Genomic DNA, 70,809 nt, shown 5'->3' on the forward strand with positions numbered 1-70,809 from the left:
GGGATCTCTCCCTCTGGGTTCAGGGGGGATCTCTCCCTCTGGGTTCAGGGGGGATCTCTCCCTCTGGGTTCAGGGGGGATCTCTCCCTCTCTGGGTTCAGGGGGGAGCTCTCCCTCTCTGGGTTCAGGGGGGAGCTCTCCCTCTCTGGGTTCAGGAGGGAGCTCTCCCTCTCTGGGTTCAGGAGGGAGCTCTCCCTCTCTGGGTTCAGGAGGGATCTCTCCCTCTCTGGGTTCAGGAGGGATCTCTCCCTCTCTGGGTTCAGGAGGGATCTCTCCCTCTCTGGGTTCAGGAGGGATCTCTCTCTCTCTGGGTTCAGGAGGGATCTCTCTCTCTCTCTGGGTTCAGGAGGGATCTCTCTCTCTCTCTCTCTGGGTTCAGGAGGGATCTCTCACTCTGGGTTCAGGAGGGATCTCTCTCTCTGGGTTCAGGAGGGAACTCTCTCTCTGGGTTCAGGAGGGAACTCTCTCTCTGGGTTCAGGAGGGAACTCTCTCTCTGGGTTCAGGGGGGATCTCTCCCTCTGGGTTCAGGGGGGATCTCTCTCTCTGGGTTCAGGGGGGATCTCTCTCTCTCTGGGTTCAGGGGGGATCTCTCCCTCTGGGTTCAGGGGGGAACTCTCTCTCTGGGTTCAGGGGGGAGCTCTCCCTCTCTGGGTTCAGGGGGGAGCTCTCCCTCTCTGGGTTCAGGGGGGATCTCTCCCTCTGGGTTCAGGGGGGATCTCTCCCTCTGGGTTCAGGGGGGATCTCTCCCTCTGGGTTCAGGAGGGATCTCTCTCTCTCTCTGGGTTCAGGAGGGATCTCTCTCTCTCTCTCTCTCTCTCTCTCTCTCTGGGTTCAGGAGGGATCTCTCACTCTGGGTTCAGGAGGGATCTCTCTCTCTGGGTTCAGGAGGGATCTCTCTCTCTGGGTTCAGGAGGGAACTCTCTCTCGGTTCAGGAGGGAACTCTCCCTCTGGGTTCAGGGGGGATCTCTCCCTCTGGGTTCAGGGGGTATCTCTCCCTCTGGGTTCAGGGGGGATCTCTCCCTCTGGGTTCAGGGGGGATCTCTCCCTCTGGGTTCAGGGGGGATCTCTCCCTCTGGGTTCAGGGGGGATCTCCCTCTCTGGGTTCAGGGGGGAGCTCTCACTCTGGGTTCAGGAGGGATCTCTCTCTCTGGGTTCAGGAGGGAACTCTCTCTCTGGGTTCAGGAGGGAACTCTCTCTCTGGGTTCAGGAGGGATCTCTCTCTCTCTCTCTCTGGGTTCAGGAGGGATCTCTCACTCTGGGTTCAGGAGGGATCTCTCTCTCTGGGTTCAGGAGGGAACTCTCTCTCTGGGTTCAGGAGGGAACTCTCTCTCTGGGTTCAGGAGGGAACTCTCTCTCTGGGTTCAGGGGGGATCTCTCCCTCTGGGTTCAGGGGGGATCTCTCTCTCTGGGTTCAGGGGGGATCTCTCTCTCTCTGGGTTCAGGGGGGATCTCTCCCTCTGGGTTCAGGGGGGAACTCTCTCTCTGGGTTCAGGGGGGAGCTCTCCCTCTCTGGGTTCAGGGGGGAGCTCTCCCTCTCTGGGTTCAGGGGGGATCTCTCCCTCTGGGTTCAGGGGGGATCTCTCCCTCTGGGTTCAGGGGGGATCTCTCCCTCTGGGTTCAGGAGGGATCTCTCTCTCTCTCTGGGTTCAGGAGGGATCTCTCTCTCTCTCTCTCTCTCTCTCTGGGTTCAGGAGGGATCTCTCACTCTGGGTTCAGGAGGGATCTCTCTCTCTGGGTTCAGGAGGGATCTCTCTCTCTGGGTTCAGGAGGGAACTCTCTCTCGGTTCAGGAGGGAACTCTCCCTCTGGGTTCAGGGGGGATCTCTCCCTCTGGGTTCAGGGGGTATCTCTCCCTCTGGGTTCAGGGGGGATCTCTCCCTCTGGGTTCAGGGGGGATCTCTCCCTCTGGGTTCAGGGGGGATCTCTCCCTCTGGGTTCAGGGGGGATCTCTCCCTCTGGGTTCAGGGGGGATCTCCCTCTCTGGGTTCAGGGGGGAGCTCTCCCTCTGGGTTCAGGGGGGAGCTCTCCCTCTCTGGGTTCAGGAGGGAGCTCTCCCTCACTGGGTTCAGGAGGGAGCTCTCCCTCACTGGGTTCAGGAGGGAGCTCTCCCTCTCTGGGTTCAGGAGGGATCTCTCCCTCTCTGGGTTCAGGAGGGATCTCTCCCTCTCTGGGTTCAGGAGGGATCTCTCTCTCTCTCTGGGTTCAGGAGGGATCTCTCTCTCTCTCTCTGGGTTCAGGAGGGATCTCTCTCTCTCTCTCTCTGGGTTCAGGAGGGATCTCTCACTCTGGGTTCAGGAGGGATCTCTCTCTCTGGGTTCAGGAGGGATCTCTCTCTCTGGGTTCAGGAGGGATCTCTCTCTCTGGGTTCAGGAGGGATCTCTCACTCTGGGTTCAGGAGGGAACTCTCTCTCTGGGTTCAGGGGGGATCTCTCCCTCTGGGTTCAGGGGGGATCTCTCCCTCTCTGGGTTCAGGGGGGATCTCTCCCTCTGGGTTCAGGAGGGATCTCTCTCTCTCTCTGGGTTCAGGAGGGATCTCTCTCTCTCTCTCTCTCTCTCTCTGGGTTCAGGAGGGATCTCTCACTCTGGGTTCAGGAGGGATCTCTCTCTCTGGGTTCAGGAGGGATCTCTCTCTCTGGGTTCAGGAGGGAACTCTCTCTCGGTTCAGGAGGGAACTCTCCCTCTGGGTTCAGGGGGGATCTCTCCCTCTGGGTTCAGGGGGTATCTCTCCCTCTGGGTTCAGGGGGGATCTCTCCCTCTGGGTTCAGGGGGGATCTCTCCCTCTGGGTTCAGGGGGGATCTCTCCCTCTGGGTTCAGGGGGGATCTCTCCCTCTGGGTTCAGGGGGGATCTCCCTCTCTGGGTTCAGGGGGGAGCTCTCCCTCTGGGTTCAGGGGGGAGCTCTCCCTCTCTGGGTTCAGGAGGGAGCTCTCCCTCACTGGGTTCAGGAGGGAGCTCTCCCTCACTGGGTTCAGGAGGGAGCTCTCCCTCTCTGGGTTCAGGAGGGATCTCTCCCTCTCTGGGTTCAGGAGGGATCTCTCCCTCTCTGGGTTCAGGAGGGATCTCTCTCTCTCTCTGGGTTCAGGAGGGATCTCTCTCTCTCTCTCTGGGTTCAGGAGGGATCTCTCTCTCTCTCTCTCTGGGTTCAGGAGGGATCTCTCACTCTGGGTTCAGGAGGGATCTCTCTCTCTGGGTTCAGGAGGGATCTCTCTCTCTGGGTTCAGGAGGGATCTCTCTCTCTGGGTTCAGGAGGGATCTCTCACTCTGGGTTCAGGAGGGAACTCTCTCTCTGGGTTCAGGGGGGATCTCTCCCTCTGGGTTCAGGGGGGATCTCTCCCTCTCTGGGTTCAGGGGGGAGCTCTCCCTCTCTGGGTTCAGGAGGGATCTCTCCCTCTCTGGGTTCAGGAGGGATCTCTCTCTCTCTGGGTTCAGGAGGGATCTCTCTCTCTCTCTCTCTGGGTTCAGGAGGGATCTCTCACTCTGGGTTCAGGAGGGATCTCTCACTCTGGGTTCAGGAGGGATCTCTCACTCTGGGTTCAGGAGGGATCTCTCACTCTGGGTTCAGGAGGGATCTCTCTCTCTCTCTCTGGGTTCAGGAGGGATCTCTCTCTCTCTCTCTGGGTTCAGGAGGGATCTCTCACTCTGGGTTCAGGAGGGATCTCTCACTCTGGGTTCAGGAGGGATCTCTCACTCTGGGTTCAGGAGGGATCTCTCTCTCTGGGTTCAGGAGGGATCTCTCTCTCTGGGTTCAGGAGGGATCTCTCTCTCTGGGTTCAGGAGGGATCTCTCTCTCTCTCTCTGGGTTCAGGAGGGATCTCTCTCTCTGGGTTCAGGAGGGATCTCTCTCTCTGGGTTCAGGGGGGATCTCTCCCTCTGGGTTCAGGGGGGATCTCTCCCTCTGGGTTCAGGGGGGATCTCTCTCTCTGGGTTCAGGGGGGATCTCTCCCTCTGGGTTCAGGGGGGATCTCTCCCTCTGGGTTCAGGGGGGATCTCTCCCTCTGGGTTCAGGGGGGATCTCTCCCTCTGGGTTCAGGGGGGATCTGTCCCTCTGGGTTCAGGGGGGATCTCTCCCTCTGGGTTCAGGGGGGATCTCTCCCTCTGGGTTCAGGGGGGATCTCTCCCTCTGGGTTCAGGGGGGATCTCTCCCTCTGGGTTCAGGGGGGATCTCTCCCTCTGGGTTCAGGGGGGATCTGTCCCTCTGGGTTCAGGGGGTATCTCTCCCTCTGGGTTCAGGGGGGATCTCTCCCTCTGGGTTCAGGGGGTATCTCTCCCTCAGGGTTCAGGGGGGATCTCTCCCTCTGGGTTCAGGGGGGATCTCTCCCTCTGGGTTCAGGGGGGATCTCTCCCTCTGGGTTCAGGGGGGATCTCTCCCTCTGGGTTCAGGGGGGATCTCTCTCTCTGGGTTCAGGGGGGATCTCTCTCTCTGGGTTCAGGGGGGATCTCTCCCTCTGGGTTCAGGGGGGATCTCTCTCTCCGGGTTCAGGGGGGATCTCTCTCTGGGTTCAGGGGGGATCTCTCTCTCTGGGTTCAGGGGGGATCTCTCTCTGGGTTCGTGGGGATCTCTCTCTCTGGACAAGTTCCAAGGGTCCGTTTACACCCCGACTGACCTGCAGAGTTACAGGTTTTGCAAATGGACTTGACACAGTTAAGTGCTGCCCAGTCCCAGCTATCTGGAGCCTGTGGGACAGCCTTCCTCAGGTGGTAACAGAATCAAAATCAGGTTTATTATCATGTTGTGAAATTTGTTGTTTTGCAGCAAATTTGGTGCAATACACCAGAACCCTACTCCAAGTTACTGGAAAAAACATATAAACATCAATAATGCAAAAAGAGAGCTTGGTCTTGTGGACTAAGATAGTGAGGTGGTGTTAACTGATGGCAGAGGGGAAGAAGCTACTCCTACAAGGTTGAGTGCGGCTGTTCAGGCTCCTGATGGGAGTGTAGAGGAGAGGGGTGCCTGAATGGTGAGGGTCTTTATCAAATTCAGATTTAATATCACCGGGATATGTCGTGAAATTTGTTTTGTGGCATCAGTACAATCCATTCATAATAAATGCTATAAATTACAATAAGCTATATAAAAACAAATTAAATTAAATAAGGAGTTCAAAAAGAGAGGAAAAAAAGTAGTGCAGATTGTGCATTCAAAAGTAGTGAGGTAGCGTTCATGGACCGTTGATGGAATAATGGAAGCTGATGCTCTGGACGGTGGGCCGGCCAGTGGCCAAGTCTATAACCCTCAACCCTCTGCAATCCTGGGCACTGGTTCGCCCATAACAGTGGCGACCCAGCGAGAATACAGCACAGGACTGTCCTCTCCACCGGACATCGGCTAGCGGGCGCCCTCTGCTGCCCGTTAGCTGAGGTGCTGGCAAACGTCACTGAGAATAGGGGCTGGGATGTCATTTTCCAGCTAGACAGAGGAAGGGTATCATGTAGCTGGAGAAGGGGGTAGGAAAGATTCACCAGGAAGTTATATGGACTGGAGAGCTGAGTTATAAGGAGACATTTCCTTGGAGCGATGGAGGCTGAGGGCTGTAGACAAGGTGGATGGTGACAGTCTCTTCCCATGAGAAGTCTGGTCTTTTGAGACAAGAGGGCACAGGTTTAAACTGATGGGTATAACTTAAATGGGACATGAGGAGCAAATTTTATTCGACCCAGAGAATAGTCAGTATATTCCAAATGCCTTTAAAATGCTGTTATTTTACCTGCCAGAGGAAGTTGTTGAGACAAGTACGTTAACAACGTTTAAAGGCATTTGGACAGATACACGGATAGGAAAGGTTCAGAGGGATACGGACAGGTACACGGATAGGAAAGGTTTAGAGGGATACGGACAGGTACACGGATAGGAAAGGTTGAGAGGGATACGGACAGGTACACGGATAGGAAAGGTTTAGAGGGATATGGACAGGTACACGGATAGGAAATGTTTAGAGGGACACGGATAGGAAAGGTTTAGAGGGACATGGACAGGTACACAGATAGGAAAGGTTTAGAGGGATACGGACAGGTACACGGATAGGAAAGGTTTAGAGGGATATGGACAGGTACAGGGATAGGAAATGTTTAGAGGGATACGGACAGGTACACAGATAGGAAAGGTTTATAGGGATACGGACAGGTGCACGGATAGGAAAGGTTTAGAGGGATACGGACGGGTACACGGATAGGAAATGTTTAGAGGGACACGGATAGGAAATGTTTAGAGGGATATGGACAGGTACACAGATATGAAAGGTTTAGAGGGATATGGACAGGTACACGGATAGGAAAGGTTTATATGGATACGAACAGGTACACGGATAGGAAAGGTTTATAGGGATACAGACAGGTACACGGATAGGAAAGGTTTATAGGGATACAGACAGGTACACGGATAGGAAAGGTTTAGAGGGATATGGACAGGTACACGGATAGGAAAGGTTTATAAGAATACGGACAGGTACACGGATAGGAAAGGTTTAGAGGGATACGGACAGGTACACGGATAGGAAAGGTTTTGAGGGATACAAACAGGTACACGGATAGGAAAGGTTCAGAGGGATACGGACAGGTACACGGATAGGAAAGGCTTAGAGGGATACCGACACGTACACGGATAGGAAAGGCTCGGAGGGATACGGACAGGTACACGGATAGGAAATGTTTAGAGGGACACGGATAGGAAAGGTTTAGAGGGACATGGACAGGTACACAGATAGGAAAGGTTTAGAGGGACACGGACAGGTACACGGATAGGAAAGGTTCAGAGGGATATGGACAGGTACACGGATAGGAAAGGTTCAGAGGGATATGGACAGGTACACGGATAGGAAAGGTTCAGAGGGATATGGACAGGTACACGGATAGGAAAGGTTCAGAGGGATATGGACAGGTACACGGATAGGAAAGGTTCAGAGGGATATGGACAGGTACACGGATAGGAAAGGTTCAGAGGGATATGGACAGGTACACGGATAGGAAAAGTTTAGAGGGATACGGACAGGTACACAGATAGGAAAGGTTTAGAGGGATATGGACAGGTACAGGGATAGGAAATGTTTAGAGGGATACGGACAGGTACACAGATAGGAAAGGTTTATAGGGATACGGACAGGTACACGGATAGGAAATGTTTAGAGGGATACGGACAGATACACAGATAGGAAAGGTTTAGAGGGATACAAACAGGTACACGGATAGGAAAGGTTTAGAGGGATACGGACAGGTACACGGATAGGAAAGATTTAGAGGGATACGGACAGGTACACAGATAGGAAAGGTTTAGAGGGATATGGACAGGTACACGGATGGGAAAAGTTTAGAGGGATACGGACAGGTACACAGATAGGAAAGGTTTAGAGGGATATGGACCTGTACAGGGATAGGAAAAGTTTAGAGGGATACGGACAGGAAAGGTTTAGAGGGATATGGACAGGTACACGGATATGAAAGGTTTAGAGGGATATGGACAGGTACACGGATAGGAAAGGTTTAGAGGGATACCGACACGTACACGGATAGGAAAGGCTCGGAGGGATACGGACAGGTACACGGATAGGAAAGGTTTATAGGTATACGGACAGGTACACGGATAGGAAAGGTTTAGAGGGATATGGACAGGTACACGGATGGGAAAGGTTTATAGGGATACGGACAGGTACACGGATAGGAAAAGTTTAGAGGGTAATGGACCAAATCGGACTAGCTTAGATATGCACCTTGAGTAATATGGACCAGTTGGACTGAGGGGCCTGTTTCTCAGCTGAGTGACCCTGTCCCCATAGTGTCCTATGGTCCCAAAAGGTCTCTAGAGAGCCCACAGACACCATGTGGTCTCTCTCAGGGGCACCCGAGCACAGACGTATCATTGGAAGCAGCCCCCAAGTGTGTATGGAGAGGGGTGATGTGGTGTCCACTGGCTCTCGATAGTGAGGGCTGATGGAGTTGAGGGAAGTTAGGGTAAATGAAAGCAGGCTCTTTGCAGTGACGTTGGGTGAGGCTAGAACTCGAGGTCATAGGTTGGGATGAAAGGTGAAATATTTAAGGAGAACGTGAGTGGAACTGCTTCAGTCAGAGCGGTGAGAATGTGGCATGAGCTGCCCGTGGAGGTGGCTGACACACATTCAATTTCAACATTTAAGGGAATTTGGATAGGTACATGGATGGGAGGGGTTAGGAGGGATATGAAGGACTATCGTCCAGGTGCAGGTGGATGCGAGTAGGGAGAATAGTAGTTCAACATGGACTAGATGGGCTGAAGGGCCTATTTTTGTGCTGTTGCTCTGCGTGATGTGAAGATGGAGAGATAACAATCAGAGATCGCTTGGAAAACACCCACTCCCCCCTTCCCTGAGCACCAGTCTACATGAACTTCACTTGGCACAATCCCCCTTGAAATATTCACTTTGTAGAAACTTTGTGTACAGAAAAATTCACTTTATTACAAATGCTGAAATGTCTACATCAGACAACGAATCAGTCCCTCCCTCTAAAATCCCAGCCCCAAACACAACCCACTGCTCTCCTGCTTGTGCTGGAGTCCAGGCTGGCAATTGTCCATCCACCACTGGGCCCTCGACAGGTCACTTGAACTGCGTTCCTAAGCCGCTGCTGTCCGTGGTGTCTGTGTCATCATCAGCCTCTCTCCCCACCCCCAATTTCCCCACATTACCACAAAACGGCCCTCAACCCATCACCCGCACCCACAAACCAGGGGCCGATTAACCTACCGACCCCAGACGTGGTTGGGATGTGGAAGGGAACCAGGGGCACCTGGGCGAAACCCATGTGGTCACAGGGAGACCTAAAATCTCCACACGTAAACACACACAGCCTGAAAAAGGGAGATAATATAGACACAATTCCATGTGCCGTCAGCGAGCACTCCAGACACACAGACAGACCGTTCGGATCAATCACACGTCCCTGGAGGATGCAGCTCTACCCACGATACCACCAAGCATCCGCAGGACGGATGCCGCACCCAGTTTCTTTATAAACAAGGTGGCCAGTTGGCCCATCCAGTCTATGATGGCTCACAGTTCAGGGAGAAAGTGAAGAAACAGTTGGACGACTGGTGAGTCAGTGGTTGATGGCCTGCATGGACTGATAGGCCAACGGGCCTGCTGTCATGTCCTGTACGACACTGAGTTTCCCACTGACTACCCCCCAGATTCTATAACTCACCCACAGAGGAGAGGCAATTCTGGGGCTGGATGAACTTGCAGCAGAGAAAGTGTTGTGGATCCTCCTGGATTATCCTGGGGAAATGTTCCGTGTGGAAGGGAGGGGAAGTTCACAGAGAGGCCAGCAACTGCCATTCCAGGCCACTCAGTAAACAGCCTCGTCCATGTTATCGTCACTGTCACCGCCAAATTCCTCGCCATTGTCAAAGTAGGACATAATGTAGTCCGTCTCCTGCGGGATACAAAGAGCAAGGGCGTCAGGGGGTGGGGAAGGCAGCTCGAGCTGGCAGGGAGCTGGAGGGAGAGTGAGGGTGGAGGGGAAAATCGGGACAGGCACAATGCAGTGTCACAGGGCATAAAAAACCCTTTCTACATTTCCACTTGTGTATTTGAAGGACAGTCACCTGCAGATATTGTGAACCCTGAACAGCACAGCACAGGAACACATCTGTTCCAACCCTCTCCTGCCTGCACCTGATCAACATTCCATGCATAATCATGTGGCCCTCACACACCGTCGTGATATCCGACAGACCCTCACACACCGTCCTGATATCCGACAGACCCTGACACACCGTCGTGATATCCGACAGACCCTGACACACCGTCGTGATATCCAACAGACCCTGACACACCGTCGTGATATCCGACAGACCCTGACACACCGTCGTGATATCCGACAGACCCTGACACACCGTCGTGATATCCGACAGACCCTCACACACCGTCGTGATATCCGACAGACCCTGACACACCGTCGTGATATCCGACAGACCCTGACACACCGTCGTGATATCCAACAGACCCTGACACACCGTCGTGATATCCGACAGACCCTGACACACCGTCGTGATATCCAACAGACCCTGACACATCACCGTGATATCCGACAGACCCTGACACACCGTCGTGATATCCGACAGACCCTGACACACCGTCGTGATATCCAACAGACCCTGACACACCGTCGTGATATCCGACAGACCCTGACACACCGTCCTGATATCCGACAGACCCTGACACACCGTCCTGATATCCGACAGACCCTCACACACCGTCGTGATATCCGACAGACCCTGACACACCGTCGTGATATCCGACAGACCCTGACACACCGTCGTGATATCCAACAGACCCTGACACACCGTCGTGATATCCGACAGACCCTGACACACCATCGTGATATCCGACAGACCCTGACACACCGTCGTGATATCCGACAGACCCTGACACACCGTCGTGATATCCAACAGACCCTGACACACCGTCGTGATATCCGACAGACCCTGACACACCGTCGTGATATCCAACAGACCCTGACACACCACCGTGATATCCAACAGACCCTGACACACCGTCGTGATATCCAACAGACCCTGACACACCGTCGTGATATCTAACAGACCCTCACACACCGTCGTGATATCCAACAGACCCTCACACACCGTCGTGATATCCAACAGACCCTGACACACCATCGAGATATCCGACAGACCCTCACACACCGCCGTGATATCCAACAGACCCTGACACACCGCCGTGATATCCAACAGACCCTGACACACCACCGTGATATCCAACAGACCCTGACACACCACCGTGATATCCAACAGACCCTGACACACCACCGTGATATCCAACAGACCCTGACACACCGTCGTGATATCCAACAGACCCTGACACACCGTCGTGATATCCAACAGACCCTGACACACCGCCGTGATATCCGACAGACCCTGACACACCGTCGTGATATCTGACAGACCCTCACACACCGTCGTGATATCTAACAGACCCTGACACACCGTCGTGATATCTAACAGACCCTGACTCACCATCGTGATATCCAACAGACCCTGACACACCACCGTGATATCCAACAGACCCTGACACACCGTCGTGATATCCGACAGACCCTCACACACCGTCGTGATATCCGACAGACCCTCACACACCGCCGTGATATCCGACAGACCCTGTCACACCGTCGTGATATCCGACAGACCCTCACACACCGTCGTGATATCCGACAGACCCTCACACACCGCCGTGATATCCAACAGACCCTCACACACCGTCGTGATATCCGACAGACCCTGACACACCGTCGTGATATCCAACAGACCCTGACACACCGTCGTGATATCCAACAGACCCTCACACACCGTCGTGATATCCAACAGACCCTGACTCACCGTCGTGATATCCGACAGACCCTCACACACCGTCGTGATATCCGACAGACCCTCACACACCGTCGTGATATCCAACAGACCCTGACTCACCGTCGTGATATCCGACAGACCCTCACACACCGTCGTGATATCCGACAGACCCTCACACACCGTCGTGATATCCGACAGACCCTCACACACCGTCGTGATATCCGACAGACCCTCACACACCGTCGTGATATCCGACAGACCCTGACACACCGTCGTGATATCTGACAGACCCTGACACACCGTCGAGATATCTGACAGACCCTCACACACCGTCGTGATATCTAACAGACCCTCACACACCGTCGTGATATCCAACAGACCCTCACACACCGTCGTGATATCCGACAGACCCTCACACACCGTCGTGATATCTAACAGACCCTCACACACCGTCGTGATATCTAACAGACCCTCACACACCGTCGTGATATCCAACAGACCCTCACACACCGTCGTGATATCCAACAGACCGACACACCGTCGTGATATCCAACAGACCCTGACACACCGTCGTGATATCCAACAGACCCTGACTCACCGTCGTGATATCCAACAGACCCTGACTCACCGTCGTGATATCCGACAGACCCTGACACACCGTCGTGATATCCGACAGACCCTGACACACCGTCGTGATATCCAACAGACCCTGACACACCGTCGTGATATCCGACAGACCCTCACACACCACCGTGATATCCGACAGACCCTGACTCACCATCGTGATATCTAACAGACCCTCACACACCGCCGTGATATCCAACAGACCCTGACACACCGTTGTGATATCCGACAGACCCTGACACACCGTCGTGATATCCGACAGACCCTGACACACCACCGTGATATCCAACAGACCCTCACACACCGTCGTGATATCCAACAGACCCTGACACACCGTCGTGATATCCGACAGACCCTGACACACCGTCGTGATATCCGACAGACCCTCACACACCGTCGTGATATCCGACAGACCCTGACACACCGTCGTGATATCCGACAGACCCTCACACACCGTCGTGATATCCAACAGACCCTGACACACCGTCGTGATATCCAACAGACCCTGACACACCGTCGTGATATCCGACAGACCCTGACACACCACCGTGATATCCAACAGACCCTGACTCACCATCGTGATATCTAACAGACCCTGACTCACCATCGTGATATCTAACAGACCCTGACTCACCATCGTGATATCTAACAATCCCTGACACACCACCGTGATATCCAACAGACCCTCACACACCGTCATAATATCTACACGTACAAACAAGCTGGATGAACTCAGCAGGTCGGGCAGCATCCGTTGATATGAGCAGTCAACATTTCGGGCTGAGACCCTTCGTTATTGGAGTATAAAAGTTGTATTATTTGCTGTGTAACCAAAACTATGTAGTCAGCTTGCTATGCATGCGACCAAAATGAAATCCTAGGAATGTAGAAGACAATGGTGTGTGAATGAAAGGCAGCTAAAGAGATGTAGATTAGAACTGGTCAGTTCTGAGTTTGCTATTATTTTGCTCAGTTCTGAGATTGCTATTTGCTATGCATGTACCCAATTTAGCAGGAGAATGAAGTATTAAGAATGTAAACTTGCTATTTGCCAGAGAATGAAATCTTAGGAATGTAAAAGACAATGGTGTGTTAATGACAGGCAGCTAAGAGATGTAGATTAGAACATGATTAAATCAATGGGACATACATCAATGGTACGTGTGAAACTGGACCAGGAGATTGCTATAAAAAATGCTGTGTCCGGGGATCGGTGGACAATCAGTGACCAGCTCAATGACTGTCTCAGCTTTGATTTGCAAATTAAAGTTTAACCCTTCTTGAAGAATCTTCTGCGTCTCCTGGTCATTTGTGAGGCACGAAAAACCACGACATCGTCAGGACTGAAGAGGGAGGGGCAGGGGCCCTATAAAGAACGTGGGGGGGGGGGGGTGTGGAAGGTGCCAGGTGAAAAACCAATCAGAGGAAAGATCAAGGGGTGGAGAAGGGGAAGCAGGAAAGGTGAAGAAGGAATGTAAGGGGAAAGCACTATGGGTAGAAGATGAAGGCAGAATCATGAGAGGTGATAGGCAGCTGAAAAAGGAGGCAGAGTGAATGTGGGATAGGGAGAGAGATGAGGGAATTACCGGAAGTTGGAGTATTCGATGTTCATACCAAGGAACTGGAGTCTACCCACGGTATATGAGGTGTTGCTCCTCCAACTTGAGTTTGGGTCATCATAATATCTAACCATCCATGACATCCTCTGATGTACCTGGTATGGCAAGACGGGCTCTTAAGCTTACGATCTAACACACTGTGATCTTGCACCTTGTTGTCTGCCTGCACTGCAATAGACAATAAATGCAGAAGTAGACCATTCAGCCCTTCAAGCCTGCACCACCATTCTGAGATCTTGGCTGATCATCTACTATCAATACCCGGTTCCTGCCTTGTCCCCATATTCTTTGACTCCCCTATCCATAAGATGCCTATCTAGCTCCTTCTTGAAACCATCCAGAGAATTGGCCTCCACTGCCTTCCGAGGTAGTGCATTCCAGACCCCCACAACTCTCTGGGAGAAGAAGTTTTTCCTTAACTCTGTCCTAAATGACCTACCCCTTATTCTCAAACCATGCCCTCTGGTACTGGACTCTCCCAGCATCTGGAACATATTTCCTGCCTCTATCTTGTCCAATCCTTTAATATTCTTATATGTTGCAATCAGATCCCCTCTCAATCTCCTTAATTCCAGCATGTACAAGCCCAGTCTCTCTACCCTCTCTGCGTAAGACAGTCCGGACATACCAGGAATTAACCTTGTGAATCTACGCTGCGCCTCCCCTACAGCCAGGATGTCCTTCCTTAACTCTGGGGACCAAAACTGTACACAATACTACAGGTGTGGTCTCACCAGGGCTCTGTACAAATGCAAAAGGATTTCCTTGCTCTTGTACTCAATTCCCTTTGTAATAAAGGCCAACATTCCATTAGCCTTCTTCACTGCCTGCTGCACTTGCTCATTCACCTTCAGTGACTGATGGACAAGGACTCCTAGATCTCTTTGTATTTCTCCCTTACCTAACTCTACACCGCCTAGATAATAATCAGCCTTCCTGTTCTTACTCCCAAAGTGGATAACCTCACACTTATTCACATTAAATGTCATCTGCCAAGTATCTGCCCACTCACCCAGCCTATCCAAGTCACCTTGAATTCTCCTAACATCCTCATCACATGTCACACTGCCACCCAGCTTAGTATCATCAGCAAACTTGCTGATGTTATTCTCAATGCCTTCATCTAAATCGCAAACAGCTGTGGTCCCAATACCGAGCCCTGTGACACCCCACTAGTCGCCACCTGCCATTCCGAGAAACACCCATTCACCGTTACCCTTTGTTTTCTATCTGCCAACCAGTTTTCTATCCATGTCAATATCTTCCCTCCAATGCCATGAACTCTGATTTTACCCACCAATCTCCTATGTGGGACCTTATCAAATGCCTTCTGAAAATCGAGGTACACTACATCCACTGGATCTCCCTTGTCTAACTTCCTGGTTACATCCTCGAAAAACTCCAACAGATTAGTCGAGCATAATTTACCCTTGGTAAACCCATGCTGGCTCGGCCCAATCCTATCACTACTATCTAGATATGCCACTATTTCATCTTTAATAATGGACTCTAGCATCTTCCCCACGACTGATGTTAGGCTGACAGGACGATAGTTCTCTGTTTTCTCCCTCCCTCCTTTCTTAAAAAGTGGGATAACATTAGCCATTCTCCAATCCTCAGGAACTAATCCTGAATCTAAGGAACATTGGAAAATGATTACCAAATGTTATTATCATTTATGTTATAAAAATGTTATTATTTTACCTCAATACACTGTGCAGTACTTTGATCTAAATGAACAAGCTTTTCACTCTATCGCGGTGCATATCACAATAGTAAACAATTCCAATACAATACTCCAAGTCTTAAACAGTCGCAAGACAATTCCCTGACCTTTGAACTCCACGCCTGACCTTTGAGGACTGTATTTACAATTCCATCTACTTGCTTGGCCAGTTTCTGTGAGCTATGAACATCCCTCTGACCACATTAGCGATGAGAGCCAGGTCCCCTCCCTCTGTGCTGTGCGGGGAAAGGCGCGCAGCACACAACATGAGCCACTCACCTCCTCGAATTCCTCCTCGTCATACTCCTCCTCATTTTCTTTCTCCTCTTCCTCCTTCTCCTGCTCCCCCTCCTCCTCGGAGCTGTGAGCTTCCTCTTTCTTCTCCAAAGTCTGGGAAAAGTTTGTCAGGTTAGAACACGGGGCAATTTGACGGAGGCACCCTGCTCTCCCCGTTTCCCTTGTTACGAATGTGCCACAACTCTGAGGGGCCCAAGGGTACAAAGTCGCCCCCTCCTTTTTGAGAATCGCAAGATCGCTATTAATTCAGGTCTGGGGCCCAGGAAATGAGAGAGAATCCACGAGGTTTGGAATGTGTCCTGGCCTCAGCTAAACAAAAATCCCTGATAACGGCTATTGTCTCTTGGAGACAGAATTGTGTATTGAGTGCTGTACTATTCATTGAAGCCCTCAGGGGACGACCAGAGTGGGCTGGTTGAGGGATTGCATCATCCCAACCTGATTGACATCTGAGACCCCGTGAGCAAGGATAAAAGAGGGTCTGGGGAACAACCCCTTCAGACGCACCAGGAGAAACGCTAGAAATCCAGTGACAGCGACAGCCGGTGGGGGGGGGGGGGCTCGTGTGCGTCCTTCCCTTGCCTGGGATTGGCAGGCTCGCCACGGAAGAACGGCTTAGCTAAAGGAGAGGCCACAAGTGAACGGCCACACCAACGAGACTCTGACGGATCAAAATCATAAAAGGAATCGGCAAGTTTCTCAAAATCTCTCTCTCTCTCTCTCTCCAACCATTGCCACACAGCGGTCCCCAAAGGCTGCAGCCTGCATGAACTGAGTGACTTTTATATTTCCATCGGACAATACATTATCCCCTAGACAATGATAGAGCTTATTTCTTCTTATTGTTATTATACCCGCACTTCTAGATTTAGTATTGACGACGTATATTATCTGTATGTTTGCATTGATATTATTTTTGTGTATTTTTCCTAATAAATACTGTTAAAAACCGTATCATCAGACTTCAACGGACCTCTCTATCTTTGCTGGTAAGTCACCCAGTTACGGGGTTCATAATACCCTGCAGTGTTGATGTGTACAGTCTCCAGTTCACATTTACCTATCTGTATCTGTACGATTGAGGTTAGTGTAATGCTTCACCAAGCCAGTGATCTGCCATTGCAGGGAGTTTGTATCCTTTCCCTGTGATTCGTCCCACAGACATTCCAAAGATGTACAGGTACTGAGCTGTGCGCATGCTCTGTTGGCACCAGAAGTGTGTTGACATTTGTGGACGGTCCCATTGCATCCTTGGACTGTTGTTGTTGACGCAAACACATCTCACTATGTTTCGATGTACATTAGACAGATAAAGGTATGTTAGAAAGAACCGTATGCCAGGCGAGCTTTTCACTGTACTCAAGTACATGTGACAATAATAAACTAATTCTAATTCCAAGCTCAGCCCCGAACAACGATAAGCCAATTCCAGTTCATTGGTGGGTCAGCTGCTTGAATTCCTGGGCATTAACATCTCAGATGAACTGTCCTGGGCCCAGCACATAGATGCAATCATGAAGAAGACAGCCAGTGTCTTTCCTTTCTCAGAAGCTTAATGAGGTTTGGCTTGTTACCGAACACACTAACAAACCTCGACAGGTGCACCGTTGAAAGTATCCAGACAAGTCACACCGCCGTGGTTCCAATGCACAGGAACACAAGAGGCTGCAGAGGGTAGTGGACACAGTCCTCCCCACCACTACAGGAAACACTGCCTCAAAAAAGCAACGTCCATCATCAAAGAACCCCACCATCCCAGCCATGCCACCTTCTCTCAGCTCCCAGAGGGCAGGAGCTACGTAAACCTGAAGTCAAACTCTACCAGACTCAGGAACGGCTACCTTCCGACAACCATCAGGAACCTGCAGGACACCAATTACTACCTCAGCAATGGAATACAACGGACAACTGCGCACTTGTCTCAGGTTGTGTCTTTTTTCCTCTATTGTATCTGCGTCTGTAGAACTGATGTTTATTTTACAGCCTGTAGCTCTGTGCCCGTGACGCTGCTTTTCACCGTATCTGAGCCTCAGCACACTGGTGCACAGGATGGTGAGCTCCACTTGTGATTCAGCAGTGACCACAGGGTCGTCCAATCACAAACAACTACCTTCATTACATTTATATTCTGTTTGGAGAATGGATTCCTCATTAAAACATCCAGGAATCTGGGGGGCGTGAAGTTTCCACCAATGAGAGAATCTCGATTAGAAACATAGAAAACCTACAGCACAAAACAGGCCCTTCGGCCCACAAAGCTGTGCCGAACATGTCCCTACCTCAGAAATTACTCGGCTTACCCATAGCCCTCTATTTTTCTAAGCTAGCCAGGAGTCTCCTAAAAGACCCTATCGTATCCGCCTCCACCACCATCGCCGGCAGCCATACTCACCACTCTCTGAGTGAAAAACTTACCCCTGACTTCAGAGGAGACGTAGTTCTGGTGGTGGTGGGGGGGGGGGGGGGAGAATCAAGGACCTTCTCACCGAGAGCAAGTGATCTCTGGAATTCTCAGCTCCAGACAATGGTGGAGGCTGGATCACTGGGGTGTGAGGGGGAAGAGGGGGATTCCAGAGGAGGTAGATAGAATCAGGTTCACACCATGCAACATTTATCATTTTGTGACAACTGTACAAGACAAAGACATAAAATTACAAATAAATGGTGGCGTACAAGTTAGTGTGACACTATTACAGCTCGGGGCGTTGGTGGACAGTGATCCACTTGGTATCCCCAAATAAATCAACGAATAAAATCCCAGAAAAGGAGTAATGAGATTGTGTTTGTGGATCTGACAGAGGAGGGGAAGAAGCTGGTCCTCATTGAGTGCGGGTCTTCAGGCTACGAAGACTTTAAAGCAGACTTCTACGGTCAGACAGAGGAGAGTATTCTGATGAACTGCATCGCCACCGGGTGTGGAGGTTCCAATGCACAATCGGAAATACTGCAGCCCCAGACGATCAACCAGCTCCATTCTGGACAAGCCTCCCCACCATGGAGGACATCTTCAAGGTGCAGTGCCTCAAGAAGCTGTCATACATCATTAATCATTAAGGACCCTCAAGTCCCACACAATGTTTCAAGAACAGATTCAAGAGAATAACTAGGGAGAGGGTAGGACCACTCAGGAACATTTACTTGGATGTGAGGGAGGTACCTAATGAGTACTTTGCTTCAGTATTTACCACGGAAAAGGACATGGAGGACCGGGGGATCACTGCTGAGTGTATAAATACATTAGGGTGTTTAGAGGTCAAGGAGGAGGTGATATTGGGCCTCCTAATGACTATTCAGGTGGATGGGATTTACCCCTGGTTATTGAGAGACCAGATTGCTGGGTCCTTGACCAGTATCTTCTTGTCCTCTCTAGCCACAGGACTAGCAACTGGCTAATGTTGTACTTCTATTTAAGAAGGGAACAAGGGAAAATCCTGGAAAATATAGACTGGTGAGTCTTACGTCATTTGTAGGGAAATTTTGGAGAAACTCCTTTGGGATCAGACGTATGAGCATTTGGAAACCCATGGCCTTATTAGGGAGAGCCAACATGGCTTTGTGCGTGGCAGGTCGTGCCTTACCAACTTGATTGAGCTTTTGGACAAGGTGATGAGGATAGGGTAGTGGATGTTGTCTACATGGATTTTAGTATGGCATTTGATAAAGTCCTTCATGGAAGCTAATCCAGAAGATGAAGATGCATGGGGCCTGTTGCAAATTGGCTGTTAGGATTCAGAACTGGCTCGTGCATAGAAGGCAAAGGATAGTGGTTGAAGAGACTTATTCAAGCTGGGGGTCTGTATGTTTGTGGTGTATATAAATGACCTGGATGAAAATGCAGATGGGTGGGTTAGTAAATCTGTGGATGATACCAAGATTGGCAGATCTATGCATAATGTAGAAGACTGGCAAAGAATGCAGCACGATATAGATCAGTTACAGATATGGGCTGAGAAATGGCAGATGGAGTTTAACCCAGATAACTGTGAGGTGTTGCACCTTGCCAGAGCAAATGCAAGGAGACAGTACATTGTTAACGGCAAGATCCCTGAAAATGGCTACACAGATTGATAAGGTGGTTAAGAAGGCTTGCTTGTATTAGTCTAGGCACCGAGTTCAAAAGTCAAGGTTACATTGCAACTCTATAAAACTCTGGTTAGGCCACATCTGGGATATTGCGTACAGTTCTGATTAGAGGAAGGATGTTGAAGCTTTGGAGAGGGTGCAGAAGAGGTGTACCAGGATGCTGCCTGGTTTAGAGGGCACATGTTATCATGAGAGGCTGGACAAACTTGGGTTGTTTTCTCAGGAGGCTGAGAAGAGATCTGACAGAAGTTTTACAGTATACGAGACATAGATAGAAGAGACAGGGAGTATCTGTCTCCCAGGGCTGAAATGTCTAATACCAGAGGGCATGCATTGAAGATGAGAGGGTGGGTTCAAAGGGGATGTGAGGGGTAAGTTTTTTTTTTAACTCAGAGAGAGGTGGATGCCTGGTTTGGTGCTGGAAGCAAATATATTGGAGGCTTTTAAGAGATGTTTAGATAGGCACATAGATGTGAGGAAGATGGAGGGATATGGACATTGTGTGGGTTTAGTTTTTGATTGACAAGGGCCTGTTCCTGTGCTGTACAGTTCTACTGTTTTACACTATACTGCTGCCACACAAACAACAAAATCTCCCAAAGGATGTCAGCGACTTGATTCTGATCTTTAACAATGAGAAGGCACATTGCAGGTGGTGACAATCCTCAGTGATGATGCCACCCTCCTAAGGCACTGTCTCGTTAAGATGCCCTCGATAGTGGGTGGACTTCCGAATGATCAGGGAACTGAGGGTGATGGAGAGCCGACACAGAGGGGAAACGCGGATGTGATCTAGCTAGAGGGACCGCGAGGCCAACTCCTGCCATCTTCTAATGCTGCCCTCCTCCCTCACCAACACTACTGACAAGCCCCCTCCCCCACTCAACACAAGCACCCACCGCCAGCCTACCTCCAGTTTTTTGAAGATTTCCTCTTTCTCCACGCTGGTCCGGGCTTTCAACTTCCGAGTGGGAACTGCTATCTCTGCAGATGGGTTAAACAAATAGAGTGGGTATGTGCACGGTAAGCTGCAGAGAGAGGTTTATACCCTCCTCCCACTGACACCCCTGCCCCACCCACACAACCCCTTGGCATGCACACTCTCTAACAAAAGCTATCAGGAGGCGAGCGTTTGGTAAGACAGGAGGTCCAAGGGAGCCCTGGTGATAGACAAGAGAGTGGGTGGGGCCCAGAAGACAGACAGGTTGTCTCCAGGGAGGGTGGGTCCTTGTTGTTTTGGAGTGGGAGATCTTAGTCAACGACAGGCCAAGAGTAGTAGGGGCCCTCGTGTATGAACAACAGGGATCTGGTAATGTTCCCTGGGACTGAGAGGCTCTGGTGATGGGCAGATAGTCCCTGGGACTGAGAGGGGCTCTGGTGAAGGGCAGATAGTCCCTGGGACTGAGAGGGGCTCTGGTGGAGGGCAGATAGTCCCTGGGACTGAGAGGGGCTCTGGTGAAGGGCAGATAGTCCCTGGGACTGAGAGGGGCTCTGGTGAAGGGCAGATAGTCCCTGGGACTGAGAGGGGCTCTGGTGAAGGGCAGATAGTCCCTGGGACTGAGAGGGGTTCTGGTGATGGGCAGATAGTCCCTGGGACTGAGAGGGGCTCTGGTGAAGGGCAGATAGTCCCTGGGACTGAGAGGGGCTCTGGTGAAGGGCAGATAGTCCCTGGGACTGAGAGGGGCTCTGGTGAAGGGCAGATAGTCCCTGGGACTGAGAGGGGTTCTGGTGATGGGCAGATAGTCCCTGGGACTGAGAGGGGCTCTGGTGAAGGGCAGATAGTCCCTGGGACTGAGAGGGGCTCTGGTGATGGGCAGATAGTCCCTGGGACTGAGAGGGGCTCTGGTGAAGGGCAGATAGTCCCTGGGACAGAGGGGCTCTGGTGAAGGGCAGATAGTCCCTGGGACTGAGAGGGGCTCTGGTGAAGGGCAGATAGTCCCTGGGACTGAGAGGGGTTCTGGTGATGGGCAGATAGTCCCTGGGACTGAGAGGGGCTCTGGTGATGGGCAGATAGTCCCTGGGACTGAGAGGGGTTCTGGTGAAGGGCAGATAGTCCCTGGGACTGAGAGGGGTTCTGGTGAAGGGCAGATAGTCCCTGGGACTGAGAGGGGTTCTGATGAAGGGCAGATAGTCCCTGGGACTGAGAGGGGTTCTGGTGAAGGGCAGATCGTCCCTGGGACTGAGAGGGGTTCTGGTGATGCAGATAGTACTGGGACTGTGAGGGGCTCTGCTGATGCTCCCTGGGACTGAGAGGGGCTCTGGTGAAGGGCAGATAGTCCCTGGGACTGAGAGGGGCTCTGGTGAAGGACAGATAGTCCCTGGGACTGAGAGGGACTGGTGAAGGGCAGATAGTCCCTGGGACTGTGAGGGGCTCTGCTGATGCTCCCTGGGACTGAGAGGGGCTCTGGTGAAGGTCAGATAGTCCCTGGGACTGAGAGGGGCTCTGGTGAAGGGCAGATAGTCCCTGGGACTGAGAGGGGTTCTGGTGATGGGCAGATAGTCCCTGGGACTGAGAGGGGCTCTGGTGATGGGCAGATAGTCCCTGGGACTGAGAGGGGCTCTGGTGATGGGCAGATAGTCCCTGGGACTGAGAGGGCCTCTGGTGATGGGCAGATAGTCCCTGGGACTGAGAGGGGCTCTGGTGATGGGCAGATAGTCCCTGGGACTGAGAGGGGTTCTGGTGAAGGGCAGATAGTCCCTGGGACTGAGAGGGGTTCTGGTGAAGGGCAGATAGTCCCTGGGACTGAGAGGGGTTCTGGTGAAGGGCAGATCGTCCCTGGGACTGAGAGGGGTTCTGGTGAAGGGCAGATCGTCCCTGGGACTGAGAGGGGTTCTGGTGATGCAGATAGTACTGGGACTGTGAGGGGCTCTGGTGAAGGGCAGATAGTCCCTGGGACTGAGAGGGGCTCTGGTGATGCTCCCTGGGACTGAAAGGGACTCTGGTGATGGGCAGATAGTCCCTGGGACTGAGAGGGGCTCTGGTGAAGGGCAGATAGTCCCTGGGACTGTGAGGGGCTCTGGTGATGCTCCCTGGGACTGAGAGGGGCTCTGGTGATGGTCAGATAGTACTGGGACTGTTGGGGGGGGGGGCTCTGGTGGACAGTTAGTTCTGGGACTGAGAGGGGCTTTGGTGATGGTCAGATAGTACTGGGACTGTTGGGGGGGGGGGGGGCTCTGGTGGACAGTTAGTTCTGGGACTGAGAGGGGCTTTGGTGATGGTCAGATAGTACTGGGACTGTTGGGGGGGGGGCTCTGGTGATGGACAGTTAGTTCTGGGACTGAGAGGGGCTTTGGTGATGGTCAGATAGTACTGGGACTGTTGGGGGGGGGGGCTCTGGTGATGGACAGTTAGTTCTGGGACTGAGAGGGGATTTGGTGATGGTCAGATAGTACTGGGACTGTTGGGGGGGGCTCTGGTGATGGACAGTTAGTTCTGGGACTGAGAGGGGCTTTGGTGATGGTCAGATAGTACTGGGACTGTTGGGGGGGGCTCTGGTGATGGACAGTTAGTTCTGGGACTGAGAGGGGCTTTGGTGATGGTCAGATAGTACTGGGACTGTTGGGGGGGGGCTCTGGTGATGGACAGTTAGTTCTGGGACTGAGAGGGGATTTGGTGATGGTCAGATAGTACTGGGACTGTTGGGGGGGGCTCTGGTGATGGACAGTTAGTTCTGGGACTGAGAGGGGCTTTGGTGATGGACAGATAGTACTGGGACTGTTGGGGGGGGGGCTCTGGTGATGGACAGTTAGTTCTGGGACTGAGAGGGGCTTTGGTGATGGTCAGATAGTACTGGGACTGTTGGGGGGGGGGCTCTGGTGATGGACAGTTAGTTCTGGGACTGAGAGGGGATTTGGTGATGGTCAGATAGTACTGGGACTGTTGGGGGGGGCTCTGGTGATGGTCAGTTAGTTCTGGGACTGAGAGGGGCTTTGGTTATAGACAGATAGTACTGGGACTGTTGGGGGGGGCTCTGGTGATGGACAGTTAGTTCTGGGACTGAGAGGGGCTTTGGTGATGGTCAGTTAGTTCTGGGACTGAGAGGGGCTTTGGTGATGGTCAGATAGTACTGGGACTGTTGGGGGGGGCTCTGGTGATGGACAGTTAGTTCTGGGACTGAGAGGGGCTTTGGTGATGGTCAGATAGTACTGGGACTGTTGGGGGGGGGGCTCTGGTGATGGACAGTTAGTTCTGGGACTGAGAGGGGCTTTGGTGATGGTCAGATAGTACTGGGACTGTTGGGGGGGGCTCTGGTGATGGACAGTTAGTTCTGGGACTGAGAGGGGATTTGGTGATGGTCAGATAGTACTGGGACTGTTGGGGGGGGCTCTGGTGATGGACAGTTAGTTCTGGGACTGAGAGGGGATTTGGTGATGGTCAGATAGTACTGGGACTGTTGGGGGGGGCTCTGGTGATGGACAGTTAGTTCTGGGACTGAGAGGGGCTTTGGTGATGGTCAGTTAGTTCTGGGACTGAGAGGGGCTTTGGTGATGGTCAGTTAGTTCTGGGACTGAGAGGGGCTTTGGTGATGGTCAGATAGTACTGGGACTGTTGGGGGGGGCTCTGGTGATGGACAGTTAGTTCTGGGACTGAGAGGGGCTTTGGTGATGGTCAGATAGTACTGGGACTGTTGGGGGGGGCTCTGGTGATGGACAGTTAGTTCTGGGACTGAGAGGGGCTTTGGTGATGGTCAGTTAGTTCTGGGACTGAGAGGGGCTTTGGTGATGGTCAGATAGTACTGGGACTGTTGGGGGGGGGCTCTGGTGATGGACAGTTAGTTCTGGGACTGAGAGGGGATTTGGTGATGGTCAGATAGTACTGGGACTGTTGGGGGGGGGCTCTGGTGATGGACAGTTAGTTCTGGGACTGAGAGGGGCTTTGGTGATGGTCAGTTAGTTCTGGGACTGAGAGGGGCTTTGGTGATGGTCAGTTAGTTCTGGGACTGAGAGGGGCTTTGGTGATGGTCAGTTAGTTCTGGGACTGAGAGGGGCTCTGGTGAAGGGCAGATAGTCCCTGGGACTGAGAGGGGCTCTGGTGAAGGGCAGATAGTCCCTGGGACTGAGAGGGGCTCTGGTGAAGGGCAGATAGTCCCTGGGACTGAGAGGGGCTTTGGTGATGGTCAGTTAGTTCTGGGACTGAGAGGGGATTTGGTGATGGTCAGTTAGTTCTGGGACTGAGAGGGGCTTTGGTGATGGTCAGTTAGTTCTGGGACTGAGAGGGGCTTTGGTGATGGACAGGGAATGGCCTGGGTCCTGGTGATTGATGGGTGGTTTGAAGGTGGCAGGGGTCCTGGTGGTGATGATGTTCAAAGCTGTTCTCAGATGCGCTGGTTAGTCCTCACGGACCCTGCCGCTGGGCTGCCTACTCGTATCTCAGCCTCCCCAACTCCTCCACACTCACTGTCTTTCACCGGCTTCCGTATCCGGATCTTCAGTTCCCGTGGTAACCGGCGCCAGTCTGAAATGACAGAGGAAAGCTTTAGAGAACGCCCAGAGGAGATTTACCAGCACACTTTATGAAGGTAGGGTGTTTTCTCTTCAGGGAGGAGGAGGATGAGATGAAGCGAGTGGATAGAGACTTTCCCCAGGGCGGACATGGCGAAGATGATTCATGTGATTGGAGGGATGTCAGAGTGAGATTTCTTGCCACACAGAGAGCGGTGGGTGTGTGGAACTCTCTGCCGGAGTGGTGGTAGAGGGTCATGAGGGACACTTAAGAGATTCCCAGATAGGCACGTGGGTTAAGAAATTAGAGATCTATGTGGGAGGGCAGAGGTAGAGTTAGATTGAGCTTGTAAAAGTTCAGCACACACTGTGGGTTCCTGTATGTTCTATGCCCTACTGGGGTTCAGTGGGAGCCTGACAGAAGGTGTCCAGCTCCAAGCTTGTCTGATTCTAACACAGGAGCCTGGTAGACAGATGAGGTCCCACAGTTTGAGCAGAGAGGACATTCAGCCCCTCCAGTCCTGCTCCCCATTCTATAAAATCCCAGCCTATCTGACCATAGCCTCAACAGCACCTTTCCTCAAACTTCCATGATGATCGAGAATTGACCCCCCTCTGTCTTAAAAATACTAAAGACTGTTTACACCACCCACTGAGGAAGAGAATTCCTCACAAACATCTACTTGACTGCTATAAAACCACGATAAAACCTACCATCTTCCTCGTTATCATCTTGCACCTTACTGTCTGGCTGCACTGTGCTTTCTCAGTAACTGTTACACTTTATTCTGCATTCTGTTACAGTTTTACCCTGTTCTACCTCAGTGCACTGTGTGTATGCAAGACAAGTTTTCCACTGTGACAATGACAAACCAATTGCAACACCTCCTCTTCTCCATTTGAAAGGAGTGAGCCCTTTGTGATCTGCATCTAAATCCACCCCACATCCTCTCCTCACCCTCTCCATCACATCTCTGAGGGACCAGAAAGGGCCTGGAGTGAGAGGTGGGGGCGTGGGTGGCGCGCGCGCGCGCGCGTGTGTGTGTGTGTGTGTGTGTGTGAGAGAGAGAGAGAGTGAGTGTGTGTGAGAGAGAAAGAGATAGAATGTGACTGTGTGCATGTGTGAGAGAAAGAGATTGTGTGTGTGAGTGTGTGTCTGTGTGTGTGCGTGTGAGTGAGTGTGTGTGTGTGTGTGTGTGAGAGAGAAAGAGATTGTGTGTGTGTGTGAGAGTGTGTCTGTGTGTGTGAGTGTGTGAGTGTGTGTGTGTCTGTGTGTGTGACAGAGAAAGAGATAGAGTGTGAGTGAGTGTGTGTGTGTGTCTGTGTGAGTGAGAGGGAGAGAGAGAGAAAGAGATAGTATGAGTGTGTGAGAGAGAAAGAGTGTGTGTCTGTGTGTGTGAGAGAGAGAGGGAGAGAAAGAGATAGTGTGAGTGTGTGTGTGTGAGAGAGAAAGAGATTGTGTGTGTGTGTCTGTGTGTGAGAAAGAGATTGTGTGTCTGAGTGTGTGTGTGAGCGTGTCTGTGAGTGAGTTTCTGTGTGTGTGAGTGTGTGTGTGAGAGAGAAAGAGATTGTGTGTGTGTGAGAGAGAGAAAGAGATAGAGTGAGTGTGTGTGTGAGAGAGAAAGAGAGAGATAGTGTGAGTGTGTGAGAGAGAGAAAGATTGTGTGTGCGTGAGTGTGTGTGTGTGTGTGTGAGAGAGTGTGTGTGTGAGAGGGAGAGAAAGAGATAGAGTGTGTGTGTGTGAGAGAGAGAAAGATTGTGTGTGTGAGAGAAAGACTGTGTGTGTCTGTGAGTGTGTGTCTGTGTGTGAGTGTGTGTGTGTCTGTGTGTGTGTGAGAGAGAGAGAAAGAGATAGAGTGTGAGTGTGTGTGTGTGAGAGAGACAGATAGAGTGAGTGTGTGTGTGAGAGAGAAAGAAAGAGAGTGTGAGTGTGTGTGAGAGAGAGAGTGTGAGTGCGTGTGTGAGAGACAGAGAGAGATAATGTGTGTGTGAGAAAGAAAGAGTGTGAGTGTATGTGAGAAAGATTGTGTGTGTGAGAGAGAGAGAGAGAGAAAGAGATAGAGTGTGAGTGTGTGTGAGAGAGAGAGAGAGATAGAGTGTGTGAGCGTGTGTGTGAACACACACTCCACTAAACTAAGATAGTCCTCTCCACTAAGTTAGGCACCATGTGCCTATCTGGGAATCTCTTAAGTGTCTCTCATGACCCTCTACCACCACTCCGGCAGAGAGTTCCACACACCCACCGCTCTCTGTGTGGCAAGAAATCTCACTCTGACATCCCTCCAATCACATGAATCATGCAGAACACTCCACTAATTGGGAAGACTCCATACAGAGAAGGTGCTTGATGGAGTCAGGCTGCATTGTGAGAGGGAGAGCGAGAGAGGGATGGTAGCAAGTGTTGGGAACATTTCCCTTCAGAGGAGTGAATTTTGACTCGGTCACCCTGATGCTTGGGCAATACACCCAGAGCCGCAGACCATTTAACTACGGAGTGAGACAGGACGAGACGGGAGAAAGGCTACTTACGTACCTGGGTTCCACTCAATGGTGTTGTCTGTTGGGCCGGACGACTGGTATTTGTCAGAGTAACGCTCGATATCTGTTGAAACAGCACAGTGGGTGAGCGGGGCAAAAGGAAACATGACCACTGAGAGGGGACTCTGCACTGGGGTCTTTGTGCTTTTTATCGTGGTTACCTGGTGGTGCCTGTCAGAAGTTTGATGACACGGCCGATCAAGAAGCCCCATTTTCCTTCTGGAAGAAACTGGCCTTGCGGTTAAATCTGAAATTGGGGACAGGCTGCCAATCTAAGTGAATATACACTCAGTGGCCACTTTATTAGGTACACCTGCTCGTTAATCCACTCAGCACTCATGTGGCAGCATCTCAATGCATAAAACCATGCAGGCGTGGTCAAGAAGTTCAGTTGTTCAGACCAAACATCAGAATGGAGAGGAGGGTGATTTACTTTGATTTTGATTTTGGAATGATTGTTGGTGCCAGATGGGGTGGTTTGAGTATCTCAGAAACTGCTGATCTCCTGGGATTTTCACACACAGCAGTCTGTGGAGCAGGGGTCCACGGACCCCTTGTTTAACGGTATTGGTCCATGGCATAAAAAAGGTTGGAACCCCTGCTCCAACGGTTACAGAGAATGATGCAAAAACAATAAAAACATCCAGTGAGTGGCAGCTCTATGGTGAAACACCTTGTTAATGAGAGAGGTCCAAGGAGAATGGCCAGACTGGTTCAAGCTGACAGCAACTCAAAGAGTACACCGGGTTTCACAGCTCTACTTCATAAAGTGGCCAGCGAATGTAAATAAAACATTGTTTTTTTTTAAAACTGATTTCTTTTGATCAGGCTTTGGGATTTTGAGGGAATTGGATAAAAAGACGAATTTCCTCTCCAATCTGAGCAGGGAAAGAAAGATCTGGATGCTGGCACAGTTAAACTGTATAAACCACAACTTCAGAACAGGAGCTCAGTCAGCCAGAGAAAGATCTGGATGCTGGCACAGTTAAACTGTTGTATAAACCACAACTTCAGAACAGGAGCTCAGTCAGCCAGAGAAAGAGAACTAAACCTGAGGGGGGTATAACATCACCAGGGCCTTACATAAGATTAGGACGTACTGCTGTTTTAATCCCCAGGAAAAGGCAGCCATCTTTGGTACCCGCCTGCCCAAACCCACGCAGACGGGCACACACAACTGGTTGTGCCCACACGAGCAGAGGCACCTCCCACAAGTGCTGATCAACTAAGCTACTCCGGACGGGTTTTTCTTGTAGTCTGGATGTGGTTGTTTCCAGAACATTCCATGGTATGAAACCACGGCCTGCACAGGGGTGGCGAGCCCATGGCACGTGGTATAGAAAGTGGCACACGGTATCCAGCACCGCCCCCTCGATTCCCTAAACCCCACCCATAATAAAAAGATAAGTAGTGATTATCTTCAATGCAGAATGAAGCAGCAGATGGCTCTTCACAAGCCAAGGGCAGTGAGACGTTTTCACCAAACGTCTCACACACGCTTGGCACCAGCTGGGTGTTTACGAGAGCCCATGACAGCTCTCAGATTCTGTGCACTGTTACTACTTGCACAGCAAATGGTTCGCCAGTTGGCGTTAGCTGTGCTCTGTTATTTTTCCTTCCGTCATTTGTGAGCGACAGTGAAAATAACAGTAAATATAACACGTAATTTAGCGTCTTTATGAACATTTTTCAGGTAAACATAATAACTATGTTATGTTATCTAGGTTTATCAGTGAAATGTTTCTAAATTGTGTTACTTTTCAATTGGCTTTTTAAAAGATTAATATGAATTCTATTGAAGTTTTTCTAAAGTGATTCATTTATTTCAGTTTATCACTGTTATACTTCAAAGTAAAATTTATTAAGTAGTAAATACTCTGCGTATATTACCATATACTGCCTTGATATTTATTTGCTTGCACGAAAATAAAGAAATAAATTTACAGAAAAATATACACATGAATAGTAAAACAATGAATACATGTAAACAAGCAACAGCACTCATCCTTCTCCCTTAAAAAAAGTCCATAATTACTGCTAATGACTCCTTAAATTTGTCATAGCTGGGGGAGGGGTGGGGATAAACTCCCACTACCTATTAAATGCCCCTAATGGGGTGTGTCACAAAAAGCCTCTGGCCACCTCCTGGCCTTCGTGTGTGGCTTAGCTAGCAAGCCCAGAGGAAACGTATCTACTGACAGGAGAACAGGCAAAGGCAGGTTACTGGTGCCTTAAAACCAGTCACTTCGAGGAAATTGGGCTCGTCAGCTATGGGTGGCAGCTCATCCAGGAGGCAAACTCTCTGCTGCCTGGTGGCTATACCCAGTCACGGGAAAGGCTTCGGGAATAAACCCTGAGGTAATATCCAAAGCTGGAGTTCCTGAGGCAACCCTACACTGAGTTCAACACTGACTGGCAACGTTTGTGATGCTGCTGGTACTGAACTGTATTGGTCCCTGCCGTCCTTTCAGACTCATCAGCTGTGTGGATGGGGGAGCCTGCTACAGGGGCAACAGCTCGCTCTCCATATCGTACTGCCCTCGCTCGTGTATGACAGCTGGGACGTAGCATCCATGGTCGACCCTGATCAACGGAGGGCCCCCAATTTCCTCTGCTCAAAATTACCATGGCGCGTGAGAATTTTTTAGAAGTTTATCACTAAATTGGACACGCGCTCTCAAAAAAGATTCACCACCCCATCCTTAAGATGTTTTCCAAGAGGACAGTAACGTCAAGTGGACTCAGTGCCCAACGGAAAGCAGACACAGAACAGTCGGGTACCTTTCTTCGGCGCGGCTGGTTTGACATAATAGGGCAAGTTCTTCATCGCTCCCCTCAGCTCCTGCTTCAGCGCCAGCATGTACTCTGCCTCCTCGCCCGTCTGCAGGGGCACCGCCTTGAACTCTAGGGACTGAGCCAGATGGAACATTACACAGACGGCCAGCAATGGGCTGGGCTTGCAGGTGGGGTGGGGGGAGGGGCAGGGGTGAGGAGGGTTAGAGGCAGATGGAGGGGGGATTGAGGGGTGGAAGGGCAGGGGAGATGGTAAGCTGGAAGAGATGGGGTGGAAAGAGAGTTGGTGAAGGGAGTGAGATGTGAAAGGGGGAAGAGATGGAAAGAGGGAGAGGTGGAGGAGAGAGAAAGAGAGGGAGCAGGGGGAGGGAAGAAGGAGAAGGGGAAGAGGGGGAAGGAGAGGGGGAAGGATGAGAGGGCAGGATTGAGGGGGAGAGGGGAGGAGGAGATGGGGAAGGGTGTGGGAAGAGGAGGGGAGGGGAAAAGGAGGGAGGGAAGAAGGGAGGGGGGTTGGGCAGGAGATAGAAAAGGGGGTGAGGAGGAGGAGGGAGAGGGGTGGGGAGGAGGAAGGAGAGGGGTGGGGAGGAGGAGGGAGAGGGGAGGAGAGAGAGGGGAAGGGGATATGGGGAGGAGTGGGATGATGGGTGGGGGAGCTGGATGAGCAGTGGGGATGAAGGGTGAGGGAGGGAGGGGGAGGGGGTGATGGGGACAGTGGAAGGGGAAGTGGAGGGGGATAAGGGGCAAATGGGAGGGAGATGAGGAGGAAGGGGGTGAGGATGAGAAGGGGGATGAAGATGGGGAAGGGGTGAGGGAGAAGAGGGTGAGGGGGAAGGGGGATCAGTCCTCTGGGCACTCACTGGGTACAGTGGTGGAGGCTGCAGGGTGGGTGGGGGCAGCATCTCCCCCTTGCTGATGCCCACCACTTCGACACTGAAGGTCATTTGACCGCGGCCCCGTCCGCGGCCGGTCATCCTCAGCGTCTCGTCGCACCGCCCCTGGAACAGAGTCTGAGGCAGAATTACATCATCAGGAGGCTCACAGCTTCCAGCAACACCCACCAACTAAACACGCCTGGTTCCACCCTCTGTCAAGTTCACCACCCCCACCCCATTGATCACCCAACCTCACTACCTCCCACTCTGAGCAACACCCCCTTTCTCCCCCCCAGAACAGAGTACACCAGTAACTCTCCCCCCCCCAGAACAGAGTACACCAGTAACTCTCCCCCCCAGAACAGAGTACACCAGTAACTCCCCCCGGAACAGAATACAACTGTAACTCTCCCCCGGAACAGAATACAGCAGTAACTCTCCCCCCAGAACAGAGTACACCAGTAACTCTCCCCCAGAACAGAGTACACCAGTAACTCTCCCCCAGAACAGAGTACACTAGTAACTCTCCACCCCAGAACAGAGCATTTGGTATGGTACACGATGCGTTTGGTACATGAAACTTCCCTAGGAAGAAGATCCTCACAGCCTACGCTGACCATACCTCATTAAATATTATAAATTTCACCCAGTGCTCCCCTCAGCCTTGGACACTACAAAGCAAATAATCCAAGTTTGTCCGACCTCTCCTCATAACTCAAATTCTCTAATCCCAGCACCAACCTGGTGAACCTCTTCAGCTAGTCATACTCCCTGTCTCCCTCTAACTATAACCCTCCCCGTCAGTCTCCCCTGTAACTATAACCCTCCCCATCAGTCTCCCCTGTAACTATAACCCTCCCCGTCAGTCTCCCCTGTAACTATAACCCTCCCCGTCAGTCTCCCTCTAACTATAACCCTCCCCGTCAGTCTCCCCTGTAACTATAACCCTCCCCGTCAGTCTCCCCTGTAACTATAACCCTCCCCGTCAGTCTCCCCTGTAACTATAACCCTCCCCGTCAGACTCCCCTGTAACTATAACCCTCCCCGTCAGTCTCCCCTGTAACTATAACCCTCCCCGTCAGTCTCCCCTGTAACTATAACCCTCCCCGTCAGTCTCCCCTGTAACTATAACCCTCCCCGTCAGTCTCCCCTGTAACTATAACCCTCCCCGTCAGTCTCCCCTGTAACTATAACCCTCCCCGTCAGTCTCCCCTGTAACTATAACCCTCCCCGTCAGTCTCCCCTGTAACTATAACCCTCCCCGTCAGTCTCCCCTGTAACTATAACCCTCCCCGTCAGTCTCCCCTGTAACTATAACCCTCCCCGTCAGTCTCCCCTGTAACTATAACCCTCCCCGTCAGTCTCCCCTGTAACTATAACCCTCACTGTCAGTCTCCCCGTAACTATAACCCTCACTGTCAGTCTCCCCGTAACTATAACCCTCACCATCAGTCTGTCCACCCCATAAATAGAACCCTCTGTTAGTCCCCTCCCCATAACTATAACCCTCCCCTGTACATATCACCCTTCCCACTAGTCTCCCACCCTCTCTTCAAGCATAACTCACCAGGTCAGTCTCCCCCATAACTCTAACCCTCCCCAGTTTGCTCCATAACTATAAGCCGTCATAAACCCCTTTGCACCATCTCGTCCTAATTCGATTTGAGGATCTGCAGTAGCCTCAACTGGCACCTTATTTTCGTCTTCCTCCTTCAAAGTTCACTGTAAATTTATTATCAAAGTACGTAGATTCTACCTGAGATTCGTTTTTTGCGGGCATTCACAGTAGACACAAACAAATGCAGAAGAATCAATGAAAAACGACACACAAAAACTTACTGTACAAAAGACAAACTATACAAATAACAATAATAAATAAACAAATAGTAAATAATATTGATCCACGGGTTGTGGAGTCGGTTCAGTGTTGAGGTGAGTGAAGTTATTCACACCGGTTCAGGACCCTGATGGCTGGGGGGTAATAACTGTTGCTGAACCTGGTGGTGGGGGACATCAGGCTCCTGTACCTCCTTCCTGACGGCAGCAGAGAGAAGACAGCATAGGTTCTAGTTTATGGATGCTGCTTCTTCAATCTATCCCGCCCCTCACTCTCTCTCCCTCCCTCCCACTCACCCCATCCCTCCTCTCTATCTTCCCTCGGAGGCCCTCCGTACCTCATGCCCCCGCAGTGCTCGGTCCCGCAGCAAATGCCGCCCGGCGCCGCAACCATCGCACACTAAGGTTCCGGGATCGAGCCGGCAGCGGCGCTTCGGCCGAGCGCTCGGTGCCGGACAGTGGGCGGGGTATGAGGGAGTGACTGACAGGCGGAAGGCGTGACATTGATACGCGACCGACCTATGATGGGCGGGATATTGAGTAAAAGCAGCCAATGGGCAGGGTGTAAGGGAGTGACTGATAGGCGGAAGGCGCGTCATAGACGCACGACCGACTTATGATGGGCGGGATCTTGAGTAAAAACAGCCAATGGGCGCGGGAGTTGGTCGTGATCGACATACAGTGGGCGGGATCGGTTTCTGCGCCCGCCGGGGCTCTGAGTGAGTGAAGACCGAGTAACAATCTGCACAAACACGAGAAAATATGCAGAATCTGGATATCCAAGCAACACACACAACTCAGCAGGCCAGGCAGCATCGCAGGAAGGGTGTCGGCCAGAAACGTCGACTCTTTTCCGAGGATCTACCCGGCCCACTGAGTTCCTCCGGCATTTTGAATAACGGTCAGCTTGTGGGCGGGTCGCAGGACGTCCCCTTCCGTGATTGGGCCTGCTATTGAGTGACTGCCAATGGACAAGCAGAGGGCGGAGTCAGGTTCTGAGCAGCAGCCAATAGGAGGACGTTAATTGACAGTCGTTAGGCGGGACCTATGACTGACAGCCGGTGGGCCGGGGCCGGGTCCGGGTCCGGGTAACGGGCGACGATGGAGTCGGTGCGGCCTCAGCAGTCCGCGCCCGGTGGGGCTTTCCGCGGCCTGATGCCCGGGGCCCCGAGCTCGGCGCCAGTGTTGGGGCCGATCGCCAACCCCAATCCCGGGCCTGGCGGCGGGGCGAGCCCGGCGGACGAGCGGAGTCGGGCGGTGCTGCGGGAGGCGGTCGAAGCGGTGGTGAAGAGTTTCGCCAAACACACACAGGGCTACGGCCGAGGTGAGGGAGGGGCGACTCTCCTCCCCACACCCCTCCAGACCCAGTCTCCGTCTGCCCCCATCCCTCGCCGCTTGTCTCCATCAGCCATCTCCTGTCTCCCCCTCTTCCCCCGTGTCTCTCCCTCTTCCCCCCCCCGTGTCTCTCCCTCTTCCCCCCCCCGTGTCTCTCCCTCTTCCCCCCCCGTGTCTCTCTCTCTTCCCCCCCCGTGACTCTCCCTCTTCCCCCCCCCGTGTCTCTCCCTCTTCCCCCCCCCGTGTCTCTCCCTCTTCCCCCCCCGTGTCTCTCCCTCTTCCCCCCCCCGTGTCTCTCCCTCTTCCCCCCCCGTGTCTCTCCCTCTTCCCCCCCCCGTGTCTCTCCCTCTTCCCCCCCCGTGTCTCTCCCTCTTCCCCCCCCGTGTCTCTCCCTCTTCCCCCCCCGTGTCTCTCCCTCTTCCCCCCCCCGTGTCTCTCCCTCTTCCCCCCCCGTGTCTCTCCCTCTTCCCCCCCGTGTCTCTCCCTCTTCCCCCCCCGTGTCTCTCCCTCTTCCCCCCCCGTGTCTCTCCCTCTTCCCCCCCCCGTGTCTCTCCCTCTTCCCCCCCCGTGTCTCTCCCTCTTCCCCCCCCGTGTCTCTCCCTCTTCCCCCCCCGTGTCTCTCCCTCTTCCCCCCCCCGTGTCTCTCCCTCTTCCCCCCCCCGTGTCTCTCCCTCTTCCCCCCCCCGTGTCTCTCCCTCTTCCCCCCCCCGTGTCTCTCCCTCTTCCCCCCCCCGTGTCTCTCCCTCTTCCCCCCCCCGTGTCTCTCCCTCTTCCCCCCCCCGTGTCTCTCCCTCTTCCCCCCCCCGTGTCTCTCCCTCTTCCCCCCGTGTCTCTCCCTCTTCCCCCCGTGTCTCTCCCTCTTCCCCCCGTGTCTCTCCCTCTTCCCCCCCCGTGTCTCTCCCTCTTCCCCCCCCCGTCTCTCCCTCTTCCCCCCCCCCGTGTCTCTCCCTCTTCCCCCGTGTCTCTCCCTCTTCCCCCGTGTCTCTCCCTCTTCCCCCGTGTCTCTCCCTCTTCCCCCGTGTCTCTCCCTCTTCCCCCTTCCCCCCGTGTCTCTCCCTCTTCCCCCCTTCCCCCCCGTGTCTCTCCCTCTTCCCCCCTTCCCCCCGTGTCTCTCCCTCTTCCCCCCGTCTCCCCCTCCCCCTCTCCCCCGTGTCTCCCCCCATGTCTGTCCCTCTCCCTCTCTCAATCTCCCCCCCCGTGCCTGCCCCTCTCCCTCTCTCAATCTCCCCCCCCCGTGCCTGCCCCTCTCCCTCTCTCAATCTCCCCCCCGTGCCTGTCCCTTTCCCTGTCCAAATCTGCCCCCCCCCCGTGTCTGTCCCTTTCCCTGTCCAAATCTCCCCCCCCCCGTGTCTGTCCCTCTCCCTGTCCAAATCTCCCCCCCCCCCCGTGTCTGTCCCTCTCCCTGTCCAAATCTCCCCCCCCCCGTGTCTGTCCCTTTCCCTGTCCCTCCTCCACTCCACTCCCTGTATCATATCTGTAACCCCCACCCACTATTAACCTCTCTCTGTTGCCCCAACTGCCTGCATCCATGCCCTTTCCCGCCTCTGTCTCTACCCCAAGTCATCATCTGCCCGTTTGTAACCCTGCCGGTCCCTCCACACCTCTTCCCCGCGCCCATCCCTGCCCACGCTCTCCTCCCCCCGGGCCCCAGTCTCTACAGACCTTTCCATCTGGACTGCCCAACCCCGGGCACTGTGTGTTGACCGTCTGTTGCTGCTGGTGAGGGTTAGTGACCTGTGCTTTCCGGCCTCTCCCCAGTGAACGTGGTGGAGGCCCTGCAGGAGTTCTGGCAGATGAAACAGAGCCGAGGCGCTGACCTGCGCAATGGCGCCTTGGTGGTCTACGAGATGGTCCCTTCCAGCAGCCCCCCTTACGTCTGCTTCGTCACCCTGCCAGGGGGCAGTTGCTTCGGCAGTTTCCAGGTACTGCGCTTCAACCACCCCCACCGGGGCAGTGGGTAGAAACCCATGCTGGATCCCCAGCTCTGTTGTGTGTGAGTGTGTGTGTGTGTGTGCACTCTCCCCATGAGTTTCCCCTCGACGTTCCAGTTCCATCTCGACGCTGTGGAGAAAGGCCGGGGTGGCCTGGGTCCCAGGTGGTGTCAAGCCTCCTGAGAGGAGTTGGAAGAGCCCCGTCACACTCCTGACTTGTCTTGTAGAGCAGGGAGAGGTAATGAGGCAGATGGTGAGTGCATGGACGAACTCCATCCTGGGAAGTAGGGAATGTCCTGTCACTCTCTTGACTCATGCCTTGTAGACAAGAGAGCGGTAATGTGGCGGATGCTGAGTGCATGGACTAATTCCACCCAGGGAAGTGGGGAGTGTCCCGTCACACTCTTGACGTTACTTTATAGACGCGAGTACTGTGGTTCTCCTCCACATCCTAATGTGTGGGATCGGTGGGTAAATCAGCTGCTGTAAATTGTCTCCTGGTGGGTGTGTGTGTATATAGTAGAATCTGGGGACGCAGTCGCATAAATACGGGAAGGGGGCACCAGGATGTGTTTAAATGGTCAGCACAGAGTGGATGGGCTGAATGGCCTGTTTCCCTGCTGTATGAATCTATCACTTGGGGATGATAAGGGATGAGATCACTGACAATATCAGAACCACCTCTTACGGTGTTTGGTGGCTGGATCAAATTTTGGCAGAGGACAGGTCAGCATTTATTGCTCATCCCTAGTTGCCCCTTGACAAAGTGGAGTTTAGGTACACTCTGGAGCTGCCACCATCAGTGTGGTGATCCAGCCACCCCTTTACACCCATGGATGAAGCTGGGTCCGGCAGGGCTCTGAGTGAGAGTGGGGAGGAAGAGGTGTCGGGAGCTGTGACTGGGGGCTGGGGTCATCTGGGATCAAGCATCAGGGATGATGCACTGTGCTTCGGGTCAGGAGTCTGTGATTGTGGGGTTTGGAACAGGGGTCACCTGTGTGGGCAGCAGCCATTTCCTACCCCCCTAAGGTGAGCATTGCTTTGTCCCCAGCTCTGCCCCACCAAGGCGGAGGCGAGGCGCAGTGCAGCCAAGATTGCCCTGATGAACTCCGTCTTCAACGAGCACCCTTCCCGCCGGATCAACGAGAGCTTCATCGAGAAGAGTGTGGCCGAGGCCCTGGCTTCCTTCAGTGTGAGTGGGGTGGGGGGGGGGGGTCACTCCAATCTCCCAAAGCCCTCGCTCCCTCCTTCTGCTCGCCACTCCGAAACGAGCATTTTACCCTGCATTGCTTTCTCCTGACTCTTGAACTCAAGGTCAGGGTTCATTACCTTGTATCATTTGTACCATTTCACTTTAGCAGTGTGAAGCCAGTGCACTCCTCTTGTCCACTCAAGGTCAACTCTGTTTACCCCCAAAGCACTGAGCATTCAACACCCACCCCCACCTGCCAATTTCATCAGGCCGTTTGGCCCATCGAGCCTGTTCCTTCCCTCTGGGAATTCCAGGCCTCATCCTGTGTGAGGGGTGGTGCCCTACATTGTCTGGCCTGAGTCCCGAGTGGCATAGCAGATCAGGGGAGGGGTGGTCCCACCTCACCCAACCCAAGTCCCATGGGGCACGGCGGACCTTGGGGGCAGAGGGTGTGTTATCCCACCTCACCCAGCCTGAGTCCCATGTGGGATAGTGGATCACAGGGGTGGGGGTTCCACCTCACCCAACCTGTCCCCAGTGGCACAGCAGATCATGGGTGGGGGGGTGAAGGGTGGTTCCACCTCATCCAATCTGAGTCCTGAGTGGGATGGTGGGTTGGGGTGGGTAGGGCTTCTGTCTTATTTCTGGCTCTGGATCTCCTTTAGGGTGACCAGGATGAAGCAGACATTCCCAACACTGGAATTGGAGCCTTCCGCTTCATGCTGGAATCCAACAGGGGGAAGTCCATGTTGGAGTTCCAGGTCAGTCCAAAGGGCGAGGGGACAAGTTTCTGTGGACAAGAAGGAACTGGAGTTGAGGCAATGGCAGGGTGAACTTGGGAAAAGAGGGGGAGAGGGGATATGGGGGAAGAGAGGGAAACTACTGGAGGGAGGGGGGCTTGATGACAAGGGGGTTTGATTTGGGAGGAGGAACTGGGGAGGACAATGAAGGCAAAAGGAGAAGGGGAACTGGGTCATGGGAAGGAGGGGATGGGAAACCATTGTGGGAGGGGAAGAATGTGAGGGTGGGGTTGGAGAGGCTTACAAAGTCTAAGAAGGTTGGTGGAACTTGGTGTCTCAGGAAGCCCAGGCGACTGGTGACAGTGATGGGGCCTGTATGTAACTGGCTGTATCTCACCTGTCCACACCATGTACCCCCACCCTATCCATCTTCTGTGTACCCTTTGCAGGAGCTGATGACAGTCTTCCAATTACTGCACTGGAACGGGAGCCTGAAGGCGATGAGAGAGCGGCAGTGTTCCCGGCAGGTAGGTGCCCACAGGGCTGGGTGTCACGTCGACAGCAGATGAAGGCTGGCACGGGACTGGTGATTCCCATGTACCTGATAATCCAGGCGCAAACGGTTTCTGCCGACCACCCGTCTGAACTCAGTCTCCCAGCTACAGGAAGAGCATTACCACCATTAGACATAGGAGTGGAATTAGGCCATTTGACCCATCAAGTCCATTCCATCCTGTCTGATTTATTATCCTTCTCAACCCCATTTTCCTGCCTTCTATCTGTAACTTTTGACAACTTTACAAATCAAATACCTATCAACTTCCATTTAAAATATACTCAATGACCTGGTCTCCACAGATTCATCATCCTGTGGCTAAAAAAATTCCTTCTCATCTCTGTTCTAAAGGGACGTCCTTTTATTCTGAGGCTGTGCCTGGACTCCCTCACTATAGGAAACATCCTTTCCACATCCATTCAATATTTAATAGGTTTCGATGAGACCTCCCTTGCTCTTCTAAACTCGTGATTACAGAGGAGCCATCAAACGCTCCTCATTTCCTGGGATCATTGTCATGAACCTCCTCCTCTTCAATGCCAGCATGTCCTTTCTTAAACGACCCAAAAATGCTCCCAATATCCTTAAATGTGGTCTGACCAATGACTTACAAGGCCTCTGAAAAAAGATGCAGGGAAGATTCACCAGAATGTTAATGGAACTGGAGGGACTAGATATGCTGGGACTTTATTCCATGGGAGCATAGGAGGCTGATGGGTGACCATCGTACCATCTGCTGGAGGAACCAGAGATTCTGCAGTTGCTATATCAGCCATTCAGGCAGCATCTATAGAGGGGAATAAGCAGTCAATGCTTTGGACCCAATGTCTACGTTTCCAACCATAGACGCTGCCTAATCCATTGAATTCCTCTACATCATAAGACAGGAGCAGAATTAAGTTATCTGGTCCATCAAATCTGCTCTGCCATTCGATCAGCTGCATTCTCCCACCTTCTTGCCTTAAACCTCTCACTAGTCAAGAATCCATTGTTCCTTACCTTAAATACTTGGCCTCCACAGCCCTCGATGACAACAGATCCACCACCCTCAGAGAGGAGGAACTCCTACAACCAGTTATTCTGAGGGTTATTCTGCCTCCACCACTGACTCAGGCAGTGCATTCCATGCACCAACCACTCTCTGAGTAAAAGACCTTCCTCTGATAACCCCCTTGAACCCTTACCTTAAAGCCATGTCCTCCTGTACTGAGCAGTGGTGCCCTGGGAAAGAGGTGCCGACTATCCACTCTATCTATTGCTCTTAATATCTTGTACACCTCTATCATGTCTCCTCTCATCCTCCTTCTCTCCAAAGAGTAAAGCCCTAGTTCCCTTGATCTTTGATCATAATCCATACTCTCTAAACCAGGTAGCATCCTAGTAAATCTCTGTACCCTTTCCAATGTGTCCACATCCTTCCTATAGTGAGGTAACTAGAACTGGACACAGTGCTCCAAGTGTGGCCTAACCAGAGTTTTATAGTTTCAATGAGATCCCCCTCATCCTTCCAAACTCCATAGAGTACAGGCCCAGAGACCTCAAACACTCCTCATACATTCACCCTTTCATCCCCGCGATCGTTCTTGTCTCCAGACTCAGCTCCAACCCCCAATTCTCACCCTCCTTTCCCTCGCCTTCCCTTCCCGCAGGAAGTGCTGGCTCACTATTCCCACCGGGCACTGGATGACGACATGCGGACCCAGATGGCGATGGACTGGGCGAGCCGTGAGCAGGAGGTGCCGGGGCTGCTGGGCCGCGAGCTGGGCTCGGCCGAGCGGGAGCTGGAGGAGGCACGGCTCGCTGGCAAGGAGCTGCGCTTCTACAAGGAGAAGAAGGATATCCTGGTGCTGGCCATGAGCCAGCTGGTCTCCAAGCCCAACACCAGCTGCTGAGGGATCCCCGGGCCTCCGTCACGCTCACTTTATCCCACTGTGGGGGAAGTGCGGAGGGTGGAACTGTGCAAGACGCCTTCACCACCCCCTGCAAGCGCCCAAGCTCACTGCCCCACACCGTACGTCACTCCTGCTTCCCCACTTACCCCCAGTCTCCTCCTCCCTCCACACTCAGCTGACCTGCCCAATGGGGAGGCCGCCACCCCAAACGGGGACTGTGGCTTCCTGGCGTGCACAGCTGCCTATGTTCACTACATTCAGTATCACTTGGAGTTTTTGAAGCTACTAATGTTCAGGAGGGAGGGAAAGAGAGAGAGAGACACCAGATGTAGGGGAACGGTGCTGCTTATGCTCCCCTCCCCCAGCCTGCAGTTCTCCACTACCCGTATAGTAATGTGCTGACGGGTTCGCCTGATCGCAGTGGTTGGTGAGCATCAGCCTCTCCTCCATTGTGGCGTCTCCATTCTGCAGATGCTGGTAATCTTAAGCAACACGTACAAGATGTTGGAGGGATTCGGCGGACAGGCAGTATCTATGGTGGGGTCTCCTAATGAAGGATCCTCCGCCTGAAACATCAACTTTTTATTTCCCTCCTTAAAGGCGACCTGACTTGGCAAATTGCTCAAAATTCTTTTATCATCATCGCATATATGGAGGTGATGCCGTGAAAATGTTGCACCCTTGCTGTCGTGCAATCCAGAGCATATGGATCCATACGGAGAGCAAATTGCTTCTCACAATGAATCCGAAGGAATAGCAGAGACTTTGGCACCAGTCAGTGTTGAACTGCATTACCGACTCCATATCGGATTTACTCCTGAAGCCTTCCCCAAGAGTGGGTATAGCCATAAGGCAGTGGAGGTTTGAGATCAGAGTTTTCCTTCTAGATGGACTGCCAACTATGGCTGATGAGAGTCATCTGGCCAAATTGACTGCTTTTAAGGTACCATTAACCCACCTCTGCTTCTCCTCTTATCAGTAGAAACGGCTCTGCCAGGTTCGTGTGATTTAGCTACTGGACTTGGTTATCAGAGGTTATTTGCGACGCATGCCATTGGGAGCATTTAATAGGTAGTGGGAGTGTATCCCATTACCAATCCTGGCTGCAACAACTTTAATGAAGGCAAGGTACAGTGAAAACACAGTACAGGCCCTCTGGCCCACGATGTCGTGCCGAGCTTTTAACTCACTCTGAGATCAGTCTAACCTTATCCTTCCACATATGGAAGAAAGAAAAATGTAAGGCTATCCAAGAGAAAAGATTTTGTCTGCATGACAGATCATTCCACACGTGAATAGATCGAGGAACAGAGAGACGGTACAAATGAGTGTTACAGTTGCAGAGAAAGTGCAGTGCCAACAGACAAGGGCCATGATGAGCTAGACCGGGAAAGGCTTCAGTGTACAAGAGCAGGATAGAAGCTGTCCTGGAATCAGGTGGGGTGTGCACTCAAGCTTTTGTATCTTCTGCTCAACAGGAGGGGAAAGACGGAAGTGATTTTGAATCTTACAGTCTGCCTGCACTTTCTTTGTAGCTGTTACAGTTACACTTTGTTCTGCACTCTGTGTGATGATCTGATCTGTGTGAACAGTGTGCAAGAGAATCTTCTCACTGTCTCAGTACATGTGACAATAATAAACCAATTCCTATTATGTTGGCTGCTTCTCTGAGGCATCGGGAAGTGTAGACAGAGTCCGAAGAGGGGAGCCTAACCTGTGTCCACAACACTTGTTTCTTGCAGTCGCGGGCAAAGTAGTTGCTGTACCAGAGTAAAACACTAAACGTTGGAGGAACTCAGCAGGCCAAGTAGCATCTATGGAAAGAAATAAACAGTTGACACTTCGGGTCAAGACCTTTTGTCAGGTCTTGGCCCAATAAGTCAACTGTTTACTTCTCTCTATAGATATTGTTAAGATGGTATATCTGTAAAAAGTGTTTTTTAATCATTTACGGGCTGTGGGCATCGCCAGCTAAGCCAGCATTTATTGTCCATCCTGAGGTGTTGGGCAGGATTCCATCAGTTTGACCTAGTGACAATGAAGGAATGGTGATATGTTTCCAAGTCAGGATGGTGAGTATCTTGGAGAGGGATTTTCAAGCGGTGGTATTCCCAGGTATCTGCTATTCTCGTCCTTCAAGGGTAGTGGTCATGGGTCTGGAAGGTGCTGCCTTAGGAACTTTGGTGTGTTGTTGCAGTGCATCTTGTAGACAATACACACTGCTGCAACTGTTTGTCAATGGTGGACGCTCGTGGAAGAGGCACCAATCAAGTGGGCTGCCTTGTACTGGATGGTGTTGAGTTTCTTGAGTGTTGATGGAGCTGCACTCATCCATGCGAGGGACGAGTATTCCATTACACTCCTGACCTGGAGACAATTTGCAATCATTGCTGTCACCTTATTTATTGCTCTTTAGGGCATGTTTCCCAAGTTCAAATCCTTGCCCAGTTCCATCTTAAGGAATTAATTCTGATTGATTTATCCAGTATGCTATTTCTGGAAATGCATCTTGATTATAAATCAAAGGACAAGTTCTGGTCTCTCTCTGTCTCTGATATAAGGGGTAACTTTTATACTCCGTTTTATATTCATTATAAATCGTCAACAATTGCTGCATTTTGCATAAAGAGCAGTATTATATATTTAATACGTGGGGATGTAAACGATCACAGCCTTGTATTTTTTGCCAAAAGTTCTCCTCACTTGTGTACTCTGTTGTGTATTTTTGCCAGTAAAGTTCTCCTCGCATATATTCTATTGGTCACTTGCATTTGAGTCCTTGCTTTGCCTTCCATTCAATTCAGTAACTCCGGTTCAGACTTTCCCAGATCTTGGAATGCCCTCCCATGGGAATGTGGAGCCAAAGAGAGCAGGGAAAGGGGCCCTTTAGCATACCCAGTCCATTCCAACTCATTTACATCAACCCTCCTGCCCAGATTCCACTCCTCACCCACAGCAATCGGGGAGCAACACACAGCAGCTGATCAACCTGACGCAAAATAAACTACCGGAGGAACTCAGCAGGTCTGTGGAGGTAGAGGGGTGGTCAAGGGCTGGCCTCAGGACTAAGTGGGGGTGACGGGGTAAATTGGTTTATTATTGCCATGTGTATGGAGGAGGTAGAGTGGAAAACCTTTAGATGCACATGTGATTAAACAAACCTGACTTTGCATACTATTCATACAGATCAATTTGTCACAATTCACTGGAAGTACAAGGGGAAACTGCTGGGAGATGATCAGTGGAATCAGATGAGGGAGGGGAATGATGGGCAGGCCAGATAGGAGAAAGGGATGAGTCTGGGTAACGATGAGATGGGAGGGGGAGAAAGATCCTGGGAAGGAACACGGGCAGGGTGGGAGTGGTACCTGAATGAGGAAATACCATTGTTCACACAGGCAAGTCGTAGATTACCCAGGCAGAATATGAGAAGCTGTTAATTCCACTTTGCATTTATCATCACCCTATAGGCTGAGGGCAGTCAGGTCAGTGTGGGACAGATGGGAGAGGGCTGAGAGAGAGGCCTATGCTTGTTCTCACTGATGTACCAGACTGGAGAAGGTATAGGGACAGGTGTTACACCGATGGTTATGGAAGGAAGTGTTGGGAGGGATGAGGGAGTCACAGGGAGTGTGGTGCTGGGATGCTTGAAACCCAGCCCCGGGAAGGATGTGCTAATTGTGTACACACACACACACACACACACAATCACTATGCCAGAGGCTGGAATCAAACCCAGTCTCCGGAGCCAAGTTTCTTGCATTTGGCTGATCCTCACTGTAACAACCCCACTTTCTAAGCTTCGCACTTGACCCAAGCACCTTTCACCTTGGTGTTTGGAAATCATCTAATGTTCAAAGGCTCAAGAACAGCTTCAATTCCACTGTTACCAGGCTGCTGAATGAACCTCTTGCACAAAACATCATCTCCTCCATCATCATCAACACAGGGCTGGGTACATAGTCCCCTGCTCTACTCGCATTATGCTATGACTGTGAGGCTAAAGGCTCCAACACCATATTTAAATTTGCTGACACCACCGCTTGTCGCCGGGATCAAAGGAAGTGACAAATATAGGAAGGAGATTGAAAATTTGGCCGAGTGGTGCCACAACGACAATCTCTAACTCAAGACTGAAGAAGTGATTACTGATCTCAGGAGGAGGATACCAGAGGTCTGTGAGCCAATCCTCAACAGGAATCAGAGGAGGAGAGAGTCTGCAACTTTAAATGCCTGGGTGTTATTATTTCAGAGGATCTGTCCCGGGCCCAGTAAGTGCAATTATGAAGAAAGAACAGCAGGGATTCTACTTCCTTGGAAATCTGCAAAAATTTGGCATGACATCTAAAATTTTGACAAACTTCTATAGATGTGCAGTGGACTGGCTGCATCACAGTCTGGTCCATTCAATGCCCTTGAATGGACAATCCTACAAAAGAGTAGTGGATACAGCCCAGTCCACCATGGGTAAAGCCCTCACCACCATTGATCACATCTACATAGAATGCTGTCACAGGAAAGCAGTAGCATCCATCACCCTAACCACCGAGGCCATGCTCTCTTCTCACTGCTACTATCAGGAAGGTACCCACACCATGTTTATCATCGGCCTCTTGAACCAGAGGGGATAACCTCGCTCAGCTCATCACTGAACTGTTCCCACAACCCACAGCCTCACTTCCAAGGACTCTGCATCTCATGTTCTTGATATTTAATGCTGCTTTATTATTATTTTCTTTACTTTTGTATTTACACAGTTTGTCGACTAGTTGCTTGTCTGTCCTGTTTCTTGCAGGCATACCCGGACACTAAGGAACACAGCAGAGATCTTTCATTCATTCCTTTGAGGATTTACTGTGAATGCCCACAAGAAAACGAATCTCAGGATTGTATATGGTGTCATACACCTACGCTGATAACATATTTAATTTTACTTCGATTCTTGGCCTCACAATCTCATTGTAATCTTGCACTTTGTCTGCCTGCACTGCAGTTTCTCTGTAGCTGCATTCTGTTATTGTTTTACCTCATTCTACTGTGTTATGATCTGATCTGTATGAACAGTATGCAAGAGAAGCTTTTCACTGTATTTCAGTACATGACAATAATAAAGTCCCCCTGTCTGTGTGCAAGTTCCCTTCCTTACTTGTTGAACGTGTGTATGTTAAATCCTATTTGCCGTTCCTTGGCTCTTTTCCCCAGTTTATAAATATTCTGTTGTAATTATTAGATAACCTTAACCCCATCCACTTCACCCAATTCTGGCGTCATCTACAAACTTGGTATCCCCACCACCTACTCTCCTATCCAAATAGTTAATATAGATGAGAAACAACGGAACGTAGCACCAATTCTGTCTTCACAGGCCTCCAATCTGAAAACCAACCCTTCACTACCACCACCCCAACCCCCTTCAACCAAAACAATTTTGTATCCAATTCACTAGCTCAATCTGGATCCCAAGCTACATAACCAGCTTGCCATGCAGTACTCTGTCAAGAGGCCTTGCTGAGGTCCGTGTAGATGTCATCTACCATCCCTCTCTTGTTGGTCTTCTCGTCATTCCTTCAGAACCTCAGTCAAATTCGTGAGAGATGATTTCCCACACACAGGAGGGCATGGGGTGAGAGGGACTGGCTAAAGTTTTGGGGGAGGGAGGGAGGAGAGGTGGAAGAAGGGTAGGGAAGACTAACCAGGATCAGGCCCCTTCCTCTAGGATGTCCTGTAGCTGCCCCTCAAAGTGGTGGTGGGGGGGGAGGAGGTATAGCTTGCCCCAACCTCAAAGAGAGTTCTGATATGGATGGCGGTAGGGTCCCGATTCCTGCCACAGACCTGGTGCCCCTCTTCTCAGGATGGCCCAACACAAGAAGCTGGAACCTGGTGTTTGTTCCCCCCCACAAGACGGGGCAACTACACTAGAACTCATCAGGAGATCAGCGAGCCTAGGGTCTCGCGGACATGAAGACAGCAGGCTGAGTGTAAAACCCCACCCCCTCCCACAAATTCTAATTTCAGAGAAATTGTCCCAGGTACATACACGAAACGCTGAAGGTTTGGCAGCACCTATAAGGAATAAAGAGTCTACACTTCAGGCCGAGGTCCTTCATCATGCCCCAAAGAATCCAAAGGAAAGGCAGTGGCCATGCCCACACAAACTCCTTGGAAACACTGCTCTGTGACCAGGAGCAGTGGTGGTGGGGGAAGAGGGGAATAGGATAGAGAACCAACAGTCCGTACACCAGGAATGTGCCGCTTCGTAAACCAAGGAGCACGTCAGCCTCGTCGAATCCCACTCGTCCTCGATTCCCCAGGACAGCCTGCAGATGTGCTCACACCACTGAAAACCAGCCAACTCTCTTCCCCAAACAAGGCTGATGAACCAAGGCACCATTTTCTTTAAAGGCAGTCTCGTAGCTTCATGGACACCGTCACCAAGACATTATTTCCAAACTGAGAATTTTATTTCAACATTCAAATTTCCCAATGTGTTATGACAGGATTCAAACTCCCGACTCCAGCACTGTCCCTTCCTTCCCACCATAGGGCAGAGCCAGAGGGAAAAAGAAGGGAGCCAACATCTTTTGCAAAAAAAATGTTTGGCCTACCCCTCTCAAGAGAATCCAATTCGAATTCCAGCCTTAAAATGACAAGGCCTTTTTGTGGCCTCTACATTTTTTTTATTTGGCTTCCTCATTTTTGTTTTGTTACAAAAACTGTCACCTTGACTCCACACAAACCTCAAAGTACAAACAGTTCATCTCATTTAAAAACTTTGTCCGGAGATTCCACAACAAAACCGAGAGGGCAGGCCTCAAAGTGGCCATGTGCTCCTGAGACATTCGACTTGGGTCTTTATAAAAAAAATGCTTCACCCCCCACCCTCCCAGGCTCAGAGATACTTAAATTTCTTACTCTTCGCCTTTGACTTTTGACCCTTGACCACACTCCCTCCCCGTAAAATTATCTCACTGATTGAAGGTAAAATTGTTAATGGCACAGTTGCAAAATTCTCCAGACAAAGGCACTCTATAAATGGTAGTTAGGGTGTTGGGTCATTGAAACTACCACCATTAGTTGTACTGGGCTAGTCAAGACGTCCACAGCCATTTGCCAATGTAGGCATGGATCTTCCCCAATACTTTAAATCTCTTTAAAATCACCCACACCCTCCCCTTTACATCGATGAAATGCTACTTGAAACCTAGGCACAAGAGACCTTGCACCACCCAGTGACACCTGACCCTTTGCTGTTTGAAAATTAGATGTTGTCAACTATTTTAACATGAATTATCAAGAATTACATTCATTTTCAAATCAAATACATGGAGAATATATATTGGCCAACCATTACACCGAATACCCTCATCAGTCACAGCAACAAACCCACTCAGAACCCAAAAACAATTTTTTTGTGAATATACACTCCAACACACAGGACCGGAAGAACGCCGCACAGGGTCATAGACTCGGCCAAATCCATCACAGGCACAAGCCTCCCCACCATCGAGTGCCTCAGGAACGCGACATCCATCACTAAGGACCCTCAGTATCTAGAACATGCCCACTTCTCTTTCTGCCCTCGGGGAGGAGGTACAGGAGCCTGAAGATCCACACTCAGTGATTCAGGAACACCTTCGTCCCCTCCGCCATCAGATTTCTGAACACCACCTCACTAGTCCTCTTTTGCTCTAACTTACAATAAATTTTTATGTCTATGCTGTAGCACTCTAAGACAACCATGGATGGGAGGGGTTATAGTGGGCTATGCAGAATAATATTTTGGCACAGACTAGATGGGCCAAAGGGCTGTGGCGCTCATTATATCTTGCACCGCACTGCTGCCACAAAATAAACAAGTTATACAGCATAATAAACAACCTAGTTCTGATAGTAAGTAACCATCTATTTCCTACTGTAGCTGTAACAGTGACACGTCCAAAGTATTTCTCACCCTTTAACCTGCTGTGGCAGTTAAAACAATCTGCAGATTACTTCGATGCCATGGGCTCAGGGGATCAGCTTAACACTGACATCACACAGTAATCTATCAGTCTGGGCACCCTGATCGTCTGACGCCTCATCGCAGCTGGTCAAGCCATCAGTTGGACCACACCCAGGAGTACAGTTCTGGCCAGCACAATGCAGGAAGAATGTGGTAGCAATAGTGAGAGGGTGAGGATCATCCTGGGAATGAAAGGGTTAACATAATGAAAAGCCTTTGTTTGATGGCTTTGGGCCTGTACTCACTGAGCTTAGAAGAATGAGGGGAGGGATCTCATCTAACCTATTGACTATTGAACTGCCTGGACACGTAGAGGATGTTTCCTACAGTGTGCGAGCCTCGGACCAGAGACTCAGGACGTTCCTTCAGAACAGAGGAGGAATTTCTTCAGCAGGAGGGTGGTGAATCTGTGGCATTTATTGTCACGGACAATTGTGGAAGGGAGGCCATTGGGTATTTTTAAAGCAGAAGTTGACAGGTTCTTGATTAAGAAGGGTGCCAACACTTATGGCAAGAAGGCAAGAGAATGGGTTTGAGAGAGAAAATAAATCTGCCATGATCGAATGCTGGAGCAGACTTGATGGGCCAAATGGCCTAACTGCGCACTAAGACTTATGGTCTTGTGAATGAGACTCACCAAGATGTTGCCAGGAGAGAAGGGCAGGATGGATTCATTCTCACTTCTTAAGTGTGACCTCAGACATTTCGAACGTTATGGGCGACATGGAGAGAATAGTGTTTTATTCCCAGGGTAGGGGAGCCTAGAACAAGAGAGCTTGGATTTGAGGTGAGAGGGGATAAATTAAAAGATCTGAAAGTCAAGTTTCCCCCACCCCCACACAGCGAGTGGTGGAATATTTGGAAGGATCGGCCAGAGTCAGGCAGGTTCAATCTCAGAGACATTAGAGGGATATGTCATCTATGATGACATAGATAGGAAAGGGTTAAGAGGGGTACAGATCAAATGCAGGACCTCAAGGGCCTGCTCTGTGCTTTATAACTATTTAGAGAGAAAGAGAGAGGGCCCCAATCATAACACCATAAAATACAAGAGCAAAATTAGGCCATTCAGCACATCAAGTGTGCTCTGCAATCAATCTTGACCAATGTTCTTTATAACCCCAGTCTCTTACCTTCGCCCTGTAACCATTAACCACCATCCCAACCCCCTTTACAAAGAATCTAAATCTATCCACCTCTGTCTTAAATACACCCTATGACTTGACCTCCATAGCATTCTTTAGCAACATATTTCACAGACTTACTACTGTCTGGCTAAAGAAACTCCTCTTCTCATCCCTTTATTCTTGAGGATCCCAGATTCTCCCACTGATGGAAACACTCTCTCCAGTAGACCTTTCAGTATTCAACAGGTTTGAATAAATTCCCCATTAGCTTTCTGAATTTGAAACAAGTGGGAGTAGCATAAATAAGCATCACAGTCCTTACATAGGCCACTTCGCCCCACTGGCCCATGCTGACTAAGATTCCCATCTCAGCTAGTCTCATTTGCCCATCTTTGGCTCATGTCCTTCTAAACTTTCCTATCCGTGTACTTGCCCATATCCCTCTAAACCTTTCCTATCCGTGTACCTGTCCGTATCCCTCTAAACCTTTCGTATCTGTGTACCTGTCCGTATCCCTCTAAACCTTTCCTATCCGTGTACCTGCCCATATCCCTCTAAACCTTTCCTATCCGTGTACCTGTCCGTATCCCTCTAAACCTTTCCTATCCGTATCCCTCTAAACCTTTCCTATCTGTGTACCTGTCCGTATCCCTCTAAACCTTTCCTATCCGTGTACCTGCCCATATCCCTCTAAACCTTTCCTATCCGTGTACCTGTCCGTATCCCTCTAAACCTTTCCTATCCGTGTACCTGTCCATATCCCTCTAAACCTTTCCTATCCGTGTACCTGTCCATATCCCTCTAAACCTTTCCTATCCGTGTACCTGTCCATATCCCTCTAAACCTTTCCTATCCGTGCACCTGTCCATATCCCTCTAAACCTTTCCTATCCGTGTACCTGTCCATATCCCTCTAAACCTTTCCTATCCGTGTACCTGTCCATATCCCTCTAAACCTTTCCAGTGTCCCTGTCCATATCCCTCTAAACCTTTCCTATCCATGTACCTGTCCGTATCCCTCTAAACCTTTCCTATCTGTGTACCTGTCCATATCCCTTTAAACCTTTCCTATCCGTGTACCTGTCCGTATCCCTCTAAACCTTTCCTATCTGTGTACCTGTCAGTATCCCTCTAAATCTTTCCCATCCGTGTACCTGTCCGTATCCCTCTAAACCTTTCCCATCCATGTACCTGTCCGTATCCCTCTAAACCTTTCCTATCTGTGTACCTGTCAGTATCCCTCTAAATCCTTCCCATCCGTGTACCTGTCCGTATCCCTCTAAACCTTTCCCATCCATGTACCTGTCCGTATCCCTCTAAACCTTTCCTATCCGTATCCCTCTAAACCTTTCCTATCTGTGTACCTGTCCATATCCCTTTAAACCTTTCCTATCTGTGTACCTGTCAGTATCCCTCTAAATCTTTCCCATCCGTGTACCTGTCCGTATCCCTCTAAACCTTTCCCATCCATGTACCTGTCCGTATCCCTCTAAACCTTTCCTATCCGTGTACCTGACCGTATCCCTCTAAACCTTTCCTATCTGTGTACCTGTCCGTATCCCTCTAAACCTTTCCTATCCGTGTACCTGACCGTATCCCTCTAAACCTTTCCTATCCGTGTACCTGTCCGTATCCCTCTAAACCTTTCCTATCCGTGTACCTGACCGTATCCCTCTAAACCTTTCCTATCTGTGTAACTGTCCGTATCCCTCTAAACCTTTCCTATCCGTGTACCTGACCGTATCCCTCTAAACCTTTCCTATCCGTGTACCTGTCCGTATCCCTCTAAACCTTTCCTATCCGTGTACCTGTCCGTAACCCCCTCTAAACCTTTCCTATCCACCTCTCCGTATCCCTCTAAACCTTTCCTATCCGTGTACCTGTCCAAGTATCTTTTAAACGTTGTTACTGTACCTGCCCCAACCACTTCCTCTGGCAGCTCGTTCCACAGACTGACCACCCTCGGGGTGAAGAACTCGCCCTCAGGTTCCTATCAAATCTCTACTCTCTCATCTTAAACCTGTGCCCTCTAGTTCTTCATTTCCCACCCCTGGGGAAAAGACCGTGTGCATTCACCCTATCTACAGCCCTTGTGTTTTTATGTACCTCTCTTCTACTCCAAGGAATAAAGACCCATTCTCTCCCAATAACTCAATCTCTCAAGCCCCAGCAACAGCACACTTTCCAGCTTAATGGCACCTTCCTCAGAGCAGGGTAAACAAAACTGTGGACACTGTCCCAAATGCAGCCTCTCCAACATCTATAATGTAATCTCGCAAATTCAGTGCTCTGACTGATGAAGGCTAGCACGTCAAATGCACAAAGGAGTTGGGCCGAGGCCCTCACTGGGACCCTGCTTCTCCTACGCCCTCCAAACCCTCATTCTACTTTTTGCTCCTCTTAAACTTCAAGAGAAGTTGCACAATCACGCTGTGTAACGGCGTTGCAAGCAAAATGCATTGGAGAATCACATCCAATAGTCCAGAGGGTGACAGAACATTGGAAGTTTTAGTGTGGCTGCGATGCTGAAGGGGTAGAGCCAGATCTGGAGATCTGGGCAGGGACCTGTCAACTTCCGGCCTCTGATCCCCTTCACCCCCACCACCTCCCTTCCCATTCCCAGATCTCAAAGGGCTAGCAATCCAACAGAGAACAACGGGATGAAGGGCCTCCCTTTTGCCACTGCAATGATGTTAGTGGTGTCGTAGCCACCCACAACTTGTTTTCCACCCAATGGGCAGAGGGCTCGATTCTCCTGCAACACTTTACTGTAAAAATTTAACTGTGTACTTATCAAATATCTCTTTAGCTATGCAGTGTAGAATAATCCAGAAAGAAACACATAACGACAGGGATTACATTCCAATGGATGTTGGTACAAGCGATCATTTTCTCCCTACCATCAGAAACTTCAGTCATTCCATTGAAACTCTGTCCTCCAATGTCTCCACTGAATCTCCCCCCAACCCGATCGACCCCGAAAGCCTCGGCTTTTCCTGCCAGAGGAAAGGTCATGGGTGTTATTGGCTGTGCCGATCAGAGATTGATCGGATGGTTGAGAAGATGTCTCTCCACCTCCTGCCCTTCAACCTCAAACCCTACACCCTATCAAAGAATCATGGTTTCCTGTGGCCATTACTGTTGATGGTGAATCCCAAGACATTGATTATGGGGGACTGGGTGATGGGAATCTCTCTTGAGTGTCAAGACTTTAATCATCATCAAACACACGCCTTGGGCTTGGGTCTAAAGCCAACGCCTGTGATACTCGGGACAGTGCAGTGGCTAGCTCTGCTGCCTCAGGTCTCCAGAGATGCAGGTTCGATCCTGACCACTGCGTCTCTGTGTGTGCATGACCCCGTGGGCTGCTCCGGGGTTCCCTCCCACAGGACAACTACTCGCTGGGTCAGTGGATTAAATTGCCCCCTGGTGTGTGGGTGAGGGGTAAATTCTGGGGGGGAGTTGGTGGGAAAAGGGGAGAATGTAAATGGGGATGGGTGTAAATGGGTGGTTAGTATGGAGTGGATGGGCCAAAGGGCCTGTGTGCGCCAGATCGCTTGACACGTCAGCCCCATCCCAACCCGGGAGAATACTGTAACCATATCTCCTCGTGCTGGTGAATAATCCCACAATTGTGAGCTGTAACAGAGGCAGTGTCTCCCTTTTAATAAACCTCCCATTTAACCAGAGCACAACCATCAAGGGGGGGTAGGGGGAGGGTCCGAGCACAGGACACAAAGGGCAGACATGTCCGGAGGGGTGGAGTGGAGGAGGCCCCACGCAGCCAATCAGCAGAGGCAAACAGAAGGACCTTCTGTCCTGGACATGCATCTGATTGGTTGGAGCTCAGCCACATCTTACGGCCTCTGACTGAAGGAGATTCAACAGAGACGGTTAAGGCAAAGAGGCTTAATCGAGTCACTCGGCTCTTGGTTGGCCACAGTAAATGGAAGTGACTGGCAAAAGAGAAGATTCTTCAGCAGCATGAGGCAGATGCACTGTCAAGAGAGACACAGGAGAACGGGGACGATTTAAGGCAGCAGACACACACCGGGCTGAATGATCTCCCCTACCCTGACACTGATTCACTGGGCCCCCAACTCACATAGAAAGGACAAAGGTCTGGCGAGCAGGGCAGGAAGCCGGCAGCTTCAGTGGGTCAGTGTGAGACCGGCCCGTGCACGCCGGGCACAATTCAACGTCCTTCCCTACTGGTACCATTTGGAATCTATACACATGCTGAATCAAACAGTCTACAGAATCTACTTGCGCGCAGAACGCAGGGACAAAGAGCATCAATACACAGAATCTACTTTTGGGACCTGCTGCAGCAGAGTCAATTCTACTTTGTATGGTACACTGCAGAAGTCTGTAGAATTTAGTTGTCCTACACTACAGCAGACAGTCTGCAGAATCTAGTTATGGGGTTATACCACTGAGGTATACTGCATTGGTCCACAGAATCCACTTAGGGGGCAAATTACAGCAAGTCTGTTTCTGCTATGCACTACAGCAGAATGCATCCCTGTGGTACAGTGCATTAGCCTGCAGAATCTACTTACAGATTGCACTACAGCAGAATGCATCCCTGTGGTACAGTGCATCAGCCTGCAGAATCTACAGCAAACTTCAGACTTGGGTGACTCCCGACTCACCCTGTATCAGACAGACCACAGGATCTAGCTGTGTGGGGTACTGCGGCTGAACCCATCCCGACTCACCCTGTATCAGTGTCCACAGGATCTAGCTGTGCGGGGTACTGCGGCTGAACCCATCCCGACTCACCCTGTATCAGTGTCCACAGGATCTAGCTGTGTGGGGTACTGCGGCTGAACCCATCCCGACTCACCCTGTATCAGTGTCCACAGGATCTAGCTGTGTGGGGAACTGCGGCTGAACCCATCCCGACTCACCCTGTATCAGACAGACCACAGGATCTAGCTGTGCGGGGTACTGTGGCTGAACCCATCCCGACTCACCCTGTATCAGACAGACCACAGGATCTAGCTGTGCGGGGTACTGCGGCTGAACCCATCCCGACTCACCCTGTATCAGACAGACCACAGGATCTAGCTGTGCGGGGTACTGCGGCTGAACCCATCCCGACTCACCCTGTATCAGTGCCCACAGGATCTAGCTGTGCGGGGTACTGCGGCTGAACCCATCCCGACTCACCCTGTATCAGTGTCCACAGGATCTAGCTGTGTGGGGTACTGCGGCTGAACCCATCCCGACTCACCCTGTATCAGTGTCCACAGGATCTAGCTGTGCGGGGTACTGCGGCTGAACCCATCCCGACTCACCCTGTATCAGACAGACCACAGGATCTAGCTGTGTGGGGTACTGCGGCTGAACCCATCCCGACTCACCCTGTATCAGTGTCCACAGGATCTAGCTGTGCGGGGTACTGCGGCTGAACCCATCCCGACTCACCCTGTATCAGACAGTCCACAGCATCTAGCTGTGCGGGGTACTGCGGCTGAACCCATCCCGACTCACCCTGTATCAGACAGACCACAGGATCTAGCTGTGCGGGGTACTGCGGCTGAACCCATCCCGACTCACCCTGTATCAGACAGACCACAGGATCTAGCTGTGCGGGGTACTGCGGCTGAACCCATCCCGACTCACCCTGTATCAGACAGACCACAGGATCTAGCTGTGTTGGGTACTGCGGCTGAACCCATCCCGACTCACCCTGTATCAGACAGTCCACAGGATCTAGCTGTGCGGGGTACTGCGGCTGAACCCATCCCGACTCACCCTGTATCAGACAGTCCACAGGATCTAGCTGTGCGGGGTACTGCGGCTGAACCCATCCCGACTCACCCTGTATCAGACAGACCACAGGATCTAGCTGTGCGGGGTACTGCGGCTGAACCCATCCCGACTCACCCTGTATCAGTGTCCACAGGATCTAGCTGTGTGGGGTACTGCGGCTGAACCCATCCCGACTCACCCTGTATCAGTGTCCACAGGATCTAGCTGTGTGGGGTACTGCGGCTGAACCCATCCCGACTCACCCTGTATCAGACAGTCCACAGGATCTAGCTGTGTGGGGTACTGCGGCTGAACCCATCCCGACTCACCCTGTATCAGACAGTCCACAGGATCTAGCTGTGCGGGGTACTGCGGCTGAACCCATCCCGACTCACCCTGTATCAGTGTCCACAGGATCTAGCTGTGCGGGGTACTGCGGCTGAACCCATCCCGACTCACCCTGTATCAGTGTCCACAGGATCTAGCTGTGTGGGGTACTGCGGCTGAACCCATCCCGACTCACCCTGTATCAGACAGTCCACAGGATCTAGCTGTGTGGGGTACTGCGGCTGAACCCATCCCGACTCACCCTGTATCAGACACTCCACAGGATCTAGCTGTGTGGGGTACTGCGGCTGAACCCATCCCGACTCACCCTGTATCAGTGTCCACAGGATCTAGCTGTGTGGGGTACTGCGGCTGAACCCATCCCGACTCACCCTGTATCAGACAGACCACAGGACCTAGCTGTGCGGGGTACTGCGGCTGAACCCATCCCGACTCACCCTGTATCAGACAGACCACAGGATCTAGCTGTGCGGGGTACTGCGGCTGAACCCATCCCGACTCACCCTGTAGCAGTGTCCACAGGATCTAGCTGTGTGGGGTACTGCGGCTGAACCCATCCCGACTCACCCTGTATCAGACAGTCCACAGGATCTAGCTGTGCGGGGTACTGCGGCTGAACCCATCCCGACTCACCCTGTATCAGACAGTCCACAGGATCTAGCTGTGCGGGGTACTGCGGCTGAACCCATCCCGACTCACCCTGTATCAGACAGACCACAGGATCTAGCTGTGCGGGGTACTGCGGCTGAACCCATCCCGACTCACCCTGTATCAGTGTCCACAGGATCTAGCTGTGTGGGGTACTGCGGCTGAACCCATCCCGACTCACCCTGTATCAGTGTCCACAGGATCTAGCTGTGTGGGGTACTGCGGCTGAACCCATCCCGACTCACCCTGTATCAGACAGTCCACAGGATCTAGCTGTGTGGGGTACTGCGGCTGAACCCATCCCGACTCACCCTGTATCAGACAGTCCACAGGATCTAGCTGTGCGGGGTACTGCGGCTGAACCCATCCCGACTCACCCTGTATCAGTGTCCACAGGATCTAGCTGTGTGGGGTACTGCGGCTGAACCCATCCCGACTCACCCTGTATCAGTGTCCACAGGATCTAGCTGTGTGGGGTACTGCGGCTGAACCCATCCCGACTCACCCTGTATCAGACAGACCACAGGACCTAGCTGTGCGGGGTACTGCGGCTGAACCCATCCCGACTCACCCTGTATCAGTGTCCACAGGATCTAGCTGTGTGGGGTACTGCGGCTGAACCCATCCCGACTCACCCTATATCAGTGTCCACAGGATCTAGCTGTGCGGGGTACTGCGGCTGAACCCATCCCGACTCACCCTGTATCAGTGTCCACAGGATCTAGCTGTGTGGGGTACTGCGGCTGAACCCATCCCGACTCACCCTATATCAGTGTCCACAGGATCTAGCTGTGCGGGGTACTGCGGCTGAACCCATCCCGACTCACCCTATATCAGTGTCCACAGGATCTAGCTAAGCGGGGTACTGCGGTAGCCAGACGACAGAGATCCTGTGCTACAGAATAGCAAGAGTCTGATAAACTGCAGCTACCAGACTGCAGAAACTCGCTGTACGATGCACTACAGAGCCCACCCTGTGGTACATTGCAGAGTCCACACGCGCAGTCCTGGGATCCAGGGCTCCCCAGCCTGGGGTCCACGGAACCCTGGCATTGAAAAAGAAAGGTTGGGAGCCCCTGGTCCAGAGTATGCCGAGTGATACAAACCCAGGCGAAAGGGATCCAGTGATCACTGAGGGCATTCAGAGGTGAGGGAAGGTGCAAGAATGACAGATGCTTTGGTGCCCAGAGGCTGCATTTCCGGGGGGAGGGGCTCTCGTGTAGCACCACATCACAAATCCACTCACTCTTCCCTCTGGTGAAACAAAATGCAACCCAACTCTAAGGAGCAAAGAAAACCCAACAACACACAATTCACCCCCTATCCCCACCTCCCTCCTGCACTCATCACTCCAACAGAGCATTGACGTGCGCCCCTCCCCGTTTCCCCCACCCTCCCTCCCTGCTTCCTTGCACCGGGATATTTGCAACTCCTGGCTGTGGACGCCGGGGGGTGGGGGAGGTGGGAAATCGGGGGGAGGGTATTGACTTTGAGCTTCATATCGGCGTTCCAGAATCCGGACGAGGGCACAGAACAGCAGAAGGTAGGGATCCGGGGGTCCACCCTCCGAAGGGGCTGCAGTTGTTCACAGCTAAAGGGGGCAAATCACAAATGGGTTAACACAACCTCGAATACATTAGGATGGTACAACAACAGGCTACGTCTTGTGCTCCTCAGGATAATTCTGCCCCAATGCCTCCCCCCAAAAGGAAGTGTCCAGAGGAGATTTCCAAAGATGTAGGGACTGAATAATGGGGAAAGGTAGAGCAGGCTGGGACTTCATTCATCTCAGCATAGCAGACTGAGGCATAGATAATCATGAGAGGCAGAGATAGGACAAATTCCCACAGACCTCTCCCCATGGTCAGGAATCGAGAGCAAGAGGGCACAGGTGTAAGGTGAGATGGGAGGGATTTAATAGGTGTAGGTAAGCTGTCAGCGCACGGTGGCAGTGCTACTACGACCAAGGTCCAACTCCGAAACATTCACCCCATGACCGTCTGGGTTTCCTCCCAGTGCTCCCGTTTCAGCCCACATTCCAAAGACAGAGGTGTTTCCTTTCCTATCCGTGTACCTGTTCGTATCCCTCTAAACCTTTCCTCTCCGCGTACCTGTCCATATCCCTCTAAACCTATCCTATCTGTGTACCTGTCCGTATCCCTCTGAACCTTTCCTATCCGTATCCCTCTAAACCTTTCCTATCCGCGTACCTGTCCGTATCCCTCTAAACCTTTCCTATCTGTGTACCTGTCCGTATCCCTCTAAACCTTTCCTATCCGCGTACCTGTCCGTATCCCTCTAAACCTTTCCTATCCGTGTACCTGTCCGTATCCCTCTAAACCTTTCCTATCCGCGTACCTGTCCGTATCCCTCTAAACCTTTCCTATCTGTGTACCTGTCCGTATCCCTCTAAACCTTTCCTATCCGCGTACCTGTCCGTATCCCTCTAAACCTTTCCTATCCGTGTACCTGTCCGTATCCCTCTAAACCTTTCCTATCCGTGTACCTGTCCGTATCCCTCTGAACCTTTCCTATCCGTATCCCTCTAAACCTTTCCTATCCGCGTACCTGTCCGTATCCCTCTAAACCTTTCCTATCTGTGTACCTGTCCGTATCCCTCTAAACCTTTCCTATCCGCGTACCTGTCCGTATCCCTCTAAACCTTTCCTATCCGTGTACCTGTCCGTATCCCTCTAAACCTTTCCTATCCGCGTACCTGTCCGTATCCCTCTAAACCTTTCCTATCTGTGTACCTGTCCGTATCCCTCTAAACCTTTCCTATCCGTGTACCTGTCCGTATCCCTCTAAACCTTTCCTATCCGCGTACCTGTCCGTATCCCTCTAAACCTTTCCTATCTGTGTACCTGTCCGTATCCCTCTAAACCTTTCCTATCCGTGTACCTGTCCGTATCCCTCTAAACCTTTCCTATCCGTGTACCTGTCCGTATCCCTCTAAACCTTTCCTATCCGTGTACCTGTCCGTATCCCTATAAACCTTTCCTATCCGTGTACCTGTCCGTATCCCTCTAAACCTTTCCTATCCGTGTACCTGTCCGTATCCCTCTAAACCTTTCCTATCCGTGTACCTGTCCGTATCCCTATAAACCTTTCCTATCTGTGTACCTGTCCGTATCCCTCTAAACCTTTCCTATCCGCGTACCTGTCCGTATCCCTCTAAACCTTTCCTATCCGTGTACCTGTCCGTATCCCTCTAAACCTTTCCTATCCGCGTACCTGTCCGTATCCCTCTAAACCTTTCCTATCTGTGTACCTGTCCGTATCCCTCTAAACCTTTCCTATCCGCGTACCTGTCCGTATCCCTCTAAACCTTTCCTATCCGTGTACCTGTCCGTATCCCTCTAAACCTTTCCTATCCGTGTACCTGTCCGTATCCCTCTGAACCTTTCCTATCCGTATCCCTCTAAACCTTTCCTATCCGCGTACCTGTCCGTATCCCTCTAAACCTTTCCTATCTGTGTACCTGTCCGTATCCCTCTAAACCTTTCCTATCCGCGTACCTGTCCGTATCCCTCTAAACCTTTCCTATCCGTGTACCTGTCCGTATCCCTCTAAACCTTTCCTATCCGCGTACCTGTCCGTATCCCTCTAAACCTTTCCTATCTGTGTACCTGTCCGTATCCCTCTAAACCTTTCCTATCCGTGTACCTGTCCGTATCCCTCTAAACCTTTCCTATCCGCGTACCTGTCCGTATCCCTCTAAACCTTTCCTATCTGTGTACCTGTCCGTATCCCTCTAAACCTTTCCTATCCGTGTACCTGTCCGTATCCCTCTAAACCTTTCCTATCCGTGTACCTGTCCGTATCCCTCTAAACCTTTCCTATCCGTGTACCTGTCCGTATCCCTATAAACCTTTCCTATCCGTGTACCTGTCCGTATCCCTCTAAACCTTTCCTATCCGTGTACCTGTCCGTATCCCTCTAAACCTTTCCTATCCGTGTACCTGTCCGTATCCCTATAAACCTTTCCTATCCGTGTACCTGTCCGTATCCCTCTAAACCTTTCCTATCCGTGTACCTGTCCGTATCCCTCTAAACCTTTCCTATCCGTGTACCTGTCCGTATCCCTATAAACCTTTCCTATCTGTGTACCTGTCCGTATCCCTATAAACCTTTCCTATCCGTGTACCTGTCCGTATCCCTCTAAACCTTTCCTATCTGTGTACCTGTCCATATCCCTGTCCAAGTGTCTTTTCAATGTTGTAAATCTACCTCCCTCATAAAACTTCCTCTGACAGCCTGTTCCATAACGAACCACCAAATGTTTGCCCCTCAGGTTCCTCTCCCCCTTTCCGGTGCCTTCTGGTTCGTGATTCCCCAGCCTGTCTCTGCCTCTCCCGGTCTGCTGCACTCCCCGGAATCAGTCTCCCCTCTCCACCTCTCTCTCACTCCTTCAGTCACAGCCCCATCTTCACAAATCGGCTCTCTGCATACTCCCAGTGAAGCAAAGAAACACGGCAGAGTCAATGAAAAAGCACACACAAAGAGTGACAAACCAACCTGCAACAGGAGATAAATACACAAGCAAAATAAAACAACAATAAATAGAATGCAGAACTTGAGTTGTAGAATCACTGATAGTGACTGTATAGAATAGGGAGTGGAGGTCATCGGACCCGATAGACTGGCAAAGGAGGTGAGTACAGAGACAATGGGCTGAAAGGCCTGTTCCCCTGATGTGCAACACATACCAAATGCTGGGGGAACTCAGCCGGTCAGGTAGCATCTACAGAGGTGAATAAACTGTTCACGTTTCAGGCCAACGCCATTCACCAGGACTGGCAAGGGAGGGGGAAATCCCGAGTAAGAAGGTTTGGCGGGGAGGGAGAGACTGGGGGGGGGGGGGGGGGGGGCGAAATGAAGTAAGAAGCTGGAAGGTGATTGGTGGAAGAGGTAACGACCTGAAGGAGGAGGAATCTAATCGGAGAGGACATTGGATCATGGAAGGAAGGAGTGGGGGGGGAGAGGAGGGGAAGCGGAGGATGGTGATATGCAGATGAGGGATGGGGTGAGTGGGGGTCCAAAATGGGAAAATGGAGAAAGGTGGGTGGGGTTATTGGAATTTAGCGAAATGGATGGTCATACCATCAGGGTCTCCTGATCTGCAGAGTTTCTCCAGCATTTTGTGTGTGGTTGTCCAGCACCTGCAGAATCCCTTGTCCTTACGTTCCCCGCCGCGCTGCGTCTCCAGGGACGGGGGAGGACGCTGGCTGTGGGTTTTAGACTGGCTTTTGGAATGGGAGGGGAGAAGCCCGCCCACGGTGTTGTCCACCCCCACCTTCCTCCAGCCCCCACTCACCCTTCTGGATGGTGCCATTTGGGGCCTTCTGCTCAGACTTGGCTGTCACCAGCTCCTGGAGGTGGAGGGCACCCCCCCCGACGAAGCAGAAGGCGGGGCAGACGGGGCCACTGCAGTCCACGGCGCATTCCCACAGGCTCCGCAGCGACACCGCGTCGTAGAAGGTCACCCGGCCCCTCTCGTAGTCCAGGCAGACACCCAGCCGGGAGGGTAGGGGGACCGTGCCCCCACCAGGGTCACGGGCGGGCGGTGGCGGCGAGGGGGGGGAGCCTTGTGGCAGCAGCACCTTGCCCATGCCGATGGTCAAGAAGGCATACGGCGGAGAGGCCTCCACCGTGGCGTCCTCGGCCCCGCTGTCGTGCCCGCTGTCAGGATCGTACCTGCAGAGGGGTGGGGTCATGTGGTTAAAGCTCGCGGCAGCGATGAGGGCGAATGAATGAACCCCTCCCGGCAATCTCCACACAACTCCCCACCAGAGAAATCCTGCTGCTGTCAGGAGACTCTGCTGTTGTTTCAAATACAACGTAAAATGGAAACAGATCATCCCGCAATGAAACGCACAGACTCTGAGGACTGCAGGGGCCGGGGAGGGGAGGGCACTCCACAGATTGTAGGGGCCAGTGGGGGGAATAACGCTGTGTGGACTCTACAGACTGCAGGGGCCGGGGAGGGCAGGGGCGATGTGGTTACAGAGCTGTGCAAACTACTGCGGTGTGTTTGCAGAATAAACAGACCACTTGGTTAATACATTGACATTGTACAAGCAGATTCTGTGGGATGTGCTACGTACATTAGATATAAACTGTGCCATTGTGCATTGTTTAGACTCTGTAGACTCTATCTTATTCGGCAGGAATGTACCATAAAGTAGACAGTTTGGCAAGGTGTACCAAAGAAATATACGCCTTCGTAGTAAACTGTGTAATTAAGTGACTTCCTTCTGCTTGCTTCTCAATGCAAAAGGTTACAGCTGGTCGTTAAGATTTTGTGGTCATCATTTACGATGAGAGAAGCAGACTGTCACAACGGCACGAGGGGAAATGGCGAGTCAGCGTCCTGGGAATCCTGTGAGGATGAAGGGTCGCCTCCGGGACTGAGAAGACGCTGAGGCTCTCCTCCGTGGGAGCGAGGGAGAGGCCTGAGGGGTGGAGCTCAGCAGGAACCCAGACCTTTCGGAGGGTAAAGGGCAACCTGACCAGAATGAGACCAGGTTTAGCGAGGGAGGAGGGAAAAGAGAGGAATGAGTCCCCTTTGATTCAGCACGGAGGTGTGGACCGTCCTCGTCCGGATAAGGAGCAGCTCCGAGATTTGGATCCCCGTACGCGGGGGGGGGGGGAGGTAACGTTTCCCAGCAGATTCCTACAGACTGAGCAACATCCCAGGAGGAGCCCACATGTCCCAGAACAACATCGCGGGGGGCCCACATGTCCCAGAACAACATCGCAGGGGGCCCACATGTCCCAGAACAACATCCCAGGGGGCCCACATGTCCCAGAACAACATCGCAGGGGGCCCACATGTCCCAGAACAACATCGCAGGGGGCCCACATGTCCCAGAACAACATCGCAGGGGGCCCACATGTCCCAGGACAACATCGCAGGGGGCCCACATGTCCCAGGACAACATCGCAGGGGCCCACATGTCCCAGAACAACATCGCAGGGGGCCCACATGTCCCAGAACAACATCCCAGGGGGCCCACATGTCCCAGAACAACATCGCAGGGGGCCCACATGTCCCAGAACAACATCGCAGGGGGCCCACATGTCCCAGAACAACATCGCAGGGGGCCCACATGTCCCAGGACAACATCGCAGGGGGCCCACATGTCCCAGGACAACATCGCAGGGGGCCCACATGTCCCAGGACAACATCGCAGGGGCCCACATGTCCCAGGACAACATCGCAGGGGCCCACATGTCCCAGGACAACATCGCAGGGGCCCACATGTCTCAGAACAACATCGCAGGGAGCCCACATGTCCCAGGACAACATCGCAGGGGGCCCACATGTCCCAGGACAACATCGCAGGGGCCCACATGTCCCAGGACAACATCGCAGGGGCCCACATGTCCCAGGACAACATCGCAGGGGCCCACATGTCCCAGGACAACATCGCAGGGAGCCCACATGTCCCAGGACAACATCGCAGGGGGCCCACATGTCCCAGAACAACATCGCAGGGGCCCACATGTCCCAGAACAACATCGCAGGGGGGCCCACATGTCCCAGGACAACATCGCAGGGGGCCCACATGTCCCAGATGTCCCAGAACAACATCGCAGGGGGCTCACATGTCCCAGAACAACATCGCAGGGGGCCCACATGTCCCAGGACAACATCGCAGGGGGCCCACATGTCCCAGGACAACATCACAGGGGGCCCACATGTCCCAGGAAAACATCACAGGGGGCCCACGTGTCCCAGAACAACATCGCGGGTGGCCCACATGTCCCAGAACAACATCGCGGGGGGCCCACATGTCCCAGAACAACATCGCGGGGGGCCCACATGTCCCAGAACAACATCGGTCCAGTCTGGGCTCTCGTCAGTTCCTGAGAGCCCAACAGGCCGTGACAATCGTTGAGCAGCTCCAGACTCGGAGAGCTACTAACCGTGGAGCCCAGAGCGCAGACACCAGCACACTCTCCTCCTCTCGGTGTAAACACAACCAGTGGTCCCTTGTCCCAGCCCCTATGACACTGCTCTGGGCTCCTCGGATCACAGGTGAAATCCCCCCCCCCATCCCCAACTCACCACCCGCAACCTCAATTAAACTTCCCCACAGTCCCCAAACTCAGTCTCCTACCGTAACTATAAACAGCCCCATCAAACTCCCCCCACCCCCACCAGGTAACAATATCCCTCCCCGTCAGTCTCCCCCGTAACTATAACCCTCCCCGTCAGTCTCCCCCGTAACTATAACCCTCCCCGTCAGTCTCCCCCCTCAAGTAGCTCTAAATATCCCCAGTCTCCCCTGTAACTATAACCCTCCCCGTCAGTCTCTCCCGTAACTATAACCCTCCCCGTCAGTCTCCCCCGTAACTATAACCCTCCCCGTCAGTCTCCCCCCTCAAGTAGCTCTAAATATCCCCAGTCTCTCCCGTAACTATAACCCTCCCCGTCAGTCTCCCCCGTAACTATAACCCTCCCCGTCAGTCTCCCCCGTAACTATAACCCTCCCCGTCAGTCTCCCCGTAACTATAACCCTCCCCGTCAGTCTCCCCCGTAACTAAAACCTTCTCCGTCAGTCTCCCCCTGTAACTATAACCCTCCCCGTCAGTCTCCCCCTGTAACTATAACCCTCCCCGTCAGTCTCCCCCTGTAACTATAACCTTCTCCGTCAGTCTCCCCCGTAACTATAACCTTCTCCGTCAGTCTCCCCCTGTAACTATAACCCTCCCCGTCAGTCTCCCCTGTAACTATAACCCTCCCCGTTAGTCTCCCCCTGTAACTATAACCCTCCCCGTCAGTCTCCCCCTGTAACTATAACCTTCTCCGTCAGTCTCCCCCTGTAACTTTAACCTTCTCCGTCAGTCTCCCCCTGTAACTATAACCCTCCCCGTCAGTCTCTCCCGTAACTATAACCCTCCCCGTCTGTCTCCCCGTAACTATAACCTTCTCCGTCAGTCTCCCCCTGTAACTATAACCCTCCCCGTCAGTCTCCCCCTGTAACTATAACCCTCCCCGTCAGTCTCCCCGTAACTATAACCCTCCCCGTCAGTCTCCCCGTAACTATAACCCTCCCCGTCAGTCTCCCTGTAACTATAACCCTCCCCGTCAGTCTCCCCGTAACTATAACCCTCCCCGTCAGTCTCCCCGTAACTATAACCCTCCCCGTCAGTCTCCCCGTAACTATAACCCTCCCCGTCAGTCTCACCCGTAACTATAACCCTCTCCGTCAGTCTCCCCCCGTAACTATAACCCTCCCCTTCAGTCTCCCCTGTAACTATAACCCACTCCTTCAGTCTCCCCGTAACTATAACCCTCCCCGTCAGTCTCCCCCTGTAACTATAACCCTTCCCGTCAGTCTCCCCGTAACTATAACCCTCCCCGTCAGTCTCCCCGTAACTATAACACTCCCCGTCAGTCTCCCCGTAACTATAACCCTTCCCGTCAGTCTCCCCGTAACTATAACCCTCCCCGTCAGTCTCCCCGTAACTATAACACTCCCCGTCAGTCTCCCCGTAACTATAACCCTCCCCGTCAGTCTCCCCCGTAACTATAACCCTCCCCGTCAGTCTCCCCGGTAACTATAACCCTCCCCGTAAGTCTCCCCCGTAACTATAACCCTCCCCGTCAGTCTCCCCCATAACTATAACCCTCCCCGTCAGTCTCCCCCGTAACTATAACCCTCCCGTCAGTCTCCCCCGTAACTATAACCCTCCCCGTCAGTCTCCCCGTAACTATAACCCTCCCCGTCAGTCTCCCCCTGTAACTACAACCCTGCCAGTCAGTCTCCCCGTAACTATAACCCTCCCCGTCAGTCGCCCCCTGTAACTATAACCCTCCATGTCAGTCTCCCACAACTATAACGCTCCTCGTCAGTCTCTCCCCTCAAGTAGCTCTAAATATCCCCAGTCTCCCCTGTAACTATAACCCTCCCCGTCAGTCTCCCCCTGTAACTATATCCCTCCCCGTCAGTCTCCCCCTGTAACTATAACCCTCCCCGTCAGTCTCCCACTGTAACTATAACCCTCCCCGTCAGTCTCCCCCGTAACTGTAACCCTCCCCGTCAGTCTCCCCCTGTAACTATAACCTTCTCCGTCAGTCTCCCCGTAACTATAACCCTCCCCGTCAGTCTCCCCCTGTAACTATAACCCTCCCCGTCAGTCTCCCCCTGTAACTATAACCCTCCCCGTCAGTCTCCCACTGTAACTATAACCCTCCCCGTCAGTCTCCCCCGTAACTATAACCCTCCCCGTCAGTCTCCCCGTAACTATAACCCTCCCCGTCAGTCTCCCCCGTAACTATAACCCCCCCTGTCAGTCTCCCACTGTAACTATAACCCTCCCCGTCAGTCTCACCCGTAACTATAACCCTCACCGTCAGTCTCCCCCGTAACTATAACCCTCCCCGTCAGTCTCCCCGTAACTATAACCCTCCCCGTCAGTCTCCCCCTGTAACTATAACCCTCCCCGTCAGTCTCCCCCTGTAACTATAACCCTCACCGTCAGTCTCCCCCGTAACTATAACCCTCCCCGTCAGTCTCCCCCGTAACTATAACCCTCCCCGTCAGTCTCCCCCTGTAACTATATCCCTCCCCGTCAGTCTCCCCCTGTAACTATAACCTTCTCCGTCAGTCTCCCCGTAACTATAACCCTCCCCGTCAGTCTCCCCCTGTAACTATAACCCTCCCCGTCAGTCTCCCCCGTAACTATAACCCTCCCCGTCAGTCTCCCCCGTAACTATAACCCTCCCCGTCAGTCTCCCCCGTAACTATAACCCTCCCCGTCAGTCTCCCACAACTATAACACTGTAACACTCTCCCATGTAACTGGGCAGTTCGGACCCAGTGGGCAGTTCGGATTGAGGGTCTCTGGCGGGCAGCACGAATCACGGGTCGAGTACCTGGGGCTGACCACGTCCTGAGGGACGTGGAACCACTCCTGGAGTTTGCTCTCCAGCCCCACGCCGACCTTGGCCAGGTAGGAGCCGGGGTCGACCGAGCAGGCCCAGTAGTGCTTGCCCTGGGTCAGCGCCACGTCCCCGATGACCAGGTCAATGGACAGGTGGCAGGAGGTCATGATGCGCTCGGCCGCAAAGAGCATGGGGACGCCGGCGACGCTGCGGACAGCCCGCTGGTCCTTGCTGATAATCACGCGGTCCTGGGTAAAGCCCCACTTGTTCTCCAGTAAGAAGTGGAGGACTGGAGGCCGAGATGAGGGGAGGGTGGCGGGGAAATGAGATGAGGCGAGGGCAGCGGGGGAACAAGAGATCGTGAGACCAGAGAACAATGTGAGAATGAGAGAAGGGGAAGGAGGAGGAGGTGAAAGATGTCATCGAGACACAGACACAGAGAGAGAGAGAGAGAGAGAGAACAGAGCAGAATCAGAAAACTGGCGGATATCCAAAGCAGCTGCAGTTCCGGTCAGAAAAGCAGAGACTGAAAGAGGGATTTCATCTTCCGTTACATCATGATGGTGCAATGGGAGTTTCACTCTGTGTCTGATCCCGGGAGTGTGTGATGGGACGGTCTGGAGGGAGTTTCACTCTGTGTCTGACCCCGGGAGTGTGGGATGGGATGGTGTGGAGCGAGTTTCACTCTCAGTCTGACCCCGGGAGTGTGTGATGGGACGGTCTGGAGGGAGTTTCACTCTGTGTCTGACCCCGGGAGTGTGTGATGGGACGGTGTGGAGGGAGTTTTACTCTGTCTGACCCAGGGAGTGTGTGATGGGAGAGTGTAGAGGGAGTTTCACTGAGTCTGACCCCGGGAGTGTGTGATGGGAAGGTGTGGAGGGAGTTTCACTCTGTGTCTGACCCCGGGAGTGTGTGATGGGACGGTGTGGAGGGAGTTTCACTCAGTGTCTGACCTCGGGAGTGGGTGATGGGACGGTGTGGAGGGAGTTTCACTCTGTGTCTGACCCCGGGAGTGTGTGATGGGATGGTGTGGAGGGAGTTTCACTCTGTGTCTGACCCCGGGAGTGTGTGATGGGACAGTGTGGAGCGAGTTTCACTCTCTGTCTGACCCCGGGAGCGTTTGATGGGACGGTGTGGAGGGAGTTTCACTCTGTGTCTGACCCCGAGAGTGTGTGATGGGACGGTGTGGAGGGAGTTTTACTCTGTCTGACCCCGGGAGTGTGTGATGGGACAGTGTGGAGGGAGTTTCACTCTGTGTCTGACCCCGGGAGTGTGTGATGGGACAGTGTAGAGGGTTTCACTGAGTCTGACCCCGGGAGTGTGTGATGGGACGGTGTGGAGGGAGCTTGACTCTGTGTCTGACCCCGGGAGTGTGTGATGGGACGGTGTGGAGGGAGTTTCACTCTGTGTCTGACCCCGGGAGTGTGTGATGGGACAGTGTAGAGGGAGTTTCACACTGTGTCTGACCCCAGGAGTGTGTGATGGGACGGTGTGGAGGGAGTTTCACTCTGTGTCTGACCCCGGGAGTGGGTGATGGGACGGTGTGGAGGGAGCTTGACTCTGTGTCTGACCCCGGGAGTGTGTGATGGGACGGTGTGGAGGGAGTTTCACTCTCTGTCTGACCCCGGGAGTGTGTGATGGGAAGGTGCAATGGGAGCTTCACTCTGTGTCTGACCCCGGGAGTGTGTGATGGGACGGTGTGGAGGGAGATTCACTCTGTGTCTGACCCCGGGAGTGTGTGATGGGGCGGTGTGGAGGGAGTTTCACTCTGTGTCTGACCCCGGGAGTGTGTGATGGGGCGGTGTGGAGGGAGTTTCACTCTGTATCTGACCCTGGGAGTGTGTGATGGGACGGTGTGGAGGGAGTTTCACTGTGTGTCTGACCCCGGGAGTGTGTGATGGGACAGTGTAGAGGGAGTTTCACTCTGTGTCTGACCCTGGGAGTGTGTGATGGGACAGTGTAGAGGGAGTTTCACTCTGTGTCTGACCCTGGGAGTGTGTGATGGGACAGTGTAGAGGGAGTTTCACTCTGTGTCTGACCCTGGGAGTGTGTGATGGGACAGTGTAGAGGGAGTTTCACTCTGTGTCTGACCCTGGGAGTGTGTGATGGGACGGTGTGGAGGGAGTTTCACTCTGTGTCTGACCCCGGGAGTGTGTGATGGGGCGGTGTGGAGGGAGTTTCACTCTGTATCTGACCCTGGGAGTGTGTGATGGGACGGTGTGGAGGGAGTTTCACTGTGTGTCTGACCCTGGGAGTGTGTGATGGGACAGTGTAGAGGGAGTTTCACTCTGTGTCTGACCCTGGGAGTGTGTGATGGGACGGTGTGGAGGGAGTTTCACTCTGTGTCTGACCCTGGGAGTGTGTGATGGGACGGTGTGGAGGGAGTTTCACTCTGTGTCTGACCCCGGGAGTGTGTGATGGGACGGTGTGGAGGGAGTTTCACTCTGTGTCTGACCCCGGGAGTGTGTGATGGGACGGTGTGGAGGGAGTTTCACTCTGTGTCTGACTTTTTTTTTTACAAAATTCCTTTAATACAAATATTGATGCTATACAATATATACAAAACAGTGACTAACACAATTACTTCACTACAAATAGACAATAGACATGACACCAGAATGTTGCCATCCCTATCCACGATGGCATTTACACCCCGCGGAGCCCAACGGTCTCGAAACTCCTCTAACGTCGCCGCGGACTGCGCGCGTTCTTTTTCAATATTTACCTGAGCACGAACGTAGCCTCTAAACATTGCCAGGCAGTCTGCCCGGGGAGATCCTCCCGACACCCGTTTCCATGACCCTTGCATGGCGGATTTCGCCAGCCCCAGGAGCAAGTTTACAAGGACATCCTCATCCCTCCATGACCCCTCCTTACTGGATGACCATACATAAACAGGGTGGGACTAAAATGCAGCCAGAAGCAGCCCATGCAAGTACGCGAAAAAGGGCTGCAGCCTTGCACACTCCATGTACATGTGGTACACGGTTTCCTCCAGCCTGCAGAAATGACATGCGGGTGGGAGATCCATGTACAAACTGAAAAACTTATTGCAGGGCACCGCTCTATGCAGCACCCTCCAGCCGAGATCCCCCAGGTGCATGGGAAGAACCCCCTCATAGAGTGACTTCCAGTGGGGACCCTCCTCACCTCCGGGTGGAAGGACCGACCGCCATGGCGTGTCGGGACGGTGGACAAGGGTAAGGAAGTGGAGGATG

General features: G+C 52.2%; 3 protein-coding genes across 4 annotated transcripts in view; 1 reads left to right on the top strand and 2 right to left on the bottom strand.

Annotated features, from left to right (window-relative positions):
* Positions 1 to 8,421: 8,421 nt before the first annotated feature.
* polr3glb (RNA polymerase III subunit GL b) lies at positions 8,422 to 33,778 on the bottom strand. The gene is made up of 8 exons (XM_059979967.1): positions 33,503 to 33,778; positions 31,314 to 31,463; positions 30,445 to 30,574; positions 27,659 to 27,727; positions 25,082 to 25,138; positions 20,594 to 20,667; positions 15,583 to 15,693; positions 8,422 to 9,401 (listed from the first exon to the last, which is right to left on the bottom strand). Exons 1-8 carry the CDS (start codon positions 33,761 to 33,763, stop codon positions 9,315 to 9,317), a joined length of 939 nt encoding a protein of 312 aa, XP_059835950.1. The 5' UTR covers positions 33,764 to 33,778; the 3' UTR covers positions 8,422 to 9,314.
* Positions 33,779 to 34,195: 417 nt separating this feature from the next.
* Positions 34,196 to 43,567, top strand: lix1l (limb and CNS expressed 1 like). The gene is made up of 6 exons (XM_059979966.1): positions 34,196 to 34,488; positions 36,258 to 36,421; positions 37,482 to 37,622; positions 38,288 to 38,383; positions 38,812 to 38,889; positions 40,568 to 43,567. Exons 1-6 carry the CDS (start codon positions 34,266 to 34,268, stop codon positions 40,808 to 40,810), a joined length of 945 nt encoding a protein of 314 aa, XP_059835949.1. The 5' UTR covers positions 34,196 to 34,265; the 3' UTR covers positions 40,811 to 43,567.
* A 14,548-nt stretch (positions 43,568 to 58,115) lies between these two features.
* Positions 58,116 to 70,809, bottom strand: part of LOC132399515 (tripartite motif-containing protein 46-like) — a 185,320-nt gene continuing 172,626 nt past the window's right edge. Inside the window, exons 9-11 of one of the 2 annotated variants that reach the window (XM_059979970.1) lie at positions 67,583 to 67,880; positions 62,012 to 62,391; positions 58,116 to 58,285 (exon numbers count right to left, since the gene is read on the bottom strand). In XM_059979970.1, the coding sequence (XP_059835953.1) occupies positions 58,191 to 58,285; positions 62,012 to 62,391; positions 67,583 to 67,880 (773 nt within the window). In that variant the 3' untranslated portion in view covers positions 58,116 to 58,190. Of the gene's footprint in view, positions 58,286 to 62,011; positions 62,392 to 67,582; positions 67,881 to 70,809 lie in introns of those variants that run through there. The other variant, XM_059979969.1, reaches the window with a different exon arrangement.

This window comes from Hypanus sabinus, chromosome 9 (genome assembly GCF_030144855.1).
Source record: "Hypanus sabinus isolate sHypSab1 chromosome 9, sHypSab1.hap1, whole genome shotgun sequence".
Lineage (NCBI taxonomy): Eukaryota > Metazoa > Chordata > Chondrichthyes > Myliobatiformes > Dasyatidae > Hypanus > Hypanus sabinus.

What these genes read in the sequence shown, in the direction of transcription:
- polr3glb (XM_059979967.1), bottom strand. Translation starts at nt 33,763, where the DNA reads ATGACGCGCCTTCCGCCTATCAGTCACTCCCTTACACCCTGCCCATTG. An exon ending in CACCATTGAGTGGAACCCAG is followed by an intron (nt 25,139 to 27,658) that starts GTACGTAAGTAG and finishes CTGTCATTTCAG; the next exon opens with ACTGGCGCCGGTTACCACGG. An exon ending in AAATCTTCAAAAAACTGGAG is followed by an intron (nt 15,694 to 20,593) that starts GTAGGCTGGCGG and finishes AACTTTTCCCAG; the next exon opens with ACTTTGGAGAAGAAAGAGGA.
- lix1l (XM_059979966.1), top strand. Translation starts at nt 34,266, where the DNA reads ATGGAGTCGGTGCGGCCTCAGCAGTCCGCGCCCGGTGGGGCTTTCCGC. An exon ending in CACACAGGGCTACGGCCGAG is followed by an intron (nt 34,489 to 36,257) that starts GTGAGGGAGGGG and finishes GCCTCTCCCCAG; the next exon opens with TGAACGTGGTGGAGGCCCTG. An exon ending in AGGCCCTGGCTTCCTTCAGT is followed by an intron (nt 37,623 to 38,287) that starts GTGAGTGGGGTG and finishes GATCTCCTTTAG; the next exon opens with GGTGACCAGGATGAAGCAGA.